This window comes from Sciurus carolinensis, chromosome X (assembly GCF_902686445.1).
Source record: "Sciurus carolinensis chromosome X, mSciCar1.2, whole genome shotgun sequence".
Lineage (NCBI taxonomy): Eukaryota > Metazoa > Chordata > Mammalia > Rodentia > Sciuridae > Sciurus > Sciurus carolinensis.
The window spans coordinates 100,874,972-100,947,060 of NC_062232.1; the positions used below are offsets into that span (position 1 = coordinate 100,874,972).

Sequence of the window (72,089 nt, forward strand, 5' to 3'; positions counted from 1 at the left end):
GAAATAAATTATGATAACATTTCACTAGTAAGTTAATATTTTGCACATGCTAGAGCAGATAGAAGAAAGATTCCCATCCTGAGACTTTATTTATTTATGAGTACTGGGGATTGAACCAATGAGGTTTTGCCACTGAGCTGCACCTTGCCTCCCACCAGACTTTTAATTTTGTTGTGAGACAGGGTCTCATTAAATTTCCTGGGTTGGCTTTGAACTTTACATCCTCCTGCCTCAGTCTCTCAAGTCACTGGGATTACAGGTATACTCCCACCTAAGGTATCTTCCCTTGGAATTTGAATTATAATTTTGTTTCTGACCTAAAAACACTGAATATATATATGTACAATGTGTATGCATAGTTATATGGCTTTTTGGGGGAGGTGCTGGGAATCGAACCCAGGGCCTTATGCATGCCAGGCAAGTACTCTACCAACTGAGCTAGATCCCCAGCCCATTATATCATTTTTATCATGTGTAGATTCATGTGATCTAAACTGTAATCAAGATACATAAGTATTCAAGCAACATGAAAATCTGCACTGTGCTGCCTCTTTATAGTCATACCAACTACCATCCTCCACAGTGTGTCTAACTTCTGGCAACCACTAATCTGTTCCCCATTTCCATAATTTTGCAGTTTTGAGAATGTTATATAAATGAAATTATATAATATATGGTCCTATGAGATCGGCTTCTTTTTTTTTTTTTAACATGCAGCTTAATTCCCTTGAAGTCAATCCACACTGTTGCATGTATCATGCTGGGCATGGTGGCACATGCCTGTAATCCCAGCAGATGGGGAGGCCGAGGCAGGAGGATTGTGAGTTCAGACAGCCTCGGCAACTTAGTGAGGCCCTAAGCAACTCAGCAAGACCCTGTCTCTAAATAAAATATAAAAAGAGTTAGGGTTATAACTCAGTGGTAAAGGATGTTGGGTTCAATCCCCAGTACCCCCAGAAGAAAGCAAAACCAAAAAAAACATGTATCAATAGCTTATCCCTTTTATCATTGAGTAGTAATCTATGGATATGCCATGGTTTATATCACCATTCGCCTATTGAGGAACACTTTGCTTATTTCCAATATTTACCATTACAAAGCTGCCATGAATAATTATGTAGAGGTTTTTGTGCAGACATAGATTGTCAATTTTAGGGGATAAACAATGGAGTAAAATTGCTGGGTTGTATGGCATCATGTTTCACTTTTTAAAAGAAACTTTGAAACTTTTTTCAGAGTAACTATACCTTTTTATGTTTCCAGTAGCAAAGTATGAGAGATCCAGTTTCAACATATCTCACCAGCATTTATCACAATTTGGGGGTGGATGTTGCTTTTCTTTCTTGATTAAAACAAATGTGATTTATTCAGAAAAATATCACAAAAGTTAACTAAAGTTTTCGTATTAGGGCATTGTAACTTGTGACTTCCTTTTCTTTTTATTATTGAATCAGAAACTTTAGATTTTCTTAGTTTTTCTCTATTATCCAGGATTCCATGATTACATTTAGTCATCATGTCTCCTTAGGAACTTTTGCCTGTGTTTGTCTAGTGAAAAATTATAATTATTAACATGTTAATTGGACATATTAATGACTTTCACTCTATTTCCATATGTGCATATATTATATTATGCATTGATCATATTAATTTTTTTTCTTTTTTTGGTACCAGGGATTGAACCCAGGGGCACTTAACCATGGAGTCTCATCTCCAGGTCTTTTTTTATATTTTATTAGAGACAGGATCTTGCAGAGTTGCTTAGGACCTCTCTAAGTTGTTGAGGCTGGCTTTGAAATTGCCATCCTCTTCCCTCAGCCTCCTAAGTCACTGGGATTACAGGCATGTGCCACCACACCCTGTGCTGATTGTGTTCATTTTTAATGGTTTCATTGAGACATAATTTACAGACCTTAAAGTTCACGCATTTGAAGTGTAAAACTCACCAGGCTTGTTGGTGCATGCCTATAATTCCAGCTTCTTGGGAACTGAAATAGGAGGATCCCAAGTTCAAGGCCAGCCTCAGCAATTTAGTAAGTCACTGTCTCTAAATAAATAAAAAGAGCTGGGTATATGGCTCAGTGGTTAAGTATCCCTGAGTTCAATCCCTGGTGCCCACCCCCCCAAAAAAGTACAAACTCAATGTTTTTATTTTTTTAATTTTTTGTTTATTTTTACAGATTGCATTTTGATCCATTGTACACAAATGGGATACAACTTTTCATTTTTCTGGTTGTATACAGTCACACCATTCGTGTAAGCATACATATACATAGGGTAATGATGTCTGTCTCATTACACCATCTTTCCTTCCCCCACATCTGTTCATTTCCTGTATCTGTTCATTTCCCTCTACACAATTCAACATTCCTCCATTCTTCCCTTACTCCCCCCACCCCTGCCCTATTATATATCAGCATCCACTTATCAGAGAAAACATTCAGCCTTTGTTTTTTGGGGATTATCTCACTTAGCATGATATTCTCTAACTCCATCCATTTACCTGCAAATGCCATAATTTTATTCTTCTTTATGACTGAGTAATATTCAATTGTGTATATATACCACAGTTTCTTTATCCATTTGTCAATTGAAGGGCATCTCAGTTGGATCCACAATCTAGCTATTGTGAATTGAGCTTCTCAATTTCACATTGATGTGACTACATCACTGTAGTGTGCTGATTTTAAGTCCTTTGGGTATAGACAGAGGAATAGGATAGCTGGGTCAACTGGTGGCTCCATTGCAAAGTCAGTGTTTTTAGTAAACACATAGAAATGCAGTCATATCTCATTATGGTCTTATTTTACATTTCACTAATTGTAAATGTTGAATATCTTTTTGTGTGCTTATTTATCCATATCTCTCCTCTTTGGTGAAATGTGTTCTCTTAGTTTTTCTAAAGTTTAGTCAGTTTTATGATCACTTCAAAGAATCAGCCATTTATTTCTTTGATTTCCCCCCCCCATTTGTTGTTTACAATTTTATTGATTTCCTTTAATTTTCTTTTATTATTTTGTTTCTAGTTTCTTAGATTATTCATTTGAGACTTTTCCTTCTAATATGAGCATTTACTGCTATGAATTTCCTTATAGCACAGATTATCCTGTGTCCCTCAAAGCTTGGTATGTTTACTTACATTTCTATTTAATTAAATGTATTTTCTTTCCTTTGATACTTATTTGACTTGGGGATTATTTAGAAGCATATTGTTTTGTTTCCAAATATTTGGACATTTTCCTGTTATCTATATGTTATTAATTTCTAGTTTCATTCTGGAGTGGTTGTGTAACTACTGTGTATGACTTAAGTTTTTAACATTTGTTCAGGTCAGATTTTCACACAGGACATGGTCTATCTTGTTACATGACTCATGTGTATGTAAAAAGAATATATATTCTGTTGTTGAGTGCAGTATTCTATGTCAGTTAAACACTTGGTTGATTATGGTGTCAAATTCTTATATTGCTTTTTTCTGTCTAGTTATATCAGTTATTGAAAGAGGTTTGTTCTACAACTACAGTGATTAGTTGGTCTATTCTTTTCACTTATCTATATTTCACATATTTTTCAGCTGTTATTTGTTGCATAAATATTTGTGATTATATTAAGTCTTCTTGTAGGATTGTCATCTTTCTCATTGTTTCTCTGTGCCATTTTGAGTTATTAGTAGTCATTCCAGTGCTTACTATATACTAAGCAAATTCGTTTCAAATTTATACCAATTTAATTGTGATGAGGTATAGAAAGTTTACTCCTATGTAGCTCTGTTCTTTTTCCCTCTTTTTGTGATATCATTGTTATACATCAACCCATTGTTATGCTCATTATTTTATATAATTTTAGTCTTTTAAAGAAACTGAAAAGAGCATGGAGAACATGTATGTATTTATAACTTTGTTATATTCATTAATTTTGTTTGATCAATGTTACCATCTGGAATCATTTGATCCAATAAAATTTCACTCTCCAATACTTTCTTTGTGTTTTTATTGGCAAATGTTTTACATTTGTCACCATACAATTATATACGTGTTTTATAAAATTCCTTATTTTATTTTTGTAGTGCTGGGGATTGAACCCAGGACCTCGTGCATTTGAGGCAAGCACTCTATCAACTGAGCTATATCCCCAGCCCAAAATTCCTTCTTTTAGTTAGTTAAGAGCAGAAAGTAGCTAGGCATGATGGCACACACTTATAATCCTAATGATTTGGGAGGATGATGCAGGAGGATTGCAAATTCGAGGCCAACCTCAGCAATGTGGTAAGGCCCTAAGCAACTTAGTGATACTCTGTCTCAAAAAATAAAAAGGACTGGGGATGTAGCTCAGTGGTAAATTGCCTTTGGGTTCAATCCCCTGTACCCACCCAAAAAAGGAATATGTAAATTTATACCCTATTTTATAACATAATTATCTTTATAAGTGCTCTTTGTACACTTGAAATACTGTTTGGGGTCACTTGCTTGCAGGCTGATATTTCTTTTAAGGTGGAGGATCTGTAAGGAACAAATTCTCTGTGCTTGTCAAGGAATATATTTCACATTCATCTTTCAGAGATGGTTTAGAGGATATGTGATTCTTAGTTGTCAGATTTGTCCTGCAGCACTAGGGGCTAACATAGGGCATGCTAGGCAAGTGCTCTACCACTCAGTATGCTGGCATTACTGGAGTAATTTGGTATGTTTCCCCACTGTCTTCTGGTCCTCCATTTTTCTGATGAAAAGTCATTTTATTAATCTTAACTGGGATTTCCTTATATGTGAAATGTTTTCCCTTGTTGCTTTCATGATTTTCTTCATGTTTTTGGCTTTTAGCATTTTCATTATTTGTCATTTTGTGCATCTGTTTGCTTTTATCAGACTTTTGATACCATTGCATTATCTATGTGGTGTCTAAGTTTGTTGTGTCCCTGAAAGGGAACTGAGTAAGACCTCAAAAAGTAACAGGCAGAGCATAGACTTGTTGAAAGTGAAAATAACACTTGCAGAGTGGAGTCCAGTGGGCCCAGGGAGAGAGGGGATCAAGCCCCAGTGTCTGAACGGTCTTGTCTTTTATGTGCTGTGCTTCTTTCCTCTCCCCAAGAACCTAGTTGAAGACCTTGCTCCATTGTTTCCATTGGTTACTTTATTTGTACTCAATTATAATACAGTTTCCATTGGTTACTTGATTTTTCTCCTGATTAGAATACAGAACCTGTGGTGGTAGTTGCCATGGTAATGGGACTTATTCTAAACAGGGACGTGATGACTCATCTCCCTGTTTTGTGTTCCAGCTGGCATTTTTTTTGGTATACTACTTCTTGCCATCTTGATGTCCCGAAACACCTACCTCATTTTGAGTTAATCAAACTTCTTGGATGTATAAAGCTTTTCTTCAAATTTGGGAACTATTCATTCTTTTTTCCAGTACTGGGAGTTCAATCTAGAGGTGCTTTACCACTGAACTATACCCCCAGTGCTTTTTTATTTTTCATGACAGACAGGGTCTTGCAAAGTTGCTGAGGCTGTACTTGAACTTGGCCATCCTCCTGCCTCAGCCCCCTGTGTTGCTGGGATTATAGACTTATGCTACCACCCTGGCTCAGCCATTATTTCTTCAAATATTTTTTTCTGCTCCTTTCTTCTCTCCTATTGGAACTTCTATTATGTACATGTTTGTGCACTTCATGGTGTCCCACCTTTCTCCCAGGTGCTTCATTTTTCTCCCATGCCCCTTCTTTGGGTTTCATAGCATCTACTGACCTATCTTCAGGTTTGGTGATTATTTACCCTGCTAGTTCAAATCTACTGTTGAGCCTGTGGAAAGCAGGCTATGCCCTGCCCTGAATTACTCTTTGATGTATAGGACAGCAATTCTCAGGCAGTGCCCAAACCTGAGTTACTCCATTTTGTAAAACAGTAATTTGCCATTACCTACTCCATTTTGAGTACAAGAGCCAAGGTAGATTGACTTCATACCTTGTTTGTTCAAGTAAACAATCACCTTTTGCCTGGCACAACCATAATACACAAATTGATAAATAACTTATATGTGCCAACTTATCAATCTAAATCAAGGAGTATCTGGATACATGGACAGCCCAAGTCATACCAGGAACACCAGACACAGGAGCTTATCAACCCCACAACCTATAAAAGGAGGAGCACCCCAAGACTGGACATGGTGGCACCTTGACCCTGTCACCTGGTCACTTATCAGGAGTCTTGTCTAGGAAAATCACCACTGTGATGAACCACCAATCTCCTGTCTCTAATGGGCTTCAGCAAAGTGTGCATTTTCTCCTGCCTATGATGACCACACATGGCCTGCTCCAAGCTCACACCTAGAGTTGACACTCAAAATGAAACTGCCATCATTCTGAACCTTCTGCTTTGACAACTCTGTGGAACTGGTTCCTTAAAATCTTTCCTGACCACCTACAGTGACTCTGACTATGCATCCATCTCTTTCTGCCTGTGCTCTTGGCATAGCATCCTGCAGCCCTGAAGCCACTTTAACCTTTTCTTGGTCTTTCTGTGATTTATTTGTATACCACTGTGTGAAGTATGTGTGAATGTGTGACATGTTTAGATATTAGAAAGTGAGATTGGAATAAAAGAATTTGTGTTTGTGGGCTTATGACTACCAGGTGACCCACAAGTATTTACTGAACTGCCTCTGACGAATATGGTGTAGCCCATGAATTTATTGTTATTCAATAAATTCTGACATTGTGGAAAGACACAAACGTGTTTTGTCTGTGTTAATGACAGAGCACATTCAGGACAGAGCCCCTTTAATTTTACCTTTCAGTTATAATGATTTCTCTTTTGTTTTTCATAGTTTCTACCTCCTTAATGTTATATTTAATCCATTGTCATCATGTCTTCCTTATTTAGCCATGGTTTCTTTAGTTGTTTAGAATGGCTGCTTTAGGGATGGCGATATAATTCATTATTAGAGTATATGCCCAAGGCCCTGGGTTCAATCCCCAGCAACACACACACACACACACACACACACACACACACGTATACATGTACACATACAAATATAAATACAAATGTCTGCTTTGCAATCTTATTAAATCTGACATCTGCTTGCCCTCACAGGCATTTTTTGCTGCCTGCTTTTCCCTCATTTGTGGGGATTTTGAATATCTTGCAATTTGTTTGCTGGAAATGAGACATCTTGAGTAATACATTATAGGAACTCTAGTTACCCATCTTTCCTGCTGTCCCGCCTCCAGGGGTTGTTATACTTTTTGCATATTTATTTCCTTAATGGCTAGCTCCATTAGTTTAGCAAGTAGGGTTTGCTCCCCACAGTGTGAAGCCTTTGCCATTTCTCTGAGGGGGCTTGACCTGTACACATTCACATGCAACTGGAATGATAATTGTTTTAGCAGGTGTCTCTTTCTCTGACCACACCCAGCAATAAAACTCCATTAATTGCTAGCTTATTATTTTCATTCCCCATACCTGTGGTTGTATCCAGGGCACTATATCCTAGTTTTTTTTTTTTTTTTTTCTTTTTTAAGACAGGTATCTCTAAATTGCACAGGCTGATCTGGAACTTGTGATCCTACAGCTTCAGCCTCATGAGGTGCTGGCATTACAGGTGTGGGCCACCTCCCCTGGTTATTCTGTTGCTTTCCAAATGCTCTGGGGTGTACAGTTTCCTATAGACTGATCCAATTCAGATCCTTTATGGGGATGCTTTTTTGAGGTTATTTTTCGAAATGTCTTCTGAGTCTTCTCAGCTGTGTCTATCCTTGGTTCTTTGTCTTCTTTTAATTGCTTTTCACCATAAAATTCACTGTTTCCTTTGGAAGTTTCTCAGCTCTTTGCTTTATGCCCTGCCTCTCTCCATAGACAAAATTTCTAAGTGAAATAAGCCAAACCCCAAAACCAAAGGCCGAATGATTTCTCTGATAAGTGAATGCTGATACATAAGGCGGGGGTGGTAAGGAAAGAATGGAGGAAGGATGGATTGTGTAGGGGGAAATGAGGGATGGGGAGGGGGTGGAGGGAAGGAAACAGAATGAGACAAACATCGTCACCCTATGTACATGTATGATTACACAAATGGTGTGACTCTACTTCATGTACAACCAGAGAAATGAAAGTTGTACCCCATTTGTGTACAATGAATCAAAATAATAATAAAAAATTTAAAATAAAATTTCTGAGGCTCTGGAACTGGGACAGGGATACACTCTCTTTATGTGATATCTCTGCTTTTGGAGCTGGGTGCTCAACAGAGCACTTGTACCCTATGGTCTTCAGTTGTTCTCTTTGTAAGGAAAGAAATGAATGAATGAAAAGAGGAGAGGTGACTCAACAGTAACACAGTGCTAGTGGAGACTGAGACCAGCCTTCCCCTTATAGTGTGGAGTAGATATAGAGGAGGGACAGGGGAATTTTTGTGGATGGGCCATTGTTAAGGAGAAGGGTCCTTGTGGTGTCACCTTTATAAGGAACTAGGTGTTCTCAGGATTTCAGTCCCACATAAAAATTTACCTTCTTACGATGTTGGAGTGTTTGGGGTTTCTACGTATGATGATGGAGTATTGTCTGGCAGTTAGGTCAGGCTGAGTCAGAGTGACCACAAGGTGACTCTTTTTTTGAAATAAAGGATGTGCTTCAAAATGACATTGCTTATGTCAAGTTCTACCTAACACTCTTCTGTTGTGGAGCCTCTACTTCATGAATAAACTGGGACAAAAGTGATTGGGGTCCTAGTACTCGGTATGGCCTGTTCAAGGTAGAGCCTCTGTCCCATGAATGAGAGTTGAGCAGAGAAGGGAACTCTTATCTCTTGATAACACTCATTCTCAGCTTAGCTTCAGTCACAGATAACTGAAGGCAGAATGAGAAATGTTTATATCCTTCCCTTTCCAGGAAGAGCCTGTAGCCCTCTGCATTTAGATTTCTGTCAGTGTGACAATAATTTAATTGATTAATTTAAAAGAAGGAAAAGTTTTATTTTGGCTCATAATTTCAGAGATTCTAGTCCATAGTCATTTGGCCCTGTTGCTTTGGGCCTGTGGAGAAGCAGAACATAATGGAGGGAAATGGCAGGTAGAGTATATTATGGAGGAGGGGGGCATGGCAGAGGAAGCTGTTCACCTCATCTTGGCCAAGAAGCAAAGGCTTGTTGTGAGGCAGTCAACATATCACAGAGGAGGTGGTCACGGCAGAGGAAGCTGCTCACCCCATGGTGGCTGGGTAGTAAAGGACAGAAAAGAAGGGATTGAAGTCTCAATATCCCCTTCAAAGGCACATCTCCAGTGACTTAGTTTCTTTCCTCTAGTCTCCACTTACTGGATTCCATCACTTCCAAGTATTGCCACAGGCTGGCTACTAAGCCTTTAGCACTTGGATCTTAGGGGGATACTCAGACCCTAACAATAGTACCCTTTGACTGTGAATTGTGGGGAGGGATGAGAACCCTTTGTTCTTGGTTCCATCTATCCGGATTTTCCATCACAGAACTGGGACAGGGAAGGGAAGGAAAATGTGACTCAAATGCCACAGATTTTCAATGTTCTCACCAAGTTTTAGTAGGTTTTCTTTCTTTCTTTTTTGGTAGTACTAGAGATTGATCCTAGGACCTCACATGCTAGGCAACTACTGTCCACTGAACTACATCCCCAGTCTCTGGCAGATTTTTTTTAAGTTGAAGATGAACACAATACCATTTTTTATTTTTTAATCTATTTTTATGTGGTGCTAAGGATCGAACCTAGTGCCTCACACAGACTACGCAAGTGCTTTACCACTGAGCTACAACCCCAGCCCCCTCATATATTTTTTAAATAAATATTTTTTCATTTGCTATATGTCTTTAAGAGCATTCCCAGAGAAATGAAACAGTTGGGTTTTGAAAAATAATTTTCTGCATCTTTTCTGGTGAGTCTGCAAAACTTCTCAAGTTGTCATGTCAGAATTGGAAGTGACATCTAATGTTTTTTGAGTGTATCATTTTGTATATAATGATAGTGTTTGCTCTAAGTTTAACATTATATATACTTACCAGTCAGCCAGTCTCAACATTTTATCAGCCTGAGTTGTAGAAACCTTTCCTTCAGTGGAGTCTTGTTATTCGCTTTATAACATAATTACCTTTCATGTTTCTTCTACATACTTTGAGAATTGTCAGAAAATGCTATGATTTATGATATAACCATTAAACATGATTTAGAAAACAAAAGAGGAAAAGGAAAGCTTTTTTGTATTTACCCAAATCTTAATTCTTCCTTTTGTACTTTCTTCCTCCTTGATATTCTATGATTCCTTCTTTCATAATTCCCTTTCTGTTTCACAAATTTCCTTCAGCTCTTCTTTTAGGGTCAGTCTAATGGTGAACAACTATTTTCTTTCAGTTGAGATTGTCTTGATTTCTCCTTTTTTCCCCAAAGGATATTTATAGTAGATATAGAGCTTTAGTTTTCTAGTTCTTTGCTTGCAATGTTCAAAAAGTGTGCTACTTTGTTCTGACCTTCATGGTTTCTAATAAGAAAACTGGTCATCTGAGTTGCTTTCCTCCCTGTAAGTAAGGTGTCATTTCTCTCTTGCTGAGGTTAGTTCTCTAATTTCAGGGGGTTTTTTTGTTTTGTTTTTTTTTAACTGGGGATTGAAATCAGGGGTGCTCTACCACTGAGTCACACCCCCATCCCCCTTTTAGTTTTTATTTAGAGATAGGGGCTTGCTAAGTTGCTTAGGGCCCTGCTAAATTTCTGAGACTGGCTTTGAACTTGAAATCCTCCTAACTCAGCCTTGAGCCTCTGGGATTACAGGCTTGCCGGCCCCCCCCACCCTCCGTGCCTGGTTGAGAGTTATTAAATCGGACAGCATCAGAACAATGACATTAGATAAAACACAAAGAATACTTTTATCACTAGGTAATATACATAGAGTCATTCCTATCTCTTACTTCATCCTATCAATGACATCCTTGAAAACGGGAGCTCCTTTATCTATCTGAAGGAAAGCAGAATTGTTTAAGATTAATAGGTTTCCTAAAGGTTGTTGAAGAGAGCTTTTGTTGAATCTTCTCCTCTGCCTTCTCCTTAGATGGTGCCCTTTAATGATTCATGTGATTATCTGAAGAGAAAAGATATGACATTTACTCCAATGTGGAAATAGAAACAAATTGGGAACCTGTAGCATCTGACTTATCCTTGAAGCAAATGAAGACTTAGCTCCTGTACTTATCCTGAAGTGCTTTTTATTAGAGTGGAGAAAGATACAATGATTAGCTTTGAGGTCAATAATAGTAAACTGTAGTCCAAGGCTATAAAAGTTACTGAAACTGTGTCTTACCTGGAAGAGTTTATGACCACACCAAGGTAACCTAAGGGTAAATAGTTTGCCACTTTCCTGGAAAGGCAATCACTATTTTATTGTTCATAGGATTTCCTTCCCTTCCCTTTCAACATGAAATGATGCCTTTTGCCATCAGCCTCTTGACTTCTCTTGCTTAGGACTGTCAGTTGGAAAAAAGATGGGAGAACCAGGGTTGGGGCTGCTTTGAGCTGCGCCTTTTAACTGAGCCTATTGGATAAATGTTGATATATATGATATAAAATCCATATCTGCTTTAGATAATACTGTCAGAGTCCATGAAGAGAACTTTCAGATTTGAGTGGCAATGAATAAGGAGAGTTCAGGATTTTTGTTCAGTAAACTTACTTATAAATTATGATTTAAAAAAAGACAAATGAGTTTTGAGATGGACCCTCAATAAATTTTCTATTTATCTAGTTGCTTCTTCTTCCCCCCTCTAGTATCACAGCATAACTGTTAAGAGCTCCAAATTTGGAGTCAGGTTGTGTGGCTTCAGTTCTTGATTTTGCCATTAACTACTTGTGACACTTTGGGTGAGTCATTCCAGAGCCTTGATATTTTGGTTATAAAATGAGCATCAGGGTAGTACCTATCTCTTAGCATTTTTGTGAGATTTAGATGTGAAAAAAATGACAAATGTCTGGAAAAACCTGACCCATTGTAAGCATTCAATACATGTTAGCTAAAATGAATAAAATTTTATTCAGGAGAATGTCTTTAATAATATGGATGGATCCCAACTTCTGCCAGTGTTCATTGACCCTTGTTTTCTCCCTTTTGGACCTCAGTAAAATGTGGATTTTGGATAGTGTTTCAGCTATTAGGTACTCAATAGTGGTACAAGGGTCTCAACAAAATTTTGGGTTCATTTTTATTATGAGAGTTTGTCATATTTTAAGGCATTTATTTGTCCATAAAAGCTAAAGCTAGCCATTAGATGATTATGGGTAGCAATTTTGGAAATCTAAACTGAGGTGAAAAAATCAGACAAACCAAATTGAAAATACGGTGTCATTCTTCTTATTCCCTTATGTTCTGGATCTCTTGTGAGAATGTAGGCTGAGAATATATCTTGGGCAAATACGCCTGTATATCTGTCAGTTTCTTATCAGTCAGGATTCCCCTTAGGGAATAAGGGTACCCATTTACTGTTACTTATTAATGTTATCTAAAATAACTTGTTTACCATTATAACTTATATCCAAATAAAGCATGGGTAGTTTGGCCTTTTTAAACCTTCTTGAACAGAATATGATCATTATAAGTATTTGTATTTAGCTATAATTAGAAAAAAATTTTCATCCTAGGTTTCTAGGAGAATATTTTAGAATTTATTTGCCTTATTGATGAGTTTTTTTAAAAGTTTAACACATATTATAACCCTATTAAAATGCACTGATCAAAGCCAACCTGCTTTTTTCAACCTCCTCCATACCATTTCCAATCTCTAGCAGTTACTATTCTACTTCAAGATTAACATTTTTAGTTTCTGTATATGAGAGAGAAGATGTATTACTCTGTGTCTGGTTTATTTCACTTAACATAGTGTATTCCAGTTCTACTCATTTTGCTGCAAATGACAAAATTTTGTTCTTTTTTTTAAATTATATTTTCACAAAAGATATTTATGTATTAATTTATCAAACTTCTTTCTGTAAAAAAGGCATCAAATGCAGGTAAAATGAATTCCAATCACATGAACAATGAAGATCTAAAAAGAGTATGAGCTTCTTTATAAACATGTTACGACCTTTACAGACATAGATACCCTAAACCACTCAAAGTTGTGGGGAAAGAGAGACAGAGAGAGATAGATTGGGAGGGAAAGTGTAAAATGTAACTTTTGTCTTAAATTGTCTTATAATGTGAACTATACCTTTTTACTTTTAACATTATTAAAATAAATAAGGAATAGTTTTAATTTGGTCAGCTTTATTTCTGGGCTAATTTTCTTGTTACTAACAAGTAAATCCTTAATGTTGTGCTCATTCTGAAATGTATAATACTCTTCCACAAGAGGTTGACCAATATTATCCCAACTATATAAAGTATGTCATATTATTATTTAATTAAAAGAAAAAAGCTAAAGAGTATAATGGGAACACTAATGAGAAGAGACATTTTGATTAATAAGGCAGGGCAGGAAATAATTAAGGGGTAAATTATGTAGCATAATTACAAAACATGAAGGAGTTCAGAGGAATAAGGTACAGTCAGGGAAAGTTTCATGGAAAACCTGAGATTTGAGCTCATCTCAAACAATGGTTTGACTTTAGTAAAGGAATAAAGAGTTACATGCAAAATGTGCTTGTGAGGTGTTGGAGAAACCAGACCACCTGGGTCGGAAAGAGTCAGGTACAATGGCAGACAGCCTTTGTGATGGTCCTCATTGGTCCCTGTGCAATGCCCTGCCTTAATCTAGTGACTTGCCTCCAAGGAACAGAATAAGCAAAAGTGATGGGATGCCATTTCCTGGATGAGTTTACAGAAAGTCCTGGACTTCCAACTTGCTCACTCTGTCCTACCCTCACTTTGAGAAAAGCCCCTTGGCATGTTACAAGCTGCCCTATATATATGTATGAAAAGAATTTAAAAAAATATTTATCAATGTCAAAAAAAGTTAATGAAAATAAAATAAAGTGTAGAACTCATTGGTTTTTAGTTTGTTCAAAGAGTTATGAATCTTTCACCTGAGTCCCTTCTCATACCCACTTGCAGTCACACTCCATCCCCCAGCTCTAAAGCATTCCAACCTGAGGCAGCCTTTATTCTACTGTATACCTTATATATAGTACATGTTTTCAAATCTATTCATCTTTTGATGGGCACATAAGATGATTTCAATCTTATCTATTGTGAATAGAGCCACAATAAACATGAGAGTGCAGGAATCTCTTTGGTATGATGATCTCATTTCCTTTGGATATATACACAATAGTGGGATAGCTGGATTATATGGTAGATTTATTTTTAGTTTTTGAGTGTCTTCCATCCATACTGTTCTCCATAACAGCTGTAATAATTTACATTTCCATCAACATAAGAGTGTTTTTCTTCACATCTTCATCAGTATTTGCTACTTTTTGTCTTTCTGATCGTAGCTATTCTACTGGGTTGAGATAGTATCTCAATGTACTTTTGATTTACATTTCCCTGATAGCTACTGATATTGAGTGTTTTTTCATATATTTGTTTGCTATTTGTATTTCTTTGCTTGAGAAGTGTCTTCAGGTCACTTCCCCATTTTTATTTGGATGCCATTTAAAAATTTTTTGTATTCCTTATACTGAACAATAACTCTCTTTCAGATGAATCGTTGGCAAATATTTTCTTCCATTCTGTAGTTTGTCCCTTCGTTGTATAGTTTCCTTTGCTGTACAGAACCTTTTCAATTTAATGTAATATCTCATTTGTCTATTGCTTTGTTTCCTGTGCTTGTTCAGTCCTATCCAGAAAATAATTGTCTATACCAATGTCTTAAAGTACTTGCCCTGTGATATTTTTTATAGTTGCTTCAGAGTTTCAGTTCTTATATTTAGTTCTCTGATCCATCTTTAGTTATTTTTTTCTGCAGGGTGAGTGGTGAGTGGCTAGGTTTAATGATAAGATATTTTTGAAAGACTGGAGTAGGAAGATATGTAACAGATCAAAAAGGTATGGTTTAAGCCAGGTGCAGTGCTTTGTGCCTATAGTCCCAACTACTTGGGAGGCTGAGGTAAGACGATTGCTTGAGTCCACAAGTTCAGGATGAGCATGGCAGCATAGATCCTGTCTCCTCAAACAAAATAAAAACAAGGTCTTTTTTTTGTCAGATGATCCTTTATTAAAATATTTTCTCATGTATTTCTTAACTAACTGGGCACTCCACTGTACCACTGTTGATATCATCTATGATGTCATGAGGGTAGCAGCCATCAACATTATAGCCCACAGACTGGACAGTCCCCAGAATCTCCTTAATGGTTCCAGAAAGTTCTCTAGCTGAAGATCGATGATGCATCTGCAGGGCAAAGTTGACAATTTCATCAAAAATGATGTTTCCACTGTTTTTAATGTTCTTCTGTTTCTTTCTGTCTCTTGGTGGCTCCTTGAGGGCAGAGGCAGAAGGTACCACCTCAATCTGGGCTTGTCTGTTCTGAATGGTCACTTTCACTGTAATCCTCAGACCCTCCCAATCTCCAGTTGCTTTGGCAATGTCATCACTAACCCTTTTTGGAGACAGACCCAGGGTGCTGATCTTGGGGACCAGGGCAGACATGGCGCCAACCTCACCACCAGTGCACCTCAGGTACATGACTTTGATCTCATTGGGGTCGAACTTGGGTGACATGGCAGAGGCGGCTGGTGTCAGATAAACCCGGATTGGGGACAACCAAGGAGAGTTGCACCTTGACCTCCTCCAACCCGAAAGTAAAAACAAAGTTCTTAAAAAGTAATATGTATTTAAAAATGTTCGTTTGCTGAAATATTGACTTGAAACTAGGCATTTTTGTGCCAAGTTTTGATTCACTGAATTAGCTCTAAGGCTTATATACAGTGTTTCCTTTGGTTTATTAATTCGCCAAAATGTGCTAAGTCCATATTGTGTGTCGGGTACCTTACTATATACTCTGGTTATAAAACTGACAACTGTATAGGTAAGGCCTCTGCTTTCATGGCCTTCAATCTTGTGAAGAGGAACAAAAAATCTAAAAGGTAAGCAATTTTGGGCTAGGTTCTGAAATAAGCAGCATGGTTTGACAAAGAACAAATAGAGGGGACTGTTCGAGTGTGATTTGGCAAGGAGTGTATGTAGGAGAAACAAGGAAGCTGACGTGAGGAAAAAGTTGTTTAAATATGATTTAATAGAAAAGATATTTAAAAATTGGAACAAAAAGGATTCTAGGAATTGGTGTGAAAGAATTCTAGGAAGTGGCATGTATGACAGGGAAGAACTTTGTGCATTTTTACAACTGAGAGATCACTTATACTTATGTTAGTAGAGAACTACTATACTTATGTTAATTAGTTCTTTTCAAGGTTTGGTAGGATTCATCAGTGAAGCCATCTGGTCCTGGGTTTTTCTTTTTCTTTTTCTTTTTTTGATGTTGGATCTGGATATGATTTATTGAATATGGCACCAAAGATACAGGTAAAAATCAACAAGTAGGACTGTATCAAGCTTTTAAAATTTTGCATAGCGCGGATACAATCTACAAAGTGAAAATGTGACCTACAGGATAAGGAAAAATATTTGCCAAGCCATGTATCTGGTAAGGGATTAATATCCAAAATATAGAAAGAACTCCTAGAACTGTGGGAGTTAACAGGTATAGAGTTTTAGTTTTATAAAATGGAAACATTCTGGAGATCGGTGGTACAATAATATGAATATACTTAATGCTACTGATCTGTACACTTAAAAATGATAAAGGTGGTAAATTTTATGTTACATGATTCTTTATTGCCATTGAAAAAAGTTATTCTTGCCAGGAAGAATGTCAATCATGTTATGGGTGTTGCCCCTATCTTTAATATGATACACATTATTGTGTCCGAGAGTGTTATACCTGAAAAATAACACAAATCCTGGTTTATCAGTGTACTTTCTAACGAAATTTGTCCTCCTCCATTAAATATTTCTTCAATTTTCACTTTAGAGAAAACCTTCCTGACCACACTTTCTAAAGTAGTTTCTTACCAGTCACAATTTCTCTTTCTCCACTCTTGTTTTCAGAGTACTTCATGGTCCTGGGTTTTTCTTTGAGAGCTGTTTGATTAATGGTTCAATTTCCTTAAGTGTTTTGAAATACTAGGAATTGAACCCAGGGGCTCTTTACCACTGAGCTACATCCCTAGCCCTTTTTTCATTTTTTCATTTTGAAACAGGGACTCACTAAGTTGACCTGGCTACCCTCCAGATTATAACCCTCTGCCTCAGGCTCTTGAAAACTGGGATATAGGCATGTCCCACCACACCTGACTATATTTACGTTTTGTTTCTTAATGAGTTAGTTTAGTAATTTGATAAGTCATAAGCATAAAATTGTTCATCATCATAATTATATTCTAGTCCTTTTTATTTCTGTAAAGTTTTGGCTTAATGTTGCTTCTTGCATTTTTATTTGCAGTAATTTAGATATTTTTTCTATAGTGCTGGTTAAAGGCTTGTCAATTTTGTTCTCTTCAATGAACCAAATTTTTACTTCATTGATTGTCTTTTTTCCCTATTTATATTATCTACTTCTGCTTAAATCTTTGTTTCTTTCCATCTGCTAGCTTTAGATTTGGTTTACTTTTATTTTTCTAGTTCCTTAAGTCACAAAATTAGGCTATTGATTTTTTATATACAGCTCCTATTTGGATGCACTCATTTAGAGCTATAAATATTACTACTTTTAATTCTTCCTATAAGTTTTTGGCATGTTGTGGTTTTTAAAATTTTTTATTTGTTCTTTTGTGTGTTGTGTTTTCATTTTCCTTTTAACCCCCCCTTTTTAAAAGAGAAGTAAAAGTTTATTTTAGCTTACTTTTTTAGAGGTTCAGTTCATGGTTGACTGACTTCATAGCTCTGTTCTAAAATGAAGCAGAATATCATGGCAGAGGGGCAGAAGGGATGAAAGCAGCTCAGGACATGAAAGACAGGAAGCCAAGGGTGAGCTCTGTTTACCAGGGACAAAATGTAAACCCTATAGGCACAATCTCAGTGACCTACTTCTTCTAGCCACGTCCTACCAGCCTACCATTCCCACCAAGTCAATCATTCAAGTGGATTAATTCACTGGTTAGATTACAACTTTAATCATTTCATCTCTGAATATTCTTGCATTTTCTCACACGTGGGCTTCTTTTTTCTTAATTTTTAAAAAAATTGTTGATGGACCCTTATATGCAGTGCTGAGAATTGATCCAGTGCCTCATACATGCTAGGCAAGTACTCTACCACTGAGCTACAACCCCAGACCACACATGGGCTTCTGAGGGACTCCTCACATCTAAACCATAACATTCTACCCCTGACTCCAAAAGCTCATGCCCATCTCACAGTGAAAAATATAGTTAGTCTATATGCAAGAATATCCTTAGTCTTAACAGTTCCACCATTGCCTAAAAGTTCAAGTCCAGAATCTCATCTGAGACCCAAGGCAAACTCTTGGATATTTTCTCCTATATAGCTCAAAATCAAGTTATATATCCAATATAAAATGGCACAGAGTAAATATTTCCATTCCATAAGGGAGAAATAGTGGTATAAAAAGAAGGAATGTGACCAATGCAATACAAAAATCCAAATGGGCAAACAAGTCTTGTAGATCCACATCCAGCATCTGGGGCACACAGCATCATGATGTTCTCTCCAAAGGGCTTACATAGCTCCATCCCTATGGTCTTGCTAGTTGCAGTTCACATAGGCTTTCTCTTGGCTTGTCTTGGCTCAATTTCTGTAGCTTTCCCTGGCAGTCATCCCATTGTCCTGGCATCTCATAATCTGAGGCATCTCCTCTGAAACTTCAGCTTCCTTCTCATATCTTCATGCATCACCCTCTTAGGGACTGCCTGCAGGAATTCCAACCCTGCTGCACTTTGCCTGGCCTCCCAGGCCTTCCTTTGAAATCTGAGGTCTCCCTGATCCCCTAACTCCAGCATTCTGAGTTCCTGCAGAATCAGTACCACATGGTTGACATCAAGGTCTACTACTATCTTGAGCAGTAGCCATGCCTCCTGGGACCAAGACTGAAGCAGCCTCTGAATGCCTAAGAAGTGACTGAATACATTTGAACAACTTCCTAGGGTCCCCTGTGCAAGCAGGGTGTTGCTATGATCTATTCTCAAAGGAATTTTTACTTTTATATAGTTGAGCCTGAGATGGGTCTGGTCTTGCCAATTCCTGAAATACCTTCAAGCCATCTTTCTTATTGTTTCTGGGTAAGTACTTATTTAGCATCTCTTTAGTGGCTATGTTTTTAACAATCACAGCTTCCTTAGCCCCAGTTTTATTCACACTTTTCTGGCCAAGTTGCAAAATTTTCAATTTCTTTGTCTTACTTTCTGCTCCTAATATCACAGTTAACCTGGCTAAAAGTTGCCAGCAACATCCATGCCACTGCCTGGATTCTGTGTTGCCTTGAAATTCCTCTGCCAGATTAGTCAATCACCTTTAAATTTAGCCTCACAAAAAGTCTCAGGACATGGGTAAAATGCAGATAACAATGTAACATGAACAGCCTCTAGTCCAATTTCCAGTAGAGTCCTCCTTTTCCTCTGAAACCTAATGGGCCCAGTCCTTACTGTCTACAGTCCTATTGTCATTCTAATGTTGAGCTCCAACCAGAATTTCTCATTGAGCACATCTTACGATGTTCTAAAGCTTTTCCTGCTTGCATCTCTAAAATTTTCAAAAGAAAACCATGTAAATGATTGCCAAAAGCTTCTGAACCACGTGGTCAGTTTAGTCACAGCAATGGCCCCACTCATGGTACGAATTTCTGTTTTAGTCTGCTTTATGTCACTGTGACCAAAAGACCTAACAAGAACAACTTCGAGGAGGAAAAGTTTATTTTGACTGATGGTTTCATAAGTTCAGTTCATGATTGGTCGACTCCATAGCTCTGAGCACAAGGTGAGGCAGAACATCATGGTGGAAGGGAGTAGTGAAGGAAAGCAGCTCAGAACATGACAGACAAGAAGCAGAGAGAGCTCAGACTCCTTTATCCCCCACCCCCGCCACTGGTGGTACTGAGGATTGAAACCAGAGGGTCTGACCCTCACTCCAGACTTTGACTTTGTTATTTTTTGAGACATGGTTTCACTGAGTTGCCACGGCTGACTTCCAACTTGAGATTCTTCTGCCTTAGCCTCCTGATTTACTGGAATTACAGGTATATTCTGCCAAGCCTGGTTTTATTTTCATTTGTATCATAGTATTGTCTGATTTTTTTCACTCATTGTTTTTTTAAGAGTGTGTTGTTTAATTTCCACGTATGTATAAATTTTGAAATTTTCCTTCTGTTATGGATTCCTAGTGTTACCCCCTCCTGACAAAAGTATTTTATATTACTTCATTTTGAAAAACAAATTATTGAGACCTGTTAGCATAATGTATGCTCCATCTTAAATATGGCATGTGCACTTGAGACAAATGTGTATTCTGCTATTTGGTATAATGTTCTGTATATCTGCAGGACATATTTGACTTACAGTGTTGTTTAAGTCCTCTATTTTTTTTAAGTCCTCTATTTCTTTATTGATCTTCTGTCTAGATACTATATCTATTATTGAAAATGTGTTATTGAAGTTTGCACAAGTTGTAGAACTGTTTCTCTTTTCAATTCTGTCAATTACTTCATGTATTTTGATCTTTTTTGCATATGTCTATAATTGTTATATATATCTTGTGCTATATATATCTTCTTGATGAATTGTCACACTTATCAATGTATAAGTTCCTTTTTTGTCTCTTGTATTGATTTAGTCTATTTTGTCTGCTACAGAATTAGTAGGCCACTTAAGTTCTCTTTTTAAAAAAATTTCTTTTAGTTGTAGATAAACACAATACCTTTTATTTACTTTTATGTGGTGCGGAGGATTGAACCCAGTGCCTCGCATGTGCTAGGCAAATACTCTACCACTGAGCTACAACACCAGTCCTTACATTCTCTTTTATTGTTTACATGAATATATTTTTTCTATCCTTTTTATATTCAATTTGTTTGCATCTTTGGATTGAAAGTGATGCTGTTTTGACAACACATAGATGAATAGTTTTTAAAATCCATACTGCTAATCCATTTCTAAATAGGTGAATTTAGTCCCTATATAAAGTTTTTATCAATATGGAAACACTTATTCCTGTCATTTTGCCAGGTATTTCCTATATTTCTTATATAATTTTGTTTCCTAATTAGCACAATTATCTTTTGTGTTTTTCCTATTATAACATTTTTTGATAGTTTGATTTTTTTAATTAGAGCCTTGTAGTTAAACATAGTATTTGAGTTCATTATGACAAAATCATGCATGCAATGAAGATCTGTCGATTTTCAGCTGAGAACCCAAATGGTCCTAGGCTTTTTCTTTGTTGAAAGATTAATTGCTATTTGAATTTCATTACTTGATATTGGTCTATTTAGGTTTTCCATATCTTTCTGGTTCAATTTAGGTAGGTTATATGTGTCTAGAAATTTGTTGATATTTTCTAGATTTTCCAGTTTAGTGGAGCATAGATTTTCAAAATAGTTTCTAATTATTTTTCTGGGTTTCAGAAGTATTTGTGTTATTATATCCTTTTTCATTTCTAATTTTTTAATTTATGTCTTCTCTCTCTTTGGTTAGATCAACTATGGGTTTATCAATCTTATTTATCTTTCCAAAGAATCAACTCTTTTTTGCATTGATCCTGATAGATCTGAGAGAAGTTAGGGATGAAAAATAAGTTCAGTAATAGTATACAGATGGTATTAAAGCTGTCGAACTAGATGAAGTATTTTTAGAAGAGAATATAGTCAGGGAAGAGCAGAAAATGCCAGATCAAACCCTGTGAACTTGAAAACCTAACTTCCCTATTTATGGATAATTTTGTGTTTATCCTTTAAGTCTTATGAACAGGCAACATAACTATCACTTGCTTATCTTCCCTGGTTTTCATTGCTGAAGGCATTAAGGTGAGAACTGCTTTCCTATATTTGCTTAGTCTTAAAACAAGTCCTTTTTTTCAGTTTTAAAGTTCTTTCTCAATTTCTTCATTTTTTGAATATTTTAATTCATTATCCATTAATTTAAAAACTATTTTTTTCCAATTTAGTACTAACCTTAATTTTCTTCTGGATATCATTTCTCACTAGAAAAAGGAACAAAGCCTGTGTTTGCATTTGGTGATTCCTTAGATGCTGTTATGGTTTTGATATGAGGTGTCCTCTAAAAGCTCATGTGCTAGATATGATCTCAGAGGAGATTTAGAGGTAGAATGATTGTGTTATAAGAGCCTTAGCCCAATCAGTGGGTTAATCCCAATAGGCAGGTAGGGTGCAGCTGAAGGAGGTAGGTCACTGGGGGGCATGACTTGGGAGCATATATTTTGTTTCTGGAGAGTGGAGTCTCTTTCTCTGCTTCCTGGTGACTTACCCGCAGCTGCTTTCCTCTGCTACACCCTTTCACCATGATGTTATGCCTCCCTTTGGCAAAGAGGAACGGAGTTGGCCATCTATGAATTGAGACCTCTGAAGCCGTGAGCCCCAAAATAAACATTTCCTGCTCCAATTATTCTTGTCAGGTCCTGTTTTAGTCATGTCACCCTTTTCACTGCTGTGATCAAAAGACCTGACAAGGACAATTAGAGAAGGAAAAGTTTATTTGGGGGCTCATTATTTAAGAGGTCTTAGTCCATAGATGGCTGGATCCATTCCTTGGGGCTTGAGGTGAGGCAGAATATCATGGCAGAATGGTATGATGGAAGAAAGCAGGTCTGGACAGGGTCAAGAAGCAGAGAAAGAGCTCCCCTCCTGGATAAAATGTATACCCCAAGAGCAACTAATATCTAAACCATAAGAGGTCCTTTGGTAGCAGTAGCAAAAAAGTTGATTTAAATAGATGAGAATGATAGGGGCAAAAATTTGTGCTAATAATGTCAAGGTCATATAAACCATGTATGTGGCATATGTGAGCTACATCTGTTATTATTGATTGTGGCTTATATTCCTTACATCACCAGCTTTTTCTCAAAAGCACATTTTTAAACACATGAGATGAAGAAGTGGAGATTATTCTTTTTTGAGGGGAGGCTGGGAGATGATTCTTAGAGGAACAACTTTGCATTCACATTTGTTTGAGGGAAGTCCAAGATTGCTACCTTTATATCTGAATAATGCTATATTCTGACCCTTTAAACATAGTTCTGTTTGTAGGAGGCAGATGGGTTATGAATAACCATGCCATGCTTATACTGAAAGTTTAAAAAATATGTAACTATAGAAGCTAATTGAACATAGTTTACCACTTACTTTTTGTCTGATGTCTAATTCCTGTTATTTATTGTATGTAGGCTATTTTGTCCTTACCTCCCCAACCTGCTAGCCACCCAAAAAACAGATCTGCATTGATAATCTGAGAAATAGATCATTGTTTAACTGAGATTGTGAAAGTCCATTAGAAAAAGCAGAATTGGGAAGGTGGGAGGTAGTGCCTGACTATGGAGCAGATGCATTTCCCAGCATAGTTACAATATGACTTGAACCATGTGGATAATATAACTTCAGAAATTTGAATGGGTCTCATGGAGAAAACTTCATCTTCCTTGGACTATTCCTGTCACCCCCTCCTTCTGCCTTCTATTTGTGCCTGATTTATAGAAGCTAGAAAACAAATTCACTAAACTCCTATCAAATTGTGTTCCTAATTTTCTCACCATGGCAACCCCATCATTACCTAGACATATGCTATATGTAGTTCTTTTGAGATCCCATGTGTTTGTTAAAGGACCCCACACAAGTCTTCTGTGGGTGTTTTAACAGTCCTCAAAGAGAAGTCCCCCATGTGATTCTCAGGATTAGGAAGAGGGGATTAGGCTTGGCCTCAAATTCATAGTTTACTGAGAATAAGTAAGGGCACTCTAATACTCACAGCAGAGTTTCTTAGCCTGGATTTCATTGATGGTCTGTGACCCTTCACATACTGAATGCAAAATTTGATGTGTATAATGTTTCTGTCGAGTGGAAATAGGGTTCAGATCATTCATCAGGTTTTCAGAAAATTGTATTGCCTCCCTTGCACCTTTTAAGACCTCTCACCTTAATTTTTCTGTTAAATAAATCCAAATTTTGCTGTATCTACTTGTTTCGCTTCAATAAAATACTGTGAAAACAAATGGAATAAAATGATTTTTGTCCCAGGGACTAAACCCAAGAACACCACTGAGTCACAATCCCAGCACTTCTTATTTTTTGTTTGGAGTCAGGGTCTCACTAGGTTGCTTACAGCCTCACTAAGTTGCTGAGGCTGGCTTAAAACCTGCAATCCTCCTGCCTCAGCCTCCCAACCTGCTGAGATTATAGTTGTGTACCACCAAACCAGGTTAAAATGAATTTTTAAGGAAAAGAAGTGTCCTCAATTAGCATTGAAACTCATAACTCCTATAGTACTGTTACCATGTAGGGGTGTTGCGTTTGTTGTCTTTGCTCAGCAAAGAATCGAAGAATAGGACACAGAGATAGCAAGCAAGCAGCAGGTTTATTGCAGAAGTGACAGTAATAGACGTCTCTGAAGAGAAAGGGCCTTGGAGTCAGGTGTCCCATGAGGAAGTTTTGGCTTCCCTGGAATTTCCTCCTTTCCTTTTCTGGGCCTCTGAACTGGCTCTCCTCAGTATTATTCATTGGCGTTCCCCTTAGGAGCATGAGTAGGGAAGTGTCTAATTGGGTCCCCTGCTTGTGTTCAGGAAAACTCTTGTCAACTGGGAAGCTGATCTCACTGGAAGACCCTCTCCATGTTCCTTTGGTCTGGCTCCACCCCTGACCTCTTCACTTGCCATGTTGCCGGGGCTGCCTAGGCTCTTCTGCAACATCTCCCTCACTTCTCTATCTGCTGGCAACCTAACAGCTACACATCCATTATTTCTTTACAGTTAACCGATGAAACCAACCATATTAATGACATATGGTGTCCACTAGAAAAGAGTGCTGCCCTGAGCTAAATGATGGCCTGAGACATTCTCATTGCTATTGAGGGATTAGTGTGACAATAACTCAAATTAAATTATTAGGTAGGATTAAAAGAATGAATGTTGTAGTGGTGGTTTACTGCCAGGTATTTTGCTACGCATTTTCATACACTAAACTCAATTTTCACAACCGTCGTGGGAGGTAAATATTGATATCCTAATTCTGTAAGCTCAGAACAGGGACACAATTTGCCACAGGTCTTAGTAAAGTGTCAAACTGAAAATGAATCCCCCCACTCTGCTGTTGCCTAGAGCCTGGAACCAGGAGTAGGGAGGACATCCCAAGGGCTGTTGAGCCAGTTTCTGGTCTTTGAAATGGAGAGGTAATTCACTTTCCACACCTTTTTTTTTTTTTTTGCACGGGGATTGAACTCAGGGGCACTTGACCACTGACCCACATCCCCAGTCCTATTTTGTATTTTATTTAGAGACAGGGTTTCTAAAAGAGATGGAGAATGGGAAAAAAATCCCCGAGGTAATGTGACCTGGGAAAGGGGAGTGAAAAAGAAGGCCATGCACTGACAGCCTTCATCTCCCAAGACAAATGTTTCCCTGGTGCCGGCTGCAGACATGGAGGTGTTTTAGCACCCCTAAAGTAACAGTCTCTAGGCGGCATTAGTCTCCTTCAAAGTAACTCCTCTCCCGACACTGCCCAGAGACCGCCCGTCCCAAAAAGCTCAAATTCCTGAGTGCGCAAGGAAACTGATATGCTCACTAGACCACCCCTCAAAATAACCTATATAAACGCAGTCCCTGTCTTTCTTCAGGGGCTCATTTTCCACCAGAAAAGTGGCTCCATGGGTGCCATTTCATCCCTGTATCCCCTGTGAAACTGTGTTCCTGAAAAAACAGCTGAGGTGACTCATGAAGTTTGAGTCCTCCCTGGTCTTTTTGTGCTAACAGTCTCACTGAGTTGTTTAGCATCTCGCTTTTGCGGAGGCTGGCTGCTTTTGCGGAGGCTGGCTTTGAACTCATGATCCTCCTGTCTCAGACTCCCAAGCCACTGGGTATAGGCAGGTACCACCGTGCCTGGCTGACTTTCCACACCTTTAGGAGGTGGACAGTCTGTGCTCTTGTGTGACTTGGTGGCAGATGAAGGTCATATTGCTGGGAAGGCCACTATTCTGACCCCTGGAGCATTTTTTAGTCTTGATCATGTTTGTATGTTCTCTAAATAACACTGGCATTAGCCCACACTGAAACCACTTCCTCTGGATTTTTTAAGTACTGTACAAACAGCTAAGAGTATTGTCTAAAGTCATTTAAAAGGACTGGAATTTGGTGAACAAAAGTTTTGCAATCATAACGCCTTTTACTCCCACAGCAAGCAGAACATTTTCTTTGTGAAAGAAGCTAGCAAACGTTTCATTCGCAAAATAATGATGCTCTTTAAAGAGATAGTGCCAGCAGTTTAGCTCTTGATTTCCTTCTCTTTGCATTTAATGCGCAATCAGAGGAGAAAACCAGGCTTTCAGATGCATATTCTTAAACAGCACTGAAAGAATTTCCTGCTACTTAAGTGGTTCCTACTAGGCTTTATTGACAACTTAATAAGTATGGTATTTGAAAATGTGGTCTAGGGCATCCCCAAGATTAAAATCACTTTAGTGCTCATTCAATATGCAGATTCTTAGACCCCACCCTAGACCTACTGCCTCAGAATCTCTGGGGTAGCAGTCCTCGGGTTCAGGTATATGCATTTTAGCTGCTGCTCTGGAGATTGTAATGTACAGTAGGGTCTGAAAATCACCTTAGTGGAAGGACAAACTGCAAAATAACCTGAGTTAGAATATTTTTGCTATAATGCCACTTGATTAAAATGAATCCAGTAGCTACTTTCATTTCTGGAGGGAAAACCAAATTACACGTAGTTTTTCTGTTGTGAATTTGCACATGGAAAGAGTTGAAAAAAAAATGGTGTATAGGAGCTTTCTGAAAGAGCTTGAAGGGCTGGCTCCTAGACATGTCCTCTTATACTCTAGAGGTCAGAACTGGAGTCATATCTTAAAACAGTAAAAGACAGACTTGAAAAGACTGAGATCTGCAACTAGACTGACCTATCTGTGTTGAGGTAGGAACAGATCCGATTGTGGAGTCTAGGAGGAAGTTCACAGAGCAATAGGTAGAGCAGGTTGCTCTAAAATACGGAAATGAAGATCATATGAAAGTTTAGGCCAGAAATGAACTAACTATGTATTATAAAGCATTTATCGATGAGATGGGGAGAAGCAATAGTAAAGGCAAATTAAGGCATAAGCAAAGTAGTAAATTCCTTCTTTCCTGATTTAATTGGGACTAGAGTTAGCTAATCAAAACATCAAGTTGGGCTAGGGATATAGCTCAGTTGGTAGAGTGCTTATTTCAAAAGCACAAGGCCGTGGGTTCAGTCCCCAGCACCAAAAAACAAACAAAAAAAGCATCAGTTATATCAGAGAGTCTTAAAAGACATATATCTAAATATCTCAATTTATAACAAGGACGTATTCTTCACTTTTGCCTGCAAATGTGTGATGGATGGCTAAGAGCAGTATTAAAGATTTAGGGCCAGGTTAGTTGGTGCACACCTGTAATCCCAGGAACTTGGCAGGCTGAGGCAGGAGTGCAATTTCAAGGCCGGCTTCAGTAATTTAGGGAGTCCCTAAGCAACTTAGACCTGCATCAAAATAAAAAGAGGTAGAGATGTGACTTGGTGGTAAGCACCCCTGGGTTCAATCCCCAGTAGTCTCCCCCCCCCAAAAAAAAAACCCAAAACTGTTATTTCTGCCTCCATTTGCATCCCTCTTTTCTCCAGAGCCACTGTGGATTCCAGAACAAAGTCTAATCCAACAAACAACTTGTGGTGAGTTGCAGCAAACCTCAGGCAATAGCAAGTTTTCTATCTGGGACAATACCCCACCTACAAGATCACCTGCTGTGTTAGTCGTGAAAAGCACCACCCCTTCATTTCCTTTGTACTAAAGCTCTGGGTCATTGTCAGTCCTTGAACATTGGCTAAGTACATAGATCCCCTGGTCATCTCGGTGCAGCATGAAAGTTGCTTTCATGCTTGTTTTTTTTCTTTCTTTCTTTTTTTGGTACTGGTGTTTGAATCCAGGGGCGCTTTACCACTACTGATCTACATCTCAAGACCTTTTTATTTTTTATTTTGAGGTAGGGCTTCCCTAAATTGATGAGGCTGACCTTGAACTTGTGGATCCTCCTTCCTCAGCCTCCCAATTTGCTGAGATTATAGACTTGTGCCACCCTGCTCAAACCTTTAATGCCTTTCACCATTAACTTTTCTGTTCCGTTTTTGGGGCAAGTGGTGGACCCCTAGAGCCAGGCCTCTGGTCTAGAATTCCAATAACAGCTCAGGGGAGCTGTCACAGGAGAAAGCGCACCATTCAGTTGCAGCTACCTGACCCTGGAACTAGGACAGCAGAAAAGCTGATCAAATTACATTAATTTTGGTCTCTCCCTTTCTTTCCACTTTGGGATGGCACTGAGTGCTTTTTGCTATCATTTGGGAAACAGAAGTGAACTTTTGGACTCTTCAGGCTCCTAGGTCTGATACCTGGTAAGTTCTCCCCTGCAGTGCAGGTTGGGCCTTGCCCTTTCTTTTCCTTGTCCTTTGGGGCTGTTTTGATCCAATTTGGGTTCTTTGGAACTGATCTGTGCTTTTGTCATTTGTCTGACAGGGAAGGTACACAAAAACCAAGTTGGTTTGAGGAGATCTCTGTTGTGATTTTCGTAAGAATGGAAAGCACTAGTTCTGTGTCAGTGCCTCTAGGGAGAATTTTGATCTTCTGGTGTATTTACCAGTATAAACCAATGACTAAGTAAAAGATTTCTCATTGTGGTACAGAATGGCCTGAGCAACTCAAGTGCACTCTGGTTTAATGTAATTGGTTTATGTGTTACTTTGTCCGTTAGTCTGGCAGTTAGTGACTGACTTGTCCTAAAGTCTGAGATGGGGAAAACGAGACAGGATGCAAACAAGTTGTAGAGTGTCTTAAAGTTGGAGAAGGTTCATGGAAGATAAAACTTAGGAAATTTGTATATGTGATTAAGTTGGCTATAATTATGTCAGGTAAGGTTATTTAAAGGTTTTTCCAAGGTCAGATTTTAATGTTCCTGATATAAAATCAGAATCTAAATTCTCTGTTTAAAACAATAAGACTTTCTTAAAACATTTATCTGTTCTTATTTATCAAGATAATTTCTTATGTCTACTAGATTTTCATTATTTAGGGAATATAAGACTTAAAAGAATTACGGTTCACTTAAAAACCTGTTTTAAATTCTTGGGTTGTTTTGTTTTGGGTACTGGAGATTTAACCCAAGGGTGCTTTACCATGAGTCATATCCCAGACCTTTTTGTTTTTTATTTTGTGACAGGGTCTCCCTAAATTGCTGAGGCTGACTTTGAACTTGCACACAGGCTCCTGAGTCACTGATATTATAGGCATGCTCCCCTGCTGCACCCAGATTAAAGTCTTTTAAATGATTTCTTCATAGCTCTGGTTAAATCAACAATTTAGTTTAGATTATTGTGTATTTGACAGTCTAAATATGTGACTATTGACATATCTACATCCGGGGGCTAATTATGTTTGAACTTTGTCTAAAGGCCATGTAAGTTTGATACAGGAAAGATAACTAATAAATACTCTCTTCTACACAATATATATTGTAACTGGACCATAAACATAAAATGGTCAATGAAACTTTTCACAGTTCAGTCATTTGTATTTGGTGTACAGCTGTTTACTTTGAACAAGCATTTTCTTATTGTATGTATGAGATGCACTTGTATATTAGGGAAGAAGTCTATTGGTGGTCATTAGCACTGTTTCCTAAAATTCTGAGAGTTCTAAATCCATCCTTGCACTTTTGTGAGTGCAGTTAACTATGTAGATTTGTGATTGTAGTTACTATATGGTACCATGGATTCTGAATTATGCTTCAAACATTAAAATTAACTTAATATAGGGATATCTGTGTAACTGTGATGATAATCAATACTGATTTTTTGTATATTTAATGTATTTGTGTTCTCCAAGTATACAAGCCTTCTCAAATGTATAGCTTAGGAGAGTATTTAACCAAGCTGTTGTCCTCCAAACTAAAATTGTTAGTAGTGACAGCCTTTTTCAGTCTTATATAAACAAAGTAAATTTAGGCTAGGATTAGTCAGTTAATATTTTGTAACTGGATAAAAATACCGTTATTGAAAAGTTATATATGGAGAATTATTATCCTTTACACTGGGGTGGGAATTCAAATGTATGTTTGGAAATATAATAAGGAAAGCCTGATTTGTTTAAAGGCAGTGTGGAACATGGAAATGCAGTGCGCGCGTGTTACTGGGAATTGAACCCAGGAATGCTTTACCACTGAGCTACTTTCCAGCCCTTTTTAAAATTTTTTAAATATTGAGACTGGGTCTTGCTAAGTTGCCCAGGCTGATTTAGCCTCCAACCCAATGGGATTACAGACATGTGCCATGGCCTGGCACATGGGAACATTTTGCCACTTTTTCCAACAGGAAAAAAAAAAAAAGGAAATTAAGAGCTTTGTTGGACTTCCTGTTTGATTCATGTTTCAGATGTGGTATTATGTTAGCTGATACTCAGATAGGTGTAGGAAACAATAAATGAGGAATCTTTACTCCTAAATAGAATGGTATTTAGAAGGAGGGCAAAGATTAGTTTCAAATGAAAAACACTTTGGGATCTGTTTAAATGCCAGCCTCACCTGAGATAAAACCCTGTTTCTTGTCCAGTTCCATGATAGGTTGTTCCCAAATTGGGTAAGTGTATGTGTATTTAATATTATATTCAAAAGGATAATTTTTTGTTGTAAAATTAATGTGTTATGGAAAATAATATTCCTAAAAGACAGCTCCCCAAGAAAATAGGAGGGACAGTGTGCCTCTGGAGAAGGGAGGGGAAATTGGCCAAACATTAAACCTTTCTCAGCGCACCCTTTCCCAATAACAATGGGTCCTAAATCATGACCTTCCCCCATCACAAATTAGCCCTAAATGGAGGCACAGCAAATTCTAAAACTCTGGGAAACAATGAATCCCAGAATAAGAACAATGAGCTTCAACCTTTTTACAATCACCCTCCTAAGTTAAAGTTTTAACCTGTACAACTAGCCCCTGATGGTCAAGACTGCATGTACCCAGCTCCCAATGATTACATCATTGTACCCTATAAAACCAAAATCCCCTCTATAACTGAGGGCCATTTTCCCCATCCAGAAAATGGGTACCAACGGCATCCGAGTCTGCAAAGGAATAAAGGCTTCTCTGAATCCGTGGAGGTCTGTCTTCCGTTCTTTTGCCCTACATAAAAATGCCATGATCCCAAAATGAAAATTAGGGGTTTGGGTAAATTATAACAGATATTTAGAGGTTGTTAAAGGACTTTAAAAAGAAATAGGGGTTATAAAAGATTTCATATGGGTCAAAATGGTTACCTCTTCCTAGCCCTTTTATTTTCCTATTTTGTATGTGATTGAGTTGACAAATTATTGATGGGATTTTGTAGAGGCTAGGCTTGTCAAAGGTGCATTCATGTTAGTATAAAAATTGTTGCTTGATTCAGAACTATTATATGAAATGAATATGTTTTTGGTCTTGTTAATTTTATATTTTCCTTGTGAAACTTTATAACTGTTGTTAGTGTTTTGTAAAAGTTCTATTTCTAACAGAATAACCTGAGTTAATTTGAGATAATAAACCATCACCTACAGGTCAGATAGGATATAACATTCCAAATACTAATGTTGATCCCAATTAAATGGAAGGGATAGGTCTAAAATTATAGAAATTAAAATTAAAGTCTATTATTCCCACTTAGAGACTGAAGGGGCTGGCCTTCTGGATGTTCCACAACAGAGAAAATAAAAGGGCTAAGAAAATAAAAGGAAAATAAAGGGCTAAGAAAAGGTAGCCATTTTGGCCCATGCCCTCCAAGGTCAGCCAAGATGCAAGAAATCATGTGACACCTTTAAGGTCACTAGTTCTCTTGATCAGGGGGATTTTGAAAACCCTACAGAAGAAGAGGTCAACCAGTATACCTTCTATAAAGAGAAGGGTCATTGGAGATGGAATTGTACCAGATGTTTCCAAGGGTAGCCACTTGTGGTCAGTAAGATCCTGATTCATCTGGGCAGATGGTACAGTTGGTAGAGGAAAAGACTGAAGAAGCCAAAAGACTCCTCAAAATTTCCCAATGTGCCAGGTACAGTGGCATATGCCTATGATCCCAGCAACTTGGGAGGCTGAGGCAGGAGGATTGTGAATTCAAAACCAGCCTCAGCAAAAGTGAGACCCTATGCAACTCAGTGAGACCCTGTCTTTAAATAAAATGCAAAATAAGACTGAGGATGTAGCTTATTGTTTGAGCACCCCCGAGTTCAATCCCTGGTACCCTCCCTGCTACCAGAAAAAAGTTTCCAACATAACCTCTGAGGAATCTCAACTGACTTTATTTTTTTGGCTTTTTATTGGTACTTTTTAGTTATATATAACATTCATATTCATTTTGACCTAAGTATAAAAGTGTAGAATAAAGTTTGCTGTAATTCAGTTTACTTCCCTCTACTCAACTGATCTTTGTGCTTTTTTTTTTGTTTGTTGTTTAGTTAATATTTTGTGGATTTACATGGTGAGATTCACTATGGAATATTCATATATATAAGAAAGTTAGGTCAGATTCATTCCACTGTCTTTCCTTTTATCCCCTCTCTTCTCTTTCCCTCTGAAACCCCTTTGTCTAGTCCACCAGTCTTTCTTCTAGTTTGATGGAAGCCCTCTTTTTCCCTCCACCTCTTTTTTTTTCTCCCCTTATTTAAGACTAGCTACTGCCTATCATAGAAAACATTTGGCCTTTGTCTTTCCGAGTCTGGATTATTTCATTTAGTATGATGTTCTCCAGTTCCACCCATTTACCAGCAAATGCCATAATTTCATTTTTCTTTATGACTAAGTAATACTCCATTGTGTATATATCCACATTTTCATCATCCATTCATCTATTTTTGAGCATTTGTGTTTTACCATGCTCGGCTTGGCCTACTTTCTCAAAAACAGTATCATAATGTTATTAGTCTTAACTTTTCTTGGGAAAAGAACATTTGAATTTCTTATGATACCAATTTAGAATTCATGTCTGACTCCAGAACTTGGTGGGTTTGAAAATCTAGCATTGGAAGGGTTTGAATGAGCATGAATGTTGAGTATAGACACTGGATTGGGATTCGACCTAGATAAATTCAGTTTTATCTGTTCTTCTAATCATGCTTTGATTTTTACCTTTTTGAGCTCCTCCATCCAAGGGAAAACTTGACATAGTGCCAGGAAGATATTTTTTTTTTTTTGGGTGGTACTGGGGATTGAACTCATGGCCTTGTGCTTGCAAGGCAAGCACTCTACCTACTGAGCTATCTTCCCAGCCCCCAAGATATTTTAAAATTTAACTTTCTGTCAAAACAATACATACTCGGATTAAAAAGTCAACTCATAATATAATGCACATTGTAAAAGCAGCAGTCATTCTATCTGTCCCCATCACTGATTTCTAAATAACATGTTGTACTGCTTTTTCTTGATTACTTTTAACTTTTAGGCATTATATATTGATTTCATCTTACTTAACATGAAGATTTATCAAACTTTCTCCTCATATGCAGACACCTTTTTCTTCCTATTCCTTCAATATATGGCTAAGTTGATATTTAGTATTTTATATTATGGCTATGTAAATACTGTGAACTATGTAGTATATGTGGTTATATTCCTAAAGGATTATTTTTTTTGAAATTAATAATAGGCTTATTAAGATTAGGCTTATATTTCTATGTACCTATTATAATTCTAGTAGAATTACAAGTTCTTAATTCAGTAAGGTACAGGAAGTAATTTATGAGTTCTCTACTTTTTTACTTGAAGACATGTGCCTAAAGCTCCCCGTCATTCCTGCCCATTTGGAATGTTGGCTCTTTTGAGTCTACTGGACAGCTGTCATTCTGGAGTTTCCCTTCACCTTCATCAGGGAATTCTTGTTTTTCTTTGTACTGTTTCTGTTTTCAGGATGCTATGGTGTCATATTTTTGTTCCTTTGTTTCTGGTGGAGTTGATTCTTTACTTTTTGAGACCCTGAATGTCTGGAAATGCCTTTAGCCTATCTCCACATTTGACATGAAGTGTAGAATTCTAGGTCAAAAAGCATTTCCCCTCAGTATTTTGAAGGCATGGCTCCTCTTTTATGTTCTAGTGTTGCTGTCAAGAAGCTCTCTTATTTTCTTTCTTAATCAGTTGTATGTCCCTTGTTCTTTTTCACTGAAAGTTTAAAATGTTTCTTAACATTCTGGGTGTTCTGAAATTTCATGATGGGCTTTACTCTATGTTGTATTAATCACTGTACAGAGCTTTTAAAATCTGAAGACATGACCCTTAATGGAAGATTTTTTTCTTGACTTACTTCTTTAATTTCCTTTCCTTTATTTCCTCCCTTTCCTGAAGCACTATTAAATAGTTGGATGTTGAATGCCCTGGATAGACCTGGCATTTTATTCTCTCCTACTGCCCATCTCTTCATCCTTTTCTTGAAAAAAAATTTCAACTTTCTTCTAATGTATGTAAGTATATATATGTATACATAGAGATATAGATATACACATATATATACACACATACATTTAATCTAATATATAATATATTAAATTTCTAAAATTTCTTTTTCTCTAAGTTTTCCTATTACAGCAGTTTTCTTATTTCCTCAATAGATATAGCTTCTCTTAACTCTGTAAAGGTACTAACAGTTGAAAACATGTTTTCTGTTTTTTGCAATGTCTAGTTTCTCCAAGTTTCTTTTCTTGAATGTGTTTCAAATTAGTGACTGCCCTCAAATGTATGATGATGTGTGACTGTATGTTCATATTTTAGAGTGAGGCATTTAAGGCTAATTGAAAGGCACTTTTTAAATTTTGCTATGCTGGGGACCAAACCCAGGATTTCTCACATAATAGGCAAATACTTACTATACCTTGCTACACCCCTAGACCAAATAGATATATTTTTTATTTTTATTTTTCACCCCTTTCTTTATTTCCTTTTTCATTTTTATTTTATTTTTTTGGTGTTGGGGGTTGGAATCAAGCATAAGTCACACACTCACAATTTCCAGCCAGGAGGCACTTCTCATTACGATGGAAGAGTTGATACAAACTTGTCCTCCTGACATAAAGGAGTCGAAAACTGGACACACTATAAAAGGGCTATTTTCAGACTTTGGATTAGAGGCAGTGCATGACTATGATCTGAGAGAAGGGAAAAAAGACCAACGTGATACCTATAGTTACCTCAGCTTCCTGTTTCCAGGTACTTTGTGGATCTCAGCAGAGGGAGAAGGGTATCCATTAAATTTTGAGGCATCTTATAGTTTGAGAAACCTACGGCAGCTGGAATTTGCAGTGTAAAGTACCTTGAAATTGATCATGGTTGGAGAACTTATCCTGGCAGTCAGTAAATGCTACCAATTAAGGTTGTGTGTTTTTGTCTGTGATCCCAGAGAGCCTATTGATAAGAGCCAGACCACTGATATTTCTTTTCCCTAAGTATACTTTGACTTGGAGAAATGGGAAAACTAGGCAGTCCAGAAACAGACTTGTGTGTTTGTTCAACTGATATTTTTGCAAAACTTCTCAGTAATTCACTGAAAAAAGAATAGCCTTTATAGCAAATGGTAATGGAACAACTGCATAACCATATGAAAAAAAAAACATGAACATTGGCCATTACCTCAAATCATATACAAAACTTATTTTAAATTGATTATAAAACTAAACATAAACTATAAAATTTCTAAAAGAATCCACAAGTTAAAAAGAACTTTGTTGCCTCGAACTAAACAAAAAAATTTTTTATTTACTGTTTGAAAATTAGAAGGCAAGTCATAGATAGACAAGGAAAAATATTTGAAATCTATACATCTGATAAAGAAATTTTATCCATAAAATATGGTGAAATCTTACATCTCAATGAGAAGACAAGTAACACAGTATAATGGGAAAATATTTAAATGGACACCTCACATAAGAAGATATGACTAGGCAACAAGCATATTAATAGATGGTTACCATTATTAGTTAACAGGAATATGCAAATCAAAAACAAAGTGGGCTGAGCACAGGGGTGCAGGCCTATAAGCCCACAGACTCTGGAGGCTAAGGCAAGAGGGTCACAAGTTAGAGGCCAACCTTGCCAACTTAAGGAAACCCCATCTCAAAATTTAAAAAAATGGGCTAGGGATGTAGCAAGTGGTAAAGTGCCCCTGGGTTCAATTCCCAATACCATCAAAACCAAAGCAAAAGAAAATGAAAGCTGGGCTGGGTTTGTGGCTCAGTGGTAGAGTGCTTGCCTAGCACGTGCGAGGCACTGGGTTTGATCCTCAGCACCACATAAAAATAAATAAATAAAATAAAGGTACTGTGTCCCTCTACAACTAAAAATGTTAAAAAAAAAAAAAAAAAAAAAACCACACGATGAAATACTGCTCTATACTCACTTCTAGTGGCTAAAACTTTAAAGACTGAGAATCTCAGGTATTAGAAAGGAAGTAGATCTGCATTACACATTGGTGATGAGTGTGTAAAATGGTGCAGCCACTTTATTTTTTTATTTTGAGACAAAGTCTTGCTAAGTTATTTCCAATCCTGCCTCAGATTGCTGAGTCACAGGGATTATAGGCTTTCCCCACCACACGACTTTGACGGCTACTTTTTTTTTTGACAGCTACTTTTGAAACTTTTTTTTTTAACTTTTATTTTTAAAAAGTTAATATACCCATATTGTATTACCCAGCAATCTGGAAGTCTACCTCCTTGTACATTCCAAATAAAAGGAAATATACTATCACAAAAAAAACCCTTTCACATGAATGTTCATAGCAGTTTTTATTTATTATAGTTCTAAACTGGAAATCAGTCAAGATAACTACCACTATTAAAATTAACAAAAAGGGCTGGATTGTGGCTTAGTGGTACAGCACTTCCCTAGTGTGTGTGAGTCACTGGGTTCAATTCTCAGCATCACATATAAATAAGTAAAATAAAGGTCCAGTGACAGCTAAATAAAAAAAATTAACAAAAAAGATGTGGCATATTAATACAATTGAACACTATACCCTATAATCACCATATAATTAAAGACTACTGATACATGCAGCCACATGGATTAATTTAAAAACATGTTGAAACCAGACACCAAGCCTTTTGTATTTTTTGAGATGGGGTCTCCTTAAGTTCCTGGAGCTGACCTTGAACTTATGATTCTACTGCCTCAGACTCTGGAGTAGCTAGGATTATAGGCATGAGCCACTAAGCCTGGCTAGTAAAATGTGATTCCGAAAGTAACTGAAATCAACACTGTGAATAGGGCAGCAAGATGATCATAACAATAGTGCTCATTAGAATAGCTCTTTTTAGTTGAGTTCAATACCAATAATTCACTTTAGAAAACTAATTTTCAGATTATTTGTGGAAACCACAGTGTAGTCCTGAGGTTCTGGCTTCACCTGAGAAGCATGAATCCACCTGGGTTTTCTTTTACTCTGACAGCCATGTGAATGATCAGCAGTACTCAAGAGTCCCATCCAGTGTGCTGACAACCCATCTTTCCTCTAAAACACTCTCGTGTAAACAAAATTGCCCAGTTGTTGTTTATGAGACAGGGTCTTGCTATGTTGCCCAGGCTGGCCCTGAACTCCTGGGCTCAAGTGATCCATCTGCCTCAGCCTTCCAAGTAGCTGGGACTACAGGTGCATGCCTCAGCTCCTGGCTTAATTGCCCAGTTTGATAGAGATGACCAATTTCTTCCAGTAGGCCCCTCCAGGTCATTTAAATTTCATGTCTAAGGGTTTCTAGGAAAGAGAGAAGCCCTTTTAAGTATTGAACATGATTATGAGGATAAGTTAAATCAAGAAGGCTAAGTGCTTTCAGACTCATTCGTTGAGTCTGGTAAACATGATTTCAAAGAAAGATAACATTATTGCTCTGAAGAGTCCCTCTAATTTTTAACAAGGCTAGTTTGAACAAAGTCAGTGGCAAATATCCTGGCCATTTAACATAGTAGTAGGTTGCTAAATATTAGCTAAAGATTTTTATTAGAATTTGAGTCATCCATTCTACTTGGAGTATGATAGTTCTAATTTAAAAAAAAATTTTTTTTTGCAGTGCTGTGGATTTGAACCCAGGGGCCTTGTGCTTGCAAGGCAAGCACTCTACCAACTGAGCTATATCCCCAGTCCTAGCTCTAATTTTTTATGCATTATGAGATGGAGTTCTCACTATGTTGCTCAGGTCCATCTTAAATTCCTGGGCTCAAGTAATCCTCCTGTCTCAGCCTCCCCAAGAGCTAGAACTGCAGGCACATGCTACCACATCCAGCTGAAGTTTGATAGTTTAATCTGCAAACATCTGCATAATTCCTGGATATTAGTAGACATAAATCTATTCCCTTTGTGTAATTTGATTAACCCTGGTATCCCCAAAGTGGGGTTTTGTGAATTAAGAGAGTCTTTACCACTGCGTCACCTTTAAAGTTTTTGTGTGTGTGGCAGGGAGGGTACTGTGGGTTGCACTCAGGGGCACTCAACCACTGAGCCACATCCCCAGCCCTATTTCGTATTTTCTTTAGAGACAGGGTCTCACTGAGTTGCTTAGTATCTCACTTTTGCTGAGGCTGGCTTTGAACTCATGATCCTCTTGTCTCAGTCTCCAAGCCCCTGGGGTCACAGGTGTGCAACATTGTGCCCAGCTCACCATAAGTTTTTGAAGAGGGAAAGATTTAAGGCCATTCAGACATAATATATTTCACAACTAGACAAAATCTCCTACCTTTCATAGGCATCAAGTCTATGAAATCTTATTGCCATCAGCTTCCTGATAAAGTTGGCTGGCAAAAACTTCCTGTGCTTTCTTTGGAAGTTGTTATTGTTTGGATGTGAGGTGTCCCTCAAATGCTCATGTGTGAGACAATGCAAGAAGGCTTAGAGGTGAAATGATAGGGTTGTGAGAGCCTTAACCCAATCAGTGAATTAATCCCCTGGTAGGGATTAACTGAATGGTAACTGAAGGTAGGTAGGGTGTGGTGGGAGGAGGGGTGTCATTGGCAGTGTGCCTATGGGGGTATGTATACATTTTGAATCTGGTGAGTGGAATCTGTCTCTCTCTGCTTTTTGATCATGCTGTGAGCCTCTGCCCTCCACCACTCTTATATCCTGATGTTCACTTTCACGTTAAGCCCAGAGGAATGGAGCTGGCTGTCTGTGGACTTAGACCTCTGAAATTGTGAACCCCAAATAAACTTCTTCTCTAAAATTGTTCTTGTCAGGTACTTTGGTCATAGTAGCAAAAAAGTTGACTAAAAATACAATTGTCTCTGTAAAGAATTCAAATGGCAAATAATTTCATCATTTTGATGGGTATAGTAATACTCTAGTGCCTTTTAAATTCCTGTTACTTAGATGATTTTGTTGATAACAAAAATAAGCAAGTGAAGACCCTGGCATAGGAATTCTTTTGTAGATATTTCCTACAGTCCAATTGAAAAATTTTAAATGTCTTTTGAGTCCATTTGTTCATTTCTCTTTGTGAAGGCTATTTCTGGAAATGAACAAACTTTTCTTGTGTTAGCAGTGAGGCTTCCAAGTTTGGAGGCTATCAATTTTAACAGAAGGTTTGCAGTTGTCAACAAAATCGGAGCCTTTAGAAATGATGTCATTCTGTCCTGTTTGAACTCTACAATGGATCATTGATATCTAAGTAGGCAGTTGTAAAGTCTCTAACAAATCATTTTCAATTTTCCATGAAGTATGGTAGTTCCCATTGAAGTCAAGAATCTCTATTTTCCCAAATTTGCACTATTGTATGAAAGACATCAAACTTATTTGTTTGATATACTGTATACATATTTGTATATACTGTATACAAATTTGTATACATATACTGATCTATAGGTAGATATGTCTACAGATAGACTGATGTTTCTACATGGAAACATCTCTCTCTCTCTCTCTCTCTCTGACACACACACACACACACACACACACACAAACTTGGCAAAAGAATAATGGGGTTTAGGAAATACCATCTCATAAGCACAATATTAGGATTGGATAAAATACTAGTTCATAGCCACTCTGATGGTACACCAGCAAATGCTGGCTTTTAAGCCATTATCATATTGTCAGACATGGAATACCCATATCAAGTGACATAAGTGTAATGGTTTAAGTCTCTTCAATAAGTAGGGCAGCTGCCACTGGGGTTCAGAGGCATCCAAGCATTCCCAGTACCATGACATCCAGATTGGTCTATAGTCTAATCCCAATTTCAGAGTTTAAGTTCCACTGGAAGCAACTTTATTTTCAGGAAAATACAAATGGAAAGGTTTTCTACAATTTGGAGTCCCCAAAACTAGAGGAAAGACAATAGCTAATTTGCATTGCTCAAATGCTACTTGAGATTCTAGGTCTAAACAAGGGGATTTGGAAGATTATCATGCAAATGAAACACCAGAGGTATCTAATTAGTCTGTGTTTAGTAGGACTTTCATCTACATAATTGACTGCCTTCTAGAATATAACACTTTTCAGCCTTTAGCTGATAATGGATGCCCCAAATATTTTTCTTCACTTTGCCAAGGTTGAAATTTGTCTAGTAAGCTTTTATGTCCCTGTGAAGCCAAAATATCAGTTTCTAAGACTACCAACAAGTTTAACTACGTATTGAATAGACATTCTTCCCAGTGGAACAAATTTCTGAGTTTTTCTGTAAATGACTAGAGAAAATCTTAGGAGATTTTCCAAACCCTTTGTGAATCCTTGGACTTCATAACAATTATGATTCCTATGTAAGTAATGAGAAATAAGAATTCAAACGTATACACTAGAGGATCTGAATAAAGAAAAACAGATCAACTACAGAGACAAATTTTGCAGAGGATAGCACTGCACTGAAGTCAGAAAATTGTAGGGTTCAGAACTACATGCATTAAGAGAATAGAAAATTTACTTACCACTTTAACATACTATACAAATCTTGATAGTGGTCGGCCATAGTTTATCAAATTTATCTTCCCTCCTTACTGGAAGTATGGGAGTATTAAAGGGTGAGTACACTCTTAAACTTATTCCTCCTTTCCCCCACCCCTTAACATTTTTATAATGTTTTATTGTTTCTAATTGAGCTTTAACCAAAGAATATTATTTTACACACCTTGGATTATCCTTGGGGTAAGCTATTTTTATTGGTTTCCTATCTTAAACCAGTATCATTATTCCCTAGGGCCCAAAATGGTGCATCAATTTGTTTTTGCCCTGGCACAAAAGGGAACAAATTTTTTTTGTTCCCTTTTTTCCCATACAGCCCAGCAAGCACTTAATTTGGAATATAGTATATGGCAGCCTTTAATTTGTTTAGCAGGGTTCTTCCCAGTTGGCTTACAGGAAAATCATGAAAAAGTAAACAAGCTGGTTCCTCACTTAATGGACCAATCTGTGTGGGAACTATGGTATGGTAGAAAAGGAACAAGTAGAAGACCGAAGTGATGTACCAACAATTGTATCAACATACTCACCAGATGCACAAAGTAAGAAATTTCCAATTGTAGAATAAGCAGCACCCATATTGACCAGAAAAAGAAAGGTGGATTGGCCTGGGGAAAAGTTATTGAAATGTGTTTCCCTAGTTCCCACCTCCAAGATTTTTCCAATTTGTCAAATTTGAACCAATTGCCAATTATTATTATTTTTTTTTTGTGAGTGGTGGGTATTGAACCCAGGGCTTCATACATGCTAACAATGTGTTCTGCCCCTGAGATTTACTCCAGATACTATTCTGGGCATTCTTGGTTCCCTTGTTCTTTGTTTTTGTAACCTCTAGCATTTCAACTTACAATCAGTTATTGCAGTGTTGGCTTTTTGCAAAAACAACATAAGAGTTTTCTCTTCCTTTGTTCCCTGGACTAGAGTAGTAGTATGCCCTTTAGTAAACAGATTCAACTGAGCAGTTTTAATTTATTATTTTTCTTTCTTTTTTTCCTGGAAAGGGGATTTAACCCAGAGGCACCTAACCACTGAGCTACACTCCCAGCCTGTCTTTTTAATTTATTTTGAGACAGGGACTTGCTAAGTTGCCCAGGCTGACCTTGAACTTGGGATTCTAGGGATGCTAGGATTACAGGTATGCCCCACTATGCCTGGCAAATTACTTCATTTCTCATGTGGCTTTCTCCAGACTGCCCCCAAACTGGTAGCTACTACTAATACTTGAGTAGCAATTTGTCTTTCCCATCCTCTTTTTCCCTAAATTGAGTTTGGATAGTTGGTATCTTATTCTCTTTGTGCTGCTTCATAAACATACAGAATTCCATAGACTGGGAAATTTATAATTGCCCACAGTTCTGGAGGCTAGGGAGTCCAAGACCAAGGTCAAACATACAAAAAAACCTCTCACACTTTTATGTTTTTTTTCTATATATTAATTCATTACTTATATGGTAATTGAATTTATTCAAAGGAAAAACAGTATTTGTCATATCTTTTGGCATGCAGGAAATTATATTTTGGAGCCTGATTCCCACAGATATGGAGACAGGGTACCACTCTTCTTGGTGTTCACTTTTCAAAGAGATGGCTCCTTGGCCTGTAAAAATGATATTCCTAGGATGCAAAACTGGCTGCAAGAGGCTTATTTAGCTTTTAAAATTTTATATACATTTCAAGGAGGCAGAGATAGCATTTATAAATAGGTGTTTAAAGAAAATGATAAAAGGAAATGGAGAAAAGTTCTCTTTTTTTACACCAGGAAAATTTTAAAATTTATTTTAGTTGTAGATGCACACAATACCTTTATTTATTTAATGTGATGCTGAGGTTCGAACCCAGTACCTCACACGTACCAGGTAGGAGCTCTATCTCTGAACCACAACCCCAGCCCTACACCAGGAAAATTTAAAAATATTTTAAGATTCATACACTTGTAATCCCAGTGACATGGGAGGCTGAGGTAGGAGGATTGGAAGTTCAAAGCCAGCCTCAGCATTGTAGAGAGGCCCTAAGCAATTTAGCAAGACCATGTCTCCAAAGAAAATAAATAAATAAATAAATAAAGGCTATGGATGTAGCTCGATGGTAAAGTGCCCCTGGTTACAAAAAAAAAAAAAAAGAAAAAAATTAGGTTTCATTTATCCTTACACTGGCAAGGACAAGTCAAGGTTACTGTGACCTAATAAATTACCTAGATTGGGCTTTGTGCATGGAAAGAACACAAGGGTTAGGATTAGAGAAGAATAAAAGGCCTCATTAAGTGGGTCTTAAGTATGAGATTTAAACTGACAAAGCCCTATAACTACACCCTTAGGCGTAAAGTTAGAGTTGGAGTAGTAAGAGGAATGTGATACTGGTTTTGATAGATTTGAGCTAGGGTTGCTTAAGCACTTCTGATTGTATAGATTCTAGAATTCACAGCAGGGCCCAGCCTGTAGGTGGTTTGGGTCAACAAGTCTCAACTAGAATAAAAGGAACAATTTGGTCCTAGAACCAAGGAAATTATCAGTTACATTGAGATAGATTGGAGTACAAAGACTTTTGTTTTGTTTTGTTTTTTTAACACCATATTAAAATTGTTTACTCAGTTAAACAAAATATATTGAGGAAAGTTGTGTGAGGTTTAATAAAAATATTTTTGAAAGCAGAATATACATTATTTTTTCTTGAAATAATATTACAAATGGTCACTTCTGGACCAATTTATCACATGAGGGAACAAAGCTATTAAAATAGGTAGGCTCAACCAAGTCACTTAACTGTTCTATAGTAAAGTGCCTGAAATCATTCCTTACATTAGCATTTAAAACCATTTTAAAGGGCTGGTGATAGTAGCTCAGTGGTAGGGTGCTTGCCTGGTATGTGTAAGGCAGGGTTGTGGGTTTGATCCCTAGTACCACTCCCCCAAAACAAAACAAAAAACCCAACACTAGGTGTTCCATAGTCACACCTGTAAGATATGCTTTACTTTTCCCCAAATAGTTTACAGCTTGATCAGAGTACTTACTTTTACCATCTTGTCATATCTTCTGTTCAGAATACTATTATCATTGGTAATTATGATCTTTATCATGTCTGAGCTGGGCAATGTGGTCCAAGAATTGAGCTTTTTGAAGGTAGACTCTGCATTCAGGAAGGAAGGAGTCTATATGGGTGTAAGTCACATACCACTATTCATTTTCCCTGGTTGTATAAAAGGAGGGCTCAGTTCTTGGTCTTCAGTAAACTGGGGTAAAGAGTTAGGATTACAACGGTGAGATACATGTACTCACAGATGAACCATCACGTTGAGCTGAAGCAGGTCCTAAAGGAAGATATTTTGTATAAGGTGGCATCTGGGCAATAGTGTGTCTATGGAGAGTGTGGTTGACTTGAAGGTTGGCTATAGAGCAAGTGAAAAGTTCTAGCATCCTGGGGAAGATGTGGTATTACATGGATTAATGCTGGAGAAGGCTGTATATATAGAATTGCTGTGGAGGAACAGTATGTTGAAAGTTCAATACCACTGGTTTACCCAAATATTCAGGATTATTATGAGCTGGTGTAGAAGGGAAGGAAGGAGGTGGTGGTTCTCAAGCACCTGATTTTGATTTGTCTTGATTAGGAGAAAATATTAAATTACTATATCCTGTTGAAATATTAAAGTTCTCTGATTCAATGAAGGAGGTGGAGATGAAGCCATGAACAGTTTTGCTGGAGGAGCACAAATATTCTCACGTGGCTAATGATATAGCCCATATGGCACATGTGTTGCAAAGGAGGCAGTAGAATCATAATGTATTGCTTTGGTGAAATATGGTTCCAACAATATTTATCTGGCTGCATAATAACATAACTAGGGATTTCAATTCGTGCTGAAGAGCACAACAGAGGATGAACTTTTTCAAATTAGGAGCTATCTTCCATATGGCGTAAGTTGATATGAGCCTGTAAATCTCTCTCAGACAAATACGTTCTCTTGCACTCTTGAACAGTGCTGCACATGAAGAGAGAACCTTGCGCATGCTTCTCAATTCGCCTCACTGGATTACCACAGCCTGGACACACTCTGTCTCCCTCATTTCCATGTAAAACAGCACAACCATAGCAAAAAGCATGCTTACATGGAATCATCCGCCCATAGATTCTAATTGGTAATTCACATTTGTTACAAAAATGGACTGGTGTATCATCCTTTTTACCTAATATGTTTATCTTAAAGTCCCAGAAAAGTTCCTCATTGAATCTTTGTTGATTTCTAAATGTTTCACCACCTCCACAGTCATGCCGTTGTTCTTCACTGTGGGTAAATCCTGTGGCGTGCTCCATGGTTCTACTCGCACTGCACACTGGGAACGGAAGTGAGTTGTACCGGAAGTGGGTGCACCAGAATTCCGGGAATTACACATGCGCACTACTTCTTCAGTGTAGAAGGTAGTGCTTGTGATCACTGCCGCAAACTTTGACCTTTGACCTACCCCTGTTCCAGTGAGGGAGTCACAGTCACAGTCACAGTCACAGGGAGAGCTAGTAGGTGAGAAGCTTGAGTGTTGAGGTTGCTAAAAGGCTGCTCTTCTTTTGCTTCAAGAAAAAGCCTTTAACTGTGGAATAAGAAACTAAACCCAAGTGTGGGAGGCGGAGCACAGAAGCGGTAGTACCCAAAGGAATGAGATATGGGCAGTAAGGTAGACTGCTTGCCCTTAAAGGCTTAAAAAAAGTCATTTTTATTAATATATGTTAATTATACATACTAATGGGATTCAGTGTAGTATTTCCATACATGTATATAGCAGGCATTGGTCATATCCATCCACTTCTACCATTGCCGCCACTCCCCAACTTGGTCATGTAACCTTTCCAGTTGCTAGTAAGCTTTTGGAATGTCGGAATGGTGTTTTTCCTCCTCCCCCTCCTCCTCCCACTCCTCCTCCTCCTCCTCTTCCTCCCCTTCTGCTGCTTCTTGGTAATTCCTTTTAGTGAGTCATCCTCCAAGAGTTGGAAATCCTCTTTTTAATTTGATTTTTAAGCTGATACATAATATGTTTTAATGAAAAATTGCTTTTACACTGGGCGTGGTGGGGTACACCCAGAAGGGACTCAGGAGGCTAAATCAGGAGGATCACCAGTTTGAGGCCAGTCTCATCAGTCATGGGAGACTTGAGATAAGGACTGACTCATTAGCTCAGTGGGAGATTACCCTGGGTTTAATCCCCAGTACTACAAAGCAAACAAACAAAGCATTGCTTTTAATTACTTAGTTAAAATGCTTGTATTTCTCTCTTCTTTGAAGCATTTGAGTAATAGTGAAATCCAAGAAAGATATACCAAATCCTATAGCACACTTCTGTATTGACCCTTCATGTTGATACATTAACTTGTGTTGCTCTGCACATGGTAATTCCTTTTAGTGAGTCATCCTCTAAGAGTCAAAAATCCTCTTTTAAATTTAATTTTTAAGCTGATACATAAAAACATAAAAATTTCACATATTTATGAGGTACCATGTAATTTTAGAATAAATATGTACATTGTATAATGAAATCAGGTTAAGGAAATCATTTTTTTTGTACAGAATTCTTTTATAATAGTATTTATTTTTAAGAGCATTTATCTGTAAATGAAAGTTCAAAGTTAAAAACCTCAACAAATTAGGGAGGCAATTAGTTGCTTTACAAATGTCTTCCTGAATCTAAAAATTTCTTTTTGGTTCTTTTTGGTACATTTGATTTCTAGAGCATTAACAACTTGGACGAGTGACCTAAATAAAGTAAATAGTTAAAGGTCAGATAATACTGTTGATCATTCAAAGGTAAATGGAAAGCTTATTAGGAATGATCATTTATTTATAAGCCTGGAGTTACAGAAATTCCATTTGTATTCACCTTTTGGGAACTGTCTACTGATATGCATCCTCTCTGTGATGGTTTCATTCATTTCTGTCCAGAATAAGTGCTTTTATTCTTATTCACAAAGAATTGCAGAAGTGATGAAATACCATGCCAGATATACCAAATGTATGATTAAAAATAATTAAAGGGTTGGTCAGAGCAGGAAATGGTTCTCATTAAGCACAGTATCCATCTCTACTGAAACACCAAGGCACACTCAAAGCTGACCTTTGCCAAACAGCAAAATCAGCAGGGATGTTGCACCAGGTTGAAAATGCTAAGGAGGAAAGGGCCAAAAAAAACATTTTTTGGCATTACCCAGGCACTGGAATTGCTGAAGCATATAGTTAGATTATAATATTTTTTCCATTAGTACTCCATGACTAATGCTCAGGATTTGGAAAGACTCTATTAATGGGGAGTTGAAAGTTTTCACATTTCCTGACATCTTATAAAAGAAAAATTTATAGCCATGTATGATGCTTTATTACAGTGAATAACAGAGTAAACAGCTGAGGTAGAAGAAAGAGAAGAATGAGACACCCCCACCCCCATGTTGGTGTTAAAAGTCATTATGAAACTTGTAGCTGGTTGGAAGAAGAAACCAAGATCAGAGACTTACAGAATAGCCTCTCATCCTAATCCATTTTGTTACTGATGAATTCCCTAAAAGTTATATGTAAACAGGTACCAGTTTTATTCACCTGACCTATAATATCTTTTCACAACTATTTTATCTTTCTTTTGAATTTATCGTCTCTAGGCAACGGTTGCTGATACTTGAGCCTTTCAGTTCTTTGACCCTCTATAAAATGTTAAATGCAATAGAAATATCTGAATATACAAGGAACCTTGTAATTCTGGGCCCTTCTTTCTGCATATAATCCCATGTGAGATGAAATAGTTTTTTGCAGTGCTGAGAATTGAACCCAGGTCTTTGTGGATGCTAGGCAAGCAGTCTACCTCTGAACCACATCCCCAGCCCAGGATGAAACAGGTTTTAAAGCATCTTGGTATTTGGATGAATTCAGCTCCACTGAGAGAAACTGGAATAGGGGAGCCCGGAGTCTAAAATTCCTTAACATTCCCACTTCTTAGTGTCCTCCTATGATGATCATTTAGGCAGCCTAGTGGGGCATAGTTTGAAAACCATTCCTGAATGTATCTTTTTCTAAGTTGATGTATAAAATGTTTATGATGAACTATATCATATATCACTAAAAAATAATAGGTGAGCACTCATATCTACCACCTAGCTTAAGTAATAGAGTATCCTCAGTATATTTGAAAACCCTACTGCTCCTTTCACTAGTTATTGCTTCTCCTCCCAGGCAAGTACCATAATGAGTTTTGTGTTGTTTTCTGACTGTATTAAGTTTGTTTGTTTTGGTACCGGGGATTGAACTCAGGAGCACTTGACCATGAGCCACATTCCCAGCCCTATTTTGTATTTTATTTAGAGACAGGGTCTCACTGAGTTGCTTTGCACCTCAGCTAAATTGCTGAGGCTGACTTTGAACTCACTGTCCTCCTGTCTCAGCCTCCCATGCTGCTGGGATTACAGAGGTGTGCCACTGTGCCCAGATATGTTAAGTTTTAAGATTTAAAAATTATATATGCTTATATCTTTATAGATATTATCATCTGGTTTTGCATGTTTTTAATTTGCTAGGGATTGAATAATACTGTAAATCCATTATTCATTTAACATTATATTTCTAAGATAATTTCATGTTAATATTAATGTATGTAGCTATATTTTACTGATTTTTCAGTAGTACATTCCATTTTAGGAGTATATTATAATGTGTTATCCTATAAAGGAGTATTTGGTTCATTCCCAGGCAGGTTTTACAAGTGCTACTTTGAAGCATATCTTGTACATGTCTTGTACATGTTCAATAATTTCTCTAGGGCAGGTGTATAAGGTTAGTACTAAAGGATCATACAGAATGCTGATTGACTTTTCCAAAGTATTCACACTAATTATCCACAGAGTATAGAAGTTTCTGTTGCTCCACAACTTCACCAATACTTCTTTTTAACACAATCTGAATTATTACCAATTTGATGGTTTTAAAATTTTTAACCATCATGTTTTAATTTTGTGTTTCTTTGATTATAACTGAGGTTGAACAGTTCTTCATGTATTTGCAGCACTGTGGATTAAAACCAGGTGTGCTCTACCCCTGAGCTACATCCACAGTCCTTTATATATTTTTTAAAATTTTGAGACAGGGTCCTGTGAAGTTACTGAATCTGGCCCCAAAACTAGTGATCCTCCTGCTATGCCATCTTCAGTCCCTGGGATTAGAAGCATGCACCATTGTACCTGGATCCTTCTTCTATTTCCTCCTTTTATATGTATATATATTTTTGTGTGTGTGTGTGTGTGTGTGTGTGTGTGTGTGTGTGGTGCTGGGGATTGAACCCAGGGCCTTGTGCTTGCCTCTACCAACTGAGCTATATCCCCAGCCTATGTTTTATTTTTTATTTTGAGACAGGGTCTCATTATGTTCCCCAGACTGACCTTGATAGTGGGATCCTTGTGCCTCAACCTCCCAAGTTTCTGGGATAGAGGCATGGACCACCATGCTCAGCTTTGTGTGTGTGTGTGTGTGTATGTGTGTGTGTGTATGCATGTTTTGGTAACAGAGATTGAACCCAGGAGTGCTTAATCACTAAACCACATCCCCAGTCCTTTTTATTTTTTATTTAGAGTCAGGGTCTCGCCAAATGCTTAGGCCTTTGCTACACTGCTGAGTCTGATTTTCAACTGGTGATACTCCTGCCTGGGCCTCCCAAGCCATTGGGATTATAGGTGTGTGCCACCACGCTTGGCTTTTTTCATGTGTTTTATAGTGCAGTTAAAATTCTTCTTGTTGAATTCCTCTTTGTATCATTACACAATTTTTCTATTGAATGGTTCATCATTTGTTTATTGATTTTTTTTTCCAGGAGTTGTTTATATACCCTTGATACCAATTCTTTGTTAATTATATGATTTGCAGTTATTTAGTTGGTAGTTACCTTTAATTTTTGTGTTTGATACTTGGGTTTGAACCCAAGGACACTTAATCATTCAACCACATACTTAACCCTTTTTTATTTTGAGATAGGGTCTTGCTGAGTTGCTTAGGGTCTCACTAAATGCTGAGGCTGGCTTTGAACTTGTGATCCTCCTGCCTCATTCTCCCAAGTTGCTGGGGTTACAGGTATACGCCTCCATACCCGGGTCTTTTAATTTTTTTAATGGTGGCTTTGGATATATACAAGTTCTAAATTTGATGCACCAAACTTACCAGTGTTTATAATTTTTTTAATTAGGGCATTACAATTGTACATAGAAGTTGAGTTCATCTTGAAAAATCATATATGCATGGAATTTCATTTAATTTGTTTTAGTTTCTGATCCACCCCTTTTCCCTTCTTCCTCCCCTTATTATCCTCCCTCTAATTGATCTTCCTTTTGTGCATTTATTACTTGTTTTTGACTGGTTCTTTCTACATGTACACACACAAAGGAGAAATTCCCTGTGATATGTTTATATATCCATATAATATGATTTTATTAAATTGATTTCCCACTTCTAACCATTTCCTGTTTCCTCCTCCCTTTCAGTCTCATACTCTACTCCTCTTAGTTATGTATTTATTACAGTATATCACCCCCACACCCCTTTCTTTCCCTTTGCTCTCACTTCCACATAATGAGAGAGATCACTGGACCCTTGATTTTCTGAGTGTGACTTATTTCACTAACCATGATGTTCTCTGTTTCCATCCATTTATTGTCAAATGCCATAAATCCATACTTTTTTCCCCCCATGGTGCTGGGGATTGAACCCAGAGCCTTGTGCTTGCGAGGCAAGCACTGTACAAACCAACCTATAGCCTAAGTCCCTCCATACTTCTTTATGGTCAAATAAAACTACATTGTATATATGTACCACATTTTCTTAATCCATTCATGTATTAATGTGCATCTGGATTGATTCATTAATTTGACTATTGTGAATTATGCTGCTATAAGCATTAAAGTGGCTATATCACTGTAGTATGCTGATTTTAGTTATTGTGGATATATCCCAAGGAGTGTGATAGCTTGTATATATGGCAGCTCCATTACTAGTTTTTGGAGGAATCTCCATACTGTTTTCCAGAGGCATTACACTAATTTGCACTGTTACTCATAGTGTATGATTGTACCTTTTCATCCACATCTCACCACCGTCTATTATTAGTTGTATTTATAATCGCCATTCTGACTAGAGTGAGATGAAATCTTAGTGTATCTTTGATTTGCATTTCTCTGATTGCTAGAAATGTTGGACATTTTTTCATATATCTGTTGATCATTTGTGTTACTTCTTTCAAGAAATGTCTGTTTATTTCTTTGGCCCACTTATTAATTGGGTTGTTTGATGTTAAGTTTGAATTCTTTACATACCTGCATATTAATCCCCTGTCAGGAAAAGATGGCTAAGATTTTCTCCCATTCTTTAGGCTCTTTCTTCATATTCTTCATTGTTTCCTTTGATATGATGAAGCTTTTTAATTTGATGGCATGCCACTTACTGAACCTTGGTTTTATTTCTCAAGCTTTAGTGTTGTTAAGGAAGTTAGTACTGAAAACAATATGATGGAGTGTTGACTATGTTGTCTTCTGGCAATTGCAAGGTTTCTGGTCTAATTCCTAAGTCTTTGTTCCACTTTGATTTGGCCTTTGTTCAGGGTAAGACATAAGGATCTAGTTTCATTCTTTTACATATGGCTAGTTTTCCTGGCACCATTTGTTAAAAAGAATATCTTTTCTTCAACATGCATTTTGGGTACCTATGTCAAGTATCAGATGGCTGTAAGCATGTGAGTTTATCTCTGTATCTTCTCTTCTGTTGCATTGGTGTTGTCGGTTTTGATACCAGTGCCATGCTGTTTTTGTTACTATAGCTCTGTAGTATAATTTGAGATTGGATATTGTGATGCCTCCTGAATCACTCTTAATCCTCAGGATTGCTTTGGCTATTCCAGGTTTCTTATTCTTCCAGATGAATTTTAGGACTTCTTTTTCTAATTCTGTGAAGAACATCATTGTTATTTGATGGAGATTGCATTGAATCTGTATATTGCTTTTGGTCATATGGCCATTTTGACAATATTAACTGGCTATACAAGAACATGGGAAGAGGTCTTTTCATTTTCTAACACCTTCACTTTGCTTCTTTGGTTCTTTTTCATTGTAGAGGTTTTTCATGTCCTTGGTTAGATTAATTCCCAAGTATTTTAAGATTATCATGAATGGGATGGTTTTTCTGATATCGTTCTCTGCATACTCAACTGCTGTAGTATTGGAAAGCTGTGGATTTATGATTATTATTCTTGTATCCTGCTACTTTGCTGAATTCTTTTATCAGCCCTAGAAGTCTTCTGGTGGAATTTTTTGGATTTCTAGATATAGGATGATGTCATCAACAAACACTTTGACTTCTACTTTTCCTATTTGTTTCCTATTGATTTCCTTCTCTTTTCTGATTGCTCTGGCTAGCATTTCAAGTGTTTATTGAATAGAAGTGGTAAGAGTAGATAACCTTGTCTTCTTCCTGATTTTGGAGGAAAGTTTCAGTTTTTCCCCTCTCAGGATGTTGACTTGGGGTTTGTCATAGATAGCCTTTATAATGTTGTGCTAAGTTCCTTCTATCTCTAGCTTCTCCAGTGTTTTTAACATGAATGGGTGCTGAATACTATCAAAGACCTTTTCTGCATTTTTTGAGATGGTGATGTGATTCTTATTCTTAATTCATTTTTAATGGTTAATTGCATAATATCTTGACTTGTATATATTGAATTAATCATGCATCCCTGGAATGATAATCCTCTTAATGTGTTTTTGAATGTGGTCTGCTAATATTTCATTAAGGATTTTTGCATCTATGTTTATAATCAGGGATATTGGTCTGTAATTTTCTTGGTGTGTCTTTGTCTGGTTTTTGTGTCAGGGTTATACTGACTTCATAGAATATATTTGGGGGTATTTCTTCCTTTTCAATTTCATGGAATAAATTGAGAAAGACTGGTGTTAGTTCTTCTTTAGATGTCTATTAGAACTCAGCTGAGAGTGCATGCTGTCCTGGAATTTTCTTTGTTTGAAGGCTTTTAATTGCTGTTTTAGTTTCATCATTTGATGTTGGTCTGTTTATGTTTTCTATATTTTCATGGTTCAATTTGGGCAGGTTGTATGTGTCTAAAAATCTGTCAGTGCCTTTTAGATTTTCCATTTTATTGGAGTATAAATTTTCAAAATAGTTTCTAATTATGCTGTTGATATCAGAGGTGTCTGTGGTGATATCTCCTGTTTTATTTCTAATACTGTTTATTAGATCCTTTTCTCTCTTTTGGTTAGTTGTTCTAAGGGTTTATCAATCTTATTCATCTTTTCGAAGAACCAACTTTTTTTCCCACACATTTTTTTATTGGTACATCATAGTTGTACATAATGATGGCATTTGTTGTTACATATTCACCCATGTTCACTGTATAACAATAATATAATGTGGCCAATATCAGTCCTCAGCACTATACCCTCCCTCCCTACCTCTTGGTCTTTTTCCTCTCCTCTGATCTCCCTTTGATTTTCATGACATCTACTCCCACCTTTTGTTTTCCTTTTTCCTCTCTAGCTTCCTTACATGAGAGAAAACATAAGGACCCTTGCCCTTCTGGGTTTGGCTTACCTTGCTTAACTTTATGGCCTCTAGTTCCATCCATTTTTCTTTAAATGACATAATTTCATTTTTCTTTATGGGCGTATAAAACTGCATAGTGTATATAAACCACATTTTCTTTATCCATTATTCCATTGATGGCACCTAGGCTGAAGAACCAACTCATTGTTGCATTCATCCTGTGTATTTCTTTAATTCTCTATTTCGTTAGTTTTGGCTGTGATCTTTTCTGTCTTCTTCTTATTTTGGGATTAGTTTCCTCTTCCTCGAGATGGAGCAGAAGCTAATTTACTTGGGATTTTTTTTAAATGTACACACTCAATGCTGTAAATTTTCCTTTTAGCATGGCTTTCATATTGTCCCTGAGATTTTTGATACCTTGCGTCTGTGTTCTTATTTCTAGAATTTGTTGATTTCTTCTCTCATTTCTTCTGTGATCCTTTCTTCATTTAAAGAACGTTGTTCAATCTGTATGTTTATGTGTTTTTTTCTTGTGGTTGGTTTCTAGTTTCATTCCATTTGATCTGATAAGATGCATGGGATTTTACAAAATTTTTTTTATTTGCTAAGACTTACATAGTGACCTTGAAAATGGTCTATTTTGGAAAAGGTTCCATGAGCTGCTGAGAAGAAGGTATATTCAGCTATTTTGGGGTGAAATATTCTGTAGGTGTTTATTAGGTTCATTTGATTTATAATATTATTTATGTTGGAAATACTTTTTTTTTGGTACTGGGAATTGAACTCATGTGCAATTGACCACTGAGACACATCTCCCGACCTATTTTGCATTTTATTTAGAGACAGGGTCTCGCTAAGTTGCTTAGCACTTTGCCATTGTTGAGACCGGCTTTGAACTCCTGATCCTCCTGCCTTAACCTCCTGAGTCACTGGGATTAGAGGTGTACACCACTGTGCCGGGCTCAGAAATACCTGTTTTGATTTTGTGGTTGTATAACCTTTGTATTGGTGATAAGGGTGTGTTGAAATCATCTGGTATATTGTATTGGGGTCTGTCTTGGATTTTGGTTTGTTTTTGTGGTGCTGGAGTTTGAACCCAGGGCCTCATGCATGTGAGGCAAGTACTCTACCAACTGAGCTATATCCCCAGCCCTCTATCTGGGATTTCATATCAAGATTTTTTTAAATGTAATTAAGTGACTGACATTTGGGGAATATATATTTACTATCGTTACATCTTGTTGGGTTATTCACTCTTACCAGGATGTAGTGGCCTTCTTTATCTTTTGTGATTAGTTTTTGCATGAAATATGCTTTGTTGGATATCAGACTAAGTTACTCTTGCTTATGTTTGGATCCTTTTGCATGGAATTTTTTTTCCATCTTTTATATTCAATCTGTGGGTGTCTTTGCCTATGAGATGGGTCTCTCATCACTGCATGTAGTTGGATCTTGTTTTTTAAACCATTCTGCCAATCTATATCTTTTTATTGGGGAATTTTGACCCTTTACTTTCAGTGTGTTATGGATATGTTTGTTTGCTGTATTTAATTCTGTGTTGATTTTCATTCAGTTTGTTGATCTTCTAGTGATCTTCATCTATTTGGGAGCTTTGGGGTTTGTTTTTGGGTTCCTCTGTGTGAAGGATATCTTTGAGTATTCTTTGTTGTGCTTGTTTAGTGATCATGAATTCTTTTAGTTTATCCATATGGAAAGTTTTTTTCCCTATTGATTTGAAAGAAAGCTTTACTAAATATAGCAATTTTGGTTAGCAAGTGTTTTCTTTTAGGGCTTGGAATATCTCAGGCTCTCCTTAATTTTAGGATTTGAGTTGAGAAATCAGAAGGGAGTCTTATTGGTTTTCCTGTAATCATGACCTCACTTTTTTCTCCTATAGCTTTTAGTATTCTTTCCTTATTTTCAATATTTGGCATTTTGATGATGATGTATCTCTTCCAATTTTGTCTACGTGGGGTCATCTGTGACTCTAGTATGTGGATATCCATGCCATTTATGATAGAGAGAAAGTTTTCTGTGACTCTCTTTGAAAATGTTCTTCATGCCTTTGGTCTGTATCTCCATGTTCTCTTCTATCCTATTGACTCTCGGGTTTGTTCTCTTGATGCTGTCTCAAGAGTTCTTGTATATTCTGATCATGGGCTTTTATTTCAAGTTCATATACCCTGACTTCAAGGCCTGAAGTTCTGTTTTCTATGTACTGTAATCTGATGGTGATACTTTGACATGAATTTAATTTGATTCATTTTTTTTTAATTTCATGGAGTTCTGATTATTTTTTCCCCAATATGTTTCCTTATAGAAATGTTCTTTAATCTTCTGTGTTTGCTCTTTTAGTTCATTTAGATTTTTAGTTCATTGAATATTTTAATAATTGCTTCCTTATAATTTCTCTAGAATTTCATCTATTTTCATATCTTTGGGATCCTTTGCTGGGGGACTGTGAATTGGGGGATAGATTTGTCTGTTTCCTCCTGTTGTCAGAGGTTTTAGAGTTGCACATCAATTGAGATGGATTCCCCTTTCTATTTTATATGGATGTCCTTTTGTGTGTAATTATCTTTTTTCTTCTGGTGCTTCTATTTTTGATGTATAAGTAGATATCAAGTAGTAACTTGGGACCTGTGGTCCTCCTCTTATTGTTCCTCCTTGGGGCCTAGTTGCTTTGGGTTTATTGTTTTATCCAATCTATGTATTGATGTATATTGAGGCTCAGGTGGGCCAGATTGTGTGTGGAGTGGAATTTGCTATTACTTGGCTAAGTTGTGAGTTTCGCTTGGCAGCAAGTTCTCTACTCTGTGAAATCAAAGTGTCCCATTCAATTTCCAGCACCTTTTAATGGAAGCGGGGGAGCCAGGAATAGCACTAATGTTAGCAATTCGTGTACAGCTTTAAGATAAATGTCTGGTGTCGACTCTGACATCTGTAATACCAATTGCCTCCTATATATGAGTGAGTGGTGGGGTCAGCATTTAACATCGGTACCAATAATAGAAAGCTGAACTAGATGAGGAAATTGGCAGTATGTATCTACTATGTTGTCCACTATATTAATAATTACAATAACATAAATGGGAAAACAGTTACATAAACTATGTGGTTACAGGGTTTTTTAAAAAAATTTTTTTTAGTTGTAGATGGACACAATACCTTTATTTTATTATTTATTTTATATGGTGCTGAGGATCAAACCCAGTGCCTCAAATGTGCTAGGCAAGTGCTCTGCCACTGAGCCACAACCCAGCCCTGGGATTACAGTTTTAAGTGAAGAAAAAAATGGATAGGAAAGCAAGAAAAAATTTCACATATTTAAAGTGAACAGATGAGAGTCAGGAGATAAATGACACATTCTAAAGAAGGAGAAATAAAAAATTAAAGATAATAAAGAAAAGAGAGGAAGAGGAAACTGGAAAATTTGGCCTTTAGTTGGGGAAGAGAGTGAAGAAGGGGCAATAAGAGAGACAAAAAACAAGTGCAAACAAACAAGCAAATGTAAGATCAAAACAGCTCAAACACACATATAGTCATAGCCCACCTAAGTCCAACCAAGGGAGATAATAAATAGGTCCAGAAAAAAGTAATTAATGTGAAATAAAATTATATGAATGTATATCTTTCTTCAAACATATTGGGGTAGTGAGAACACCTCCCCACAACACACCCACATACACACACACCCAATCTTTCAGAATGAAAAAAAGGTAAATAATAATAATAATAATGCCATCAAATTATATTTGAAAAATTAAACCAAAGGGTTTTTTTTTTTTTTTTTTGGTGGTACTGGGGATTGAACCCAGGACCTTGTGCATTGGAGGCAAGCACTCTACCAACTGAGCTGTATCCCCAGCCCCCAAAGTTAAAATAAAAAAAAGAAGAGTAACAAATGGGGAGAATATAGAGAAAAATGAGATAAGGAAAAGTAATTGAAAAAAAACTTAATGAGAAATAAAGGGCTTGTTTCTGCTGAGGTCGTTAAAAAACTGTTGGTTTTCATATTTATTTTTGGCCCTGTAACCCTTGGGTCAAGGGTTGGGTGTTGTTAAGTCCAATGTCTTTGTGTTCTTCACTGAGCTGCCTGTTGTGGCTAGGAGGCAAAGCTGGTTGTAGGTATCTCAGCTTCCTGTTTCCCAGTACAGCTGAGATAGACTGGGAGTGCTGACAAAACACATTTTCCTTTTGTGTGGGTGGCACAGAGTTCTAAATTGGAAGTTCCTGTAGTTGAGGTTTAGTCTAGGCTGACCTTTGGGATTTTGTGGGTGGGTATTTAAGACTTGATCCATGCTCCCTGTTACTGTGGGTATGCTAGTCTCTGATGTCTGGATCTCTGGGACCTCTGGTGAAATCCACTTTGTGGGATGTATGGACTAAACCTCTGTGTTTTATATTCCAGGTTATCTACCCTGGAATGCAGAAGCTCCTGTTCATGACCTTTACTGGCATCTCCGATTAGCTCTCTTATGGGGTGCTCGTGACCAAGGTAGCGCTCTGTCCTTGATATTGGGTGGCAGTGTACTCAAGGTAGAGTTTTCTTTACACCCATTTCAGTCACTCTGTTTCAGGAACTCTGAGGGAGGGACATAATAAATTGTTGCTGGTAACTTCCTCTATGAGTTCTTGATATCCTGTCTTTGTTCACTGCTGCTTAGCATTTACAGATGGTTCCAATGCTGGCTACTGGCCATGCCCTAGATACCTGATTCCTGCCAAACTGTATTTCCATAGGCTAAGCAATTCTTGGTTAGATTTCCCTGAACCACTTCCCCTGATGCCTCTGGGTCCACTAACATGAGCCTCCCTCTTGCTTCTGCAGGTTTCTGCAAACCAATTGATAAAAAGAAATTATCCTCCCCACTGACTGTCCTCTCTCTGCCTGCACTCCCTCCTCCCCTCAGTCACTAGTACCATCGGTGCCACCAGCCAAGCTGATGTGTCTCTTAATGTATTTCTTGTATTGTGGTAGAAGTTTCTGACTTATATGCCTCTCCAGTTTCTTTTTACTATTATTTACTATTATTTATTATTTATTATTATTTACTATATTTACTATATTTACTATTTTACTATTATTTACTATATTAAGTTTCAGTGAGTTCCTTTAGTTGCCCATCTTGGTGAGGAACAGCCTTTCCACTTTGTAAGTCTGGTGCTGAGGAACTGCTGGGCAGTGCATCCTTCCATCTTCCAATCTTAGTAGTCTTTTTTTCTTTTTAAATGGTTAGTGCTTTTATGATACACTTAAAATGTCTTCTGTAATCTTTGATCTAAACAAGAATACTACTTGTTCCTCAAATTATTTTTTTTTTCTAAATATTACTTTACATTTTGGAATCAGGCTTTCTTTTTTTTTTTTCTCTTTCATTTCTTTTTTCCTTCCTTTCTGCTAGTGATCAAAGCCAGGACCTTGCACATGGCTGTACAAGTGACCTATCATGGCGCTACATATGAAGCCAGAATTGGGGACAGGTAGTTAGTGTAGAAATAGGGGATCAAATAGAGGAAATGGAGGCCATGAGAGCCATCTGCCTCTGGAAGTTGGAGACTGCCCCTGGGAGAATGGAATGTCAAGGATCTCCAGAGCCCATTGATTACTGGATTTACCTGCCCTTGTCAAGGACTACAGGCAGGGAACTGCTAATTAATGCCCCCTGGGCCCTTACCTGCCTGAATTATTTTGGTCCTCCCCCTTCCCATCTCACCTGCAAAATGGGGTCTAGTTAGGCAGGAAGGAGAGATAAGGGAGGAGAGAACTGGAGAATAAAAGAGACCTTAACCTATAAAAGATGTAGGGCGTGCTCACTGCTTGGGATTCTAGAACATCATCCATGGCCCCCTTCTCCCTCCTGGGAGAAGTCTGTATTATTACCTTTAAATAAAACCTGCTGAATATGCTTGCCTTGGCGTGCTTCTCTGATGTTATACCTCAACACCTAAGGAAGCAGAACTCATCACCAGTAAAGGGCGGTATCACATATACCCCTAGTCCCTTAAATTTTTTTTTAGATTTGACCTTTCAGATGGAGTGCTATTAAATTAATTTTGTATGGTGTGACATGGGAGTCTAATTTACTTATTTCTTCCATATAGTCATCCCAGAACCATTTATTCAATGATCATTCTTTCCCCTATGATCTTCAATATCTAGCTCTGTCCATATACCAGGTTTTCAAACATGCATAAGTCTGTTTGTGGATTCTTTGTTCTATTCCCTTAGTCTCTTTTCCTATCCTCTCTTTTTTATTGTAGTTTTACGAAGTTTTGAGATTTTGGAGAGGAGAATAATCCCTCCAAATTTATTGTTCAGCTATTCTTAGCTATTTACTGTGTAAAGGTATTTTAGTTTCCTGAAATAATGGAGGGGAGGATGAGGAATTGGTAAGGAAAATGAAGGGAACAGGTAAAGATTTACAAATACAGCTACTCTTGTCATAGTTGTTCTAAAGTCAAGTCTGTTTATTTAAAATTTTTTTTTTGCAGTGCTGAGGATTAAACCCAGGACCTTGTGCATATTATGCAGGTACTATACCACTGAGCTGTATCCCCAGTCCTAAAATTTTAAATTGGCAAATAATTGTGCATATTTATGAGATACAGTATGATAATTCTATACATGCATACAATGTGTAATGATCAAATCAGGGTCTTTAGTATTTCCACCTCCTTAAACAATGGAGTCAGGTATTTTTGGGACCTGAAAAGCTGCCTGCCTACATTTTCGGGTCTGAGTGTAAGTATAGTATATGAGTCACTGTACTAACATAATGTTTGTGTCTTTTACTTTTGAAACTTATTTCTAGGACTAGAGATACAACTTAGTGGAAGAACCCTTGCCTAGCATGCCTGCAGCCCTCAGTTTGATCCCCAGTGCCTCAGTATATTAACAAAAAAATAAAACTAACTTTTTTGGGATGATCAGTATAGCATTATGATAAAAAGCATGGTATTTACTTTGAGGCATAGTTCTATTCATATTCCTGTTATACTTCTCTCCCTGTTTGTGTGCCATTAGGCATATTTATTTTTGAGATTTACTTATTTTCTCTCTTGTAAATGGTAATACTACCATTTACCTACTGTGTTAGTTTTCTCCTGCTGTCATAAGAGATTACCATAAGCTTAGTGGCTTAAAACAACATAAATTTATTGTCTTACAGTTTGTAGGTTACAAGTCTGTCGAGGGTCTTACTGAACTAAAATCAAGTTGTCTGCAGGGCTTTGTTCCTTTTTTGCAGGTTCTAGGGGAAAATGCATTTCTTTGCTCATTCAAATTGTTAGCAGAATTTAATTCTTGTGGTTGTATGCCTAAGGTCCCCATTTCCTTTTTATCGCTCTATTGGGCTTTTAAAACTTGCAGGCAGTACCTGCATTCCTTGGGTCATGTTTCCCTTCCTCCATCTTGAAATCCAGCAAAGGTGGATCAAGTCCCTCTAATCCTTGGAATCTCGCTGTTTCTTCTGTCACACCATTGTCTGTTCTGTCTCTTCTTTCTCACTCCAGGCTGGAAAGGTTCTGTACTCTTAAGGGCCTGTGTCATTACATTGAGCCCACCACTTGGATAATCCAGAATAATTTCTGTATTTCAAAGTCCATAAGTTTGTTTATTTTTGGTACCAGAGATTGAACCCAGGGACACTTCAACACCAAACTTCTTCTCCCATTCTTTTAAAATTTTTATGTTTTGAGACTTGATCTTGCCAAGTTGCTGAGGCTGGCTTTGCACTTGTGATCTTCCTGTCTCATCCTCCCCAGTTGTTGAGATTACAGGTGTGTGCCTCTGTGTCCAGTCATAACTTTAACGTTTTTCTTTTTAATTAACACACAGGAGTTGTGCATATTCATAGCGTAAAATGTGATATTTCAATGTTGTGTGTAATGTTCAAATCAATGTATTGAACATCTTTATCTCCTCATGATTACTTTGTGTTTGGAGAGTTTGAATACTCTCTCTTCTTCATAAAATATACAATAGGTTTTTATAAATGATAGTTATACACTACTATGCTGTAGAAAACTAGAAGTTATCTTTCTGTCTGTTTTGGTACCTGCTAGCCAATCTCCTTGTGACCCCCTTTCCCACTCCATTTATTATCCCCTAGTAATTATTATTCTATTCTCTTCTGCTTTCAGATTACCTTTTAATCTGATTATCTTTTTTGTCTCCACATGTGAGAGAGAACATGTTATATTTGTCTCTGTGTTTGGTTTATTTCACTTAACATAATGTTGCCTTGTCCCATCTATTTTGCTGCAAATGTCAGGATTTCATTTTTTAATTAACTGAATGATATTCCATTGTGCATGTATGTGCATGCATGTGTGTGTGTGTGTGTGTGTGTGTGTGTGTGTGTATGATTACAATTTTTTAAAACCCATTCATTCATTTATAACTTTGTTGATTCCATCTCTTGGCTATTGTGAATAATGCTGCAATTACTGTGGGAGTAAAGGTATATCTTTGATTTGTTGTTTTTGTTTCCTTGGGGTGTATACCCAGAAGGGTCTACAATTTTAATCACACCTACACATGGTGTTTCTGTCATGTGAAATAACATATTCATAAGATTCAGGGATTCAGATGTGGAAGTGTTTAGGGAGTAAGGGAAGTTTGCACTATTTTTCTGTTACCGACTAGGGGTGCTGGGTTCATTGTTTCAATTCAGCAAAGAATTGAAGAACAGGACACAGAATAGCAAGCAAGAAGTAAGTTTATTGCAAAAGTAAGAGGTTGACTTCTCCTAAGAGAAGGGGCCCCAGAGTTGGGAATCGGGCGGGGGAGATTTGGCCTGTTCTTTTTCCGGTCCCTGGAATTTCCTCTTTTCCTTATCTCCTCCCCTGTCCATGTGCTCCTCACTGTTGTTGATTGGTTTCCCCTCTGTCCATCCACGCATCTGTCTTAGTTTTTCTACTGGAGCCCCTCTGAGGAGCATGAGTATGGAATGTCTGTCTGATTGGGTCCCCTGCTTGTGTCCACAAGCACTGTCATCAAGCAGGAAGTTGACCTCATCCGAAGACCCTCTCCATGCTCCTTTGTTCTGGCCCTGCCCCCGACCTCCTCACTTGCCATCTTGCCCTGACTGCCTGAACCTTTCTGTGTCTCCCTCAAATTCTATTCAGTTTACCACCCTTACCATATAATTATTGTGAAGAATGAATGAACTAATAGCTCAGTGTAGGTTTTTTTTAATAGTGTGGTACTGGGGATTGAATTCAGGTGTGCTTTATCACTGAGATAGATCTCCAGCCCTTTTTATTTTTTATTTTGAAACAGGGTCTCTCTAAGTTTCTTAGGGCCTGGCTAAATTGCTGAGACTGGTTTTGAACTTGGGATCCTCCTGTCTCAGCCTACCGAGCCACTGGGATTATAGACATGTGCCATCCCGTCTGGCTTCAGTATAGTTTTAATATATATTACAAGGTAAATGTTCATTAATATTCAAGTGACTTATTATTGGCAAAATGTGGGTTTTCATTTCTTGGTATTAATATGAACCAATCTTACCTTCTATTATTTTTAAAATTTTAAGCTATGAAATATTTTGAACAGAAAAATATAATTTTTAGAAGATTGGTGACCTACGCAGGTGTAGTAGGTTGAATTAAGCACTTCTCCCCCAGACATGTTCATGTCCTAAACCCTTGTACCTGTGAATGTGATTTTTTTTTTGGAATAGAGTCTGTACAGATTAATAAAGTTAAGATGATGTCATAGTGGATTGCTGTGGACTTAAATATAATGACTTTTTGTTTTTTTGTGTGGTGCTGGGGGTCAAATCAAGGGCTTTTCATAGGCTAGGCCAGTGCTCTACTGCTGGGTAACGGACAGACATGAACATAGTGAACATGAGGTTAAGGGAAAAAATCTAAAAACTGGAACACTATACTGACCCCACATACTCTCTTTTAAAAAGCATTTTACCTTCTGCCTTGTGTGACTCAATTCAATAGGGTATGTTACATTCTTCAGTGAACAACCTGTTACCTGCAGGAGAAATATTGGCCCAAAAGGCTTCCTTTGTTGATAAGAACACAAGTTACATAGACCAGATTCCAGTATTCAGGAAGACAGAATTATTAAAGACCCCTTAACCAGGTTGGGGCTGTAGGCCTGTGGCTGAGCGCTTGTGCAGCACATGTGAAGTGCTTGGTTCAATTCTTAGCACCACATAAAAATGAAGGCATGCTATCCATCTACAACTACAAAACAGCAACAACAACAAAAGGACCCCCTAACCATAAACTCTGTAAGAACAAGTTCCCATTGAAACCCATCAAGTAGGTCACAGTGACTCAGAATTGCCTTGGATCTTTAGCATGTTGTTATAGAAAAGTAGAAAAGTCTCTCCTCCATTGGGGAAGACCATGCACAGTGAGGACTTGGAAGTCTAATGCAATCCTGCATTAGAAGTCAAAAGGTGAGCCTGGATGGTACTCTCTGGAACCTTCCCCATGAACCCCAATAAATCAGGAGGGCAGGGAAGAAGTGCTGTCCCTCGCCTTTCTGAGAGGACCCACTCTCCCTTGAGAGCGTCCCCCTTTTCTCTTTCTCATCCCTTGTAATAAACTCATGACTGCTGCTGTGTACAATGTCTCTGAAATCTTTATGGTGCAATCATAAGAACTGGTAACTGAGGACATCGTAAGTCACTTTGATGGCTCCTCACGTGGCCTTGCTGTGTTCTACCATTGTTCTATACCTCCAACTCACACTGAGTATTATCTTTAAAGTGAAGGGAAATGGAGATGTTGACACAGAGAGGAGAAACATGAGGAAAAAGGCTATGTGATGATGGAAACAGAAAATGGAAGGATGCATCAACAAGCCGAGGAATGCTAAGGTTCATTGGCAACCACTAGAAATTAGGAATAGGCAGGAAAAGTCTTCCCTAGAGCCTTTAGAAGGAGCATGGTCCTGCCAACATGTTGCTTTCAGATAAGTAGGACTATCAGAGAATGTGTTTCTGTTTTTTTTTTTTTTATTTATTTTTTTTATTTTTTTGCGGTACTGGGGATCCAACTCAGGGCCTTGTGCTTGCAAGCACTCTACCAGCTGAGCTATCTCCCCAGCCCTGTTTCTGTTGTTTGAAGCCACCTAGCTTGTGGTAATTTTGTTGTAGCAGCCTAGTAAACCAATGCAACAATTTACCATGTTTTCTTAAACTGCTTTTTCTTTGAAATCACTTCCCCAAAATGGTCCTGTCTGTTTCTAATGTAAGGGACACCTACATTCAAATACATATCCCAAATACATATCCCAAGATATGGTGAATAACCGAAGAAAGACATAGTCAAAGGAAACTGGTTTTGTAGCTTGAAATGGAGCATTCCAGCAATCGTGAGGGTTCATGATAGTAAGAAATGTTTCAATACTCTTATCCTAGGCCTTTTGATCAGACAGTGAAACTAATTTTTTTATGAATGTTTTAGATAAAAGCTCATTTTAGAGACAATTTAATTATTCAGATAGTAAACCTGGAAAGACAATTTCTCATATGGTAACAAAAGTAAAATTCTGGATTGGTGCTTACTTATGTAGATGTAAATAGGAATAATGCCAACATTTTCTGCATTGTTTGAAAAGGAATAAAATTTAATTATGCTTATCTAACCTACCTTATAAAGCTACCTTGAAATCATTTGGTAGATTTTTTTTTAAAGAAATGAATCTTTTCATTGAGTGCTCCCTGTGTTATATAAGAGACATAGATGATATCATCACTATCCTAGTTGATTTTATACTCTTGTTAGGTTGTGTATTGTTACTACTGACCTTTTTGTGTGTGTGGTGCTTAGGATTGAACCCAGGGCTTTATGTGTGCATCCCAACTGTGCTACATTCCAAGACCTGTTACTGGCTTTAAAAAGATACCTTTATTTTATTTGTTTATTTTTTGTGGTGCTAAAGATTGAACCCAGTGCCTCACACATACTGGGCAAGTGTTCTACCACTGAGCCACAACCGCAGCCCCCACTGTTAACTTTTCTAGTGTGGCTTTCCAGTTTGCATTCTGCATCCTTCTTCCTAAAAATATTCAGACTTTCCTTCTGATACCTATTCCTCTCCTTACCAGGTCACTATTTCAGTCCACTAAGTCACGGTGAATTTTAGTAGTCTTGTTTGAAATACTGGTAAGAATTTCTGTGTGTCTCTGTGTTAATAAGAACACATGTAGTCTTTGATTCTAACTGTCATCTGTATTGTTGCTAGGAGAGGTATTGGTCTTAGCATGGTGCTGACACTGAGGCTGGCAGAGCAGAAAGTGGTACGGAAATTGAGTCCTTGAAGGCATCATTGAGTTAATGGATCAACCAATGTTTGGATGTTCCAGTTAAGTATGGAAATAAGTTCTTGTTTTGTTTAAGCCAGTTTGCATTGGATTTTCTGCATTTTGCAGCACGAAGTCTTGTTTGAGGTGTACATGCTTACAACCCAACTGAATGGTAAATGATAGTTTTAATCAAGTGCTAGATATGCTAAATATATATGTTGTAGTTTGGTGTTTTTTAAAGTGTGGTCCCTAGACCAACAGCAATAGTATTACTTGGGGAACTTGTTTTATATATCTCTATCTCTATCTATCTATCTATCTATCTATCTATCTATCTATCTATCTATCTATTTTGGTATCTGGTATTGCCTCTGAGCCACACCCCAGCCCTTTTTATTTTTTGAGACAGGGTCGTGCTCACTTGCTTAGAGTCTCACTATACTGCTGAGAATTTGGCAATCCTCCTCAGTATCCTCAGCCTCCAGAGTAGCTAGGATTATAGGCATGTACCACCATGCTGGGCTAGAAATTCAAATTTTATAATCCCACCCTAGATTTGCTGAATCAAATGGTAGAGTAGGTGCCAATTAACCTTTGCTTTAACAAGCCCTCCAGGGGATTCTGATGCATGCTAAAGTTTGAAAAGGACTGCTCTAGAAGGTCAGGAGAAGAAGGGTTAATGTTTATTGAAGGATAGCAGAACACTTCCTGGAGAAGATAAGACCAAGGAAATACCAGAGCACAGTATGCTTTTGAAAAGGAGGCTCAGGAACCATAATGAATAAAAGTATAAATGTAAAGAATGATTATGTCAGAATAAATTCTAATGTCATGTATAACTAAAAAGAACCAATAAAATTTGAAAAACACACCATCACTATGTTAAAGGAATTGAAATAAAAGAAAATACATACTCAGTTAAAAAAAAACGAATGAGTATGGCATTCATAGGACATTATCTGGCTAATTGTGATGTTAATAAAACATGGATGGATTAATATTGCATAGGTAGCATGGGAGATAGTTGGCTGGGATTCACATTTGTTTTTGTGTTGTTACTCTTATTTCAACTGAACTCATTGAAAACCTCAACAATAGAATGAATCATTGGTATTCTTCATTATAGGTGCTATATGTTGAGATAAACCTGTCAGGACTCTAGCCATAGGATAATTTAGAGAGTGTCAGGTCATTTTAAGGGAATGGTCTAGTCTGACTTGCATGGCCATTAACTAGGTGGACAGGTCTCCTTTGGGAATTCAGAAAATTTGTTTGAAGGGATTTACATCTTGTCAAAATTTAGTATTAGTAGGTTGGCATCAGCAGTGAAACTTGAAGCTGTTCTTGCATAGTGAGAGTCTCCTCCTCTTTTCTTTCATTGCATGGTTTATGGGATAAGTTTCCACTTTAAATACTGATGTCATGCTCAAGGTTGTACATCACCTGCCTGCACTGCCTGCTTAAGTTGATAATGTGTGCTTGGATGGAACTTTTTACATTTTATCCTTTTCCCTAAAGTGTTATAAGCCATGTGTAATGAAGCAGCCTGTGGAATTATGGAATGGGAACTGACTTTGTCTCTGAGATGCTGCTGGAAAATGAGACCAGCATTTTACCGCTAAAATGCTAATTACTACAGAAATCAAACACTAGACCTTAATGTTGCTTTTCTGAACTTGTCTAGGTATATGTTTTTGGTGGTGGTGGGTATGAGTATATGACAGTGGAGCTAAGGGAGAGAAGGATTTTAATCCAAAGCTACAAATAACTTTTTAACCTTGTTGACAACTCTCTTTTTGCTAAGGTGTGCCAGAACAATGAATAAGCATTTCTAAAGCATGGGTACTGCTTAGGGTATTTAGTCATTATTTAATTAGTGTTGATAATGTGGCTTCATTTTAGAGTTTAATGGTCTTGATATTGAATGACCTTGGTATGGCAAAGACACTTGTCTCTGTGTATGTGTGTGTGAAATGCAAATAAAAGTGGTCCTGGAATTTGGCCAAAAAATCCTGAGTGCCAAGCAAAGGTTGCTCTAAATCTGCTTGCCTTGCAGGTCAGATTGAAGGATGCCTGAGATAAGCAATAAATTCTTCCTCTGCCACTGTGGGAGGACAAATCAGCCAATGAATCATATCTTGTTTGTTTAGATAGACTAGACATGATGTGACTTGTTTTGGGGGTCTAAAGTGTAATTTTTTCCTCTTTCTTTAGGGATTGGGTAAGGGGGTGATTATAAGAAGGATTGTTCAAATCATGGGACACTAGGAAGTCACAGGGCTGGAGAAGGCAGTTTTGACCCTGCACCTTATGTGAAGGAGCAAGTTGGAGCTATGGAACCTTGTTCACTGGTGGGACAATTGCTGCAGGCAGACTGGTTTCCATCAGCATAGGTTTTCTTGGAAAAGCTTTCTCAGAAAAGGTGGTATGTTTTGATAGCCTTAACACAGACCTGGTAATTGTTGCCTGTTGTCTTAGAGTCTCTAACTAGTTTTTGCTAGTCAGGGCTGTGGGACTTGGCTGTTAAAAGAATGAATTTGTGTATTGCCTCTCATATTTTGGAGATTTTAAGTCCTGGTATGTTTCTGATAAACTCTTTTAAATGCTTTATTTCAGAGTTCATTTACATTCATGAAGTGAAGTGCATCCTTGGTCACTTTTGTGAACTAGACTGCTATCAGGTGTACATTGCACATGTACTAAGTATTTGACACTGTAAGAGTGAAGATACAAAGATGTTCCACTTTTTTGTGTGTTCAAGAAAATTGAAGTTTATTGACTTACAATAAAATGAAATTCTTTTTTTTCCCTCCCCCCACCCCTCTTTTCCCTCTATACAGTCCTTCCTTCCTCCATTCTTACCACCCTCCTTATCACTAACCCTAAACCTAACCCTAACCCTAACGCTAACCCCTCCAACCCCCCATTATATGTCCTCATCCACTTATCAGCAAGATCATTCGTCCTTTAGTTTTTTGAGATTGGCTTATCTCACTTAGCATGATATTCTCCAATTTCATCCATTTGCCTGCAAATGCCATAATTTTATCATTCTTCATGGCGGAGTAATATTCCATTGTATATATATATGCCACAGTTTCTTTATCCATTCGTCAATGGAAGGACATCTAGGTTGGTTCCACAATCTGGCTATGGTGAACTGACCAGCAATAAACATTGATGTGGCTGTATTTCTGTAGTATGCAGATTTTAAGTCCTTTGGGTATAGGCCAAGGAGTGGGATAGCTGGGTCAAATGGTGGTTCCATTCCAAGCTTTCTGAGGAATCTCCATACTGCTTTCCAGAGTGGCTGCACTAATTTGCAACCCCACCAACAATTTATGAGTGTACCTTTTTCCCCCACATCCTCGCCAACACCTATTGTTGCTTGTAATCTTGATAATCGCCATTCTAATTGGGGAGAGATGAGATCTTAGGGTAGTTTTGATTTGCATTTCTCTTATTACTAGAGATGTTGAACATTTCTTCATATATCTGTTGATTGCTTGTATATCTTCTTCTGTGAAGTATCTGTTCATTTCCTTAGCCCATTTGTTGATTGGATTATTTGTATTCTTGGTGTAGAGTTTTTTGAGTTATTTATAGATTCTGGAAATTAGCACTCTAGCTGAAGTATGAGTGGCAAAGATATTCTCCCACTCTGTAGGCTCTCTCTTCACATTACTGATAGTTTCCTTTGCTGAGAGAAAGTTTTTTAGTTTGAATCTATCCCAGTTGTTGATTCTTGGTTTTATTTCTTGTGCTATGGGAGTCCTGTTAAGGAAGTCTAATCCTAAGCCAACAAGTTGAAGATTTGGACCTACTTTTTCTTCTATAAGATGCAGGGTCTCTGGTCTGATTCCGAGGTCCTTGATCTATTTTGAGTTGAGTTTTGTGTAAGGTGAGAGATAGGGGTTTAATTTCATTCTGTTGCATATGGATTTCCAGTTTTCCCAGCACCATTTGTTGAAGAGGCTATCTTTTCTCCATTGCATATTTTTGGCCCCTTTGTCTAGTATGAGAAAATTGTATTTATTTGGGTTTGTGTCCATGTCCTCTATACTGTACCATTCATCTACCTGTCTATTTTGGTACCAATACCATGCCGTTTTTGTTACTATTGCTTTGTAGTAGAGATGAAGATCTGGTATTGCAATACCCCCTGCTTCGTGCTTTCTACAAAGGATTGCTTTAGCTATTCTGGGTTTTTTATTCTTCCAGATGAATTTCATAATTGCTTGCTCTATTTTTGTAAGGTAAATCATTGGGATTTTAATTGGAATTGCATTGAATCTGTATAGCACTTTAGGTAGTATGGCCATTTTGACAATATTAATTCTGCCTATCAAAGAACATGGGAGATCTTTCCATCTTCTAAGGTTTTCTTTATTTTCTTTCTTTAGTGGTCTGTAGTTCTCATTGTAGAGGTCTTTCACCTCTTTTGTGAGATTGATTCCCAAGTATTTATTTTTTTCGATGCTATTGTGAATGGGGTAGTTTTCCTAATTTCTCCTTCTGAAGATTCATCACTTATGTATAAGAATACATTGGATTTATGAGCATTGATCTTGTAACCTGCTACTTTACTGAATTCACTTATGAGTTCTAAAGTTTTCTGGTGGAATTTCCTGATTCCTCTAAATATATAATCATGTCATCAGCGAACAGGGATAGTTTGAGTTCTTCTTTTCCAATTTGTATCCCTTTAATTTCTTGGGTTTGTCTAATTGCTCTGGCTAGAGTCTCAAGGACAATGTTGAATAGAAGTGGTGAAAGAGGGCATCCCTGTCTTGCTCCAGTTTTTAGGGGGAATGCTTTCAGTTTTTCACCATTTAGAATGATATTGGCCATGGGCTTAGTGTAGATGGCCTTTATAATGTTAAGGAATGTTCCCACTACCCCAGTTTTTTCTAGTGTTTTGAGCATGAAGGAATGATGTATTTTATCAAATGCTTTCTCTGCATCTATTGAAATAATCATGTGATTCTTAACTTTAAGTCTGTTGATATGGTGAATGACATTTATTGATTTCTGGATGTTGAACCAACCTTGCATCCCTGGGATAAAATCCACTTGATTGTGGTGCACTATCTTTTTAATATATTTTTGTATGTGATTTGCTAAAATTTTGTTGAGAATTTTTGCATCGATATTCATTAAGGATATTGGTCTGAAATTTTCTTCTCTCGATGTGTCTCTGTCTGGTTTAGGTATCAGGGTAATATTGGCTTCATAGAACGAGTTTGGGAGGGTTCACTCCTCTTCTATTTCATGGAATACTTTGAGGAATATTGGAATGACCTCTTCTTTAAGGGTTTTGTAGAACTCGGCTGAGAACCCATCTGGTCCCGGACTTTTCTTTGTTGGTAGGCTTTTGATGACGTCTTCTATTTCATTGCTTGAAATTGATTTATTTAAGTTGTGTATATCCTCCTCGTTCAGTTTAGGAAATTCGTATGTCTCTAAAAACTTGTTGATGTTTTCGAGGTTTTCTGTTTTGTTGGAGTATAGATTTTCAAAATAGCTTCTAATTATGTTTTGTATTTCACTCGGGTCTGTTGTGATATTTCCATGTTCATTCCGAATTTTAGTAATTTGAGTTTTCTCCCTCTTTCTCTTTGTTAGTGTGGCTAAGGGTTTATCAATTTTGTTTACTTTTTCAAAGAACCAACTATTTATTTTGTTAATTTTTCTGATTGATTCTTTTGTTTCAATTTCGTTGATTTCGGCTCTGATTTTAACTATTTCCTGTCTTCTACTACTTTTGGTGTTGCTCTGCTCTTCTTTTTCTAGGGCTTTGAGCTGTAGTGTTAATTCGTTTATTTGTTGATTTCTACTTCTTTTGTTGAGTGCACCCCATGAAATAAATCTTCCTCTAAGTACTGCTTTCATAGTGTCCCAGAGATTTTGATATGATGTGTCTTTGTTCTCGTTTACTTCTAAGAATTTTTTTATTTCCCTCCTGATGTCCTCTGTTATCCATTCATCATATAATAATATATTATTTAATCTCCAGGTATTGGAGAAGTTTCTGTTTTTTATTCTGTCATTTATTTCTAATTTCAATCCATTATGATCTGATAGAGTACAAGGTAGTATCTCTATCTTCTTGTATTTGCTAACATTACCTTTGTG

The 72,089-nt window shown here is 37.4% G+C and overlaps 1 protein-coding gene, 1 non-coding gene and 1 pseudogene across 2 annotated transcripts; all 3 read right to left on the bottom strand.

Annotated features, from left to right (window-relative positions):
* Window positions 1-15,180: 15,180 nt before the first annotated feature.
* LOC124972553 (60S ribosomal protein L12-like) lies at window positions 15,181-15,690 on the bottom strand. Its single transcript, XM_047537014.1, has one exon. It carries the CDS (start codon window positions 15,661-15,663, stop codon window positions 15,181-15,183), a length of 483 nt encoding a protein of 160 aa, XP_047392970.1. The 5' UTR covers window positions 15,664-15,690.
* A 28,590-nt stretch (window positions 15,691-44,280) lies between these two features.
* Window positions 44,281-45,428, bottom strand: LOC124971635 (E3 ubiquitin-protein ligase Hakai-like; annotated as a pseudogene).
* A 12,035-nt stretch (window positions 45,429-57,463) lies between these two features.
* Trnaw-cca (transfer RNA tryptophan (anticodon CCA)) lies at window positions 57,464-57,536 on the bottom strand. The gene has a single exon. It is a non-coding gene; the product is annotated as a tRNA-Trp (tRNA).
* Between the last annotated feature and the right edge of the window lie 14,553 nt (window positions 57,537-72,089).

Coding starts and splice junctions, on each gene's coding strand:
- LOC124972553 (XM_047537014.1), bottom strand. CDS start 15,663: ATGTCACCCAAGTTCGACCCCAATGAGATCAAAGTCATGTACCTGAGG.